Raw genomic sequence first — 58,458 nt, 5'->3', positions numbered from 1 at the left:
ACATGTCAAAACAGGTTACAAAGTTGTTCGCAGTTACTAACTGCGAACAACTATTTTGTCTTTTTTGACCTGTTCGCAGCTACTAACTGCGAACATCCTCAAACCTCAAGTTTGGAAATTTCACGCTTACTTTTAAAATAAGTTTGAAAGTTGGATTATTTGGTTCATTTTTTTAATTTTTTGACTTAAAGATTTCAAATTTTCTCGTAAATATAGGGAAGGGCAGATCTTAAGCCGAAGCCAAAGTTATTATTCAAACAAAAAAGGGACCAAAAATCAAAGTCTCAACCTTTGAATTAAAAATATGCTCTTAACCGCTATATCACATATTTTTAAAGTACAACTTGAGCTATTTTTTGGTTTTATAACATGACCTAAAAATTTTCGGGGCCGAGCCCCGTTCGCCTAACAAAAGATCCACCGTTGATTATTTTGGACCTATCTACTGATGCCTAATGCCTATAATACTAAGCTGAGTCATGCGTAGCAGAGGTAGAAATCCAACCCAAGCATCATTCATCCGTCCCTTCAATTTCAGGCAACTCATCAGAAGGAGCTCCAGAAGTTGTACCCTGAATAAGCTCCTTTCCTTGATCCTGCTAAAAGATTAAAAAAGAATGCGGATCAGAATACCCATTTGATATTTAAGTTATAAACCAACATTCACAGAACTTGAATCCCCAACTTCATGCTTAAAGTGCTCCAACACTCGACACCGTTTAAAATTTTACGTAAAAGGATGATTTTGTAGCATCTTCAGTCAAAAAAGACTGGTTTTCAAATAATTTGCAACTCAACGTACATATTTACCTTAACACTATGTTTGGACAACAAATTTAGAAAGAAAAGGAAGGAAAGAAAGGGGAAGGGAAGGGAAGGGAAGGGAGGAGAAATAGAAGGAAAGTAACACTTGTTTGTTTAGGAGGAAAGGGAAGAGAAAAGAAGAGAGATAGAGTTTTCCCTTCAAATCTTTCTAACTTTAAAAAGATTGATACCTTAACAAAAATCCTCTATACAATCCCTCCAAATTCCTTCCCATTCATTTTGTTATCCGAACCAGGGATTTCTCATCCCTCCAAATTCCTCCCTTTCCTTTCCTTCCACCCAAACATACCCTAAAGGTCACAGTAAGAATAACTTGAACCAACAACATTCCAACATTCCATTACCCAATGCCATTAAGTAGAACGCACCTACAATGGGGTTTAGGGGTCTGATGTACGCAACCATTACTCCTATTTCCTAATCAAATGGGGTGAATTATAGAGTTTGGAAACTTGGAACCAGATTAAGTCAAATTCAAGATTAATATGAGAATATTAAAGACAAAAATGCCTCCTTCAATCAACTTTTTCCAGGCCATGTAAAGTTCATAAAATATAACAATGAAAAAATGAAAAAAAAAATTCAGAATTCGAAAAGATTGATGCAAAAAATAGGTGTATACTATGGAATAGAAACATTCATCACCTGTTGAGGACTCCCTATTATATCGACTTGTGCTGAACCATCATCTTGCGGAAGCAGTGATTGATCGTTCCTATGCTGCAGATCTGGCAATTCTTTTTGTTGCTCTTCAGGTAAATTGTGTTGTTGCTGATATGAATTCTGATCTGAAGCTAATCCTGACTGTTGCAGTGACTGCTGATATTGGTGCAGCTGCTGGAGGTAGAATAAGTATTGTTGTTGCTGAACTTGCTGGTACTGATAGGATTGTTGTTCTTGCTGTTGATGTTCTTGCGGCTGTTGCTGCTGCTGAATGTGTACCGGCTGTTGCTGCTCTTCTTGTGGCTGCTGTTGTGTGTACATTTGCGGTTGAGGAAGTGGCATTTGCTGCTGCAATTTCAATTGTAGCTGCTCATTAGTCTGTTGCTGTTGATACTGTGATTGTTGATAAAGCTGTTGCTGATACGGCGCTTGTAGAAGCTGTTGCGGATGCGGTGGTGTCTGTTGTGACTGCTGGGTTTGCATATGCTGCTGTTGTACAGGATTTTGCATCTGTTGTTGCAGCTGCTGTGGACGTTGCATCTGTTGCTGCGAGCCTAACGATGTTTGTTGCAGAAGCTGTTGCTGTTGGTTGTAGTAATAATATTGCCACATTTGGTTGTATGCTTGGTTATTCTGCACATTTCCATATTGCTCATTACTAGGCAGTGGAAATTGGTTTGTCTGAGCTTGAGAGTATGGAACGGATTGAACAGGATGTAGATTTTGAGTAGCAGATCCAGTAGACTGCTGTCGGGAAGCCTGAGTTTGCCCTTTGTTGCCACTGACCTGACTATTTTGGTTTTGCATCCGATTATCTCTGTAATTTCTTGAATTATCTTGATACCTGGAAAATTGACGAGGATGTCTATCACGATGCCAACGATCTTCAGAATTCCAGCGAGAATTGGGCTTTCGTGGAGAAAGAGATCGTTCTCTATGGCGTCGGTCATGCGAATACCCATGAGAATTACGCCTCCTTGGTGAAAGTGACCTTTGAAGCCGATCTCCAGAATCACCAGGAGAATTGAATCTTGAACGAACTCTACCTGATGAATTGAATCGGCGCTGGTTCCCATCTTTTTCTAAAGGATGATCTGGTGATAATGTTGATGAAGGATTCTTATGTCTCGTTCTAGAGGGACTAGCTGACTCATTCCATGATTTCTCAGCAAAATTATCCCGAGGACTTGCAAGGTTTTTCGTCGATAGGATTTCATCATTAACACCCCCCCCTGCTGGTGTGCTTTTGTTTGACAAAGAGGCTTCTCGAGGACGTGATGCAATTTTATCATCATAATCCTCCTCTACCGAATCTGGCTGAGCGCTTCGCTCTTGCTCTTGTTTTTCTGGGATCCCACTTAATTTAGAGTCCTTGACAGCTTCGCCGGGATTTTTCCCATCAGGGCCCAATTCATTTGCTTTGCTCTCATCCATCACCAAGGTCTTTCCAACTTTCGAAGACGCTAGTTTCAAATCACTCAGATTGCTATTGCCGTCCTCTACTCGTTTCCTTGGAGAAGACAGTTGAACCAAATGATTCTCAACATGCTCGTTTGTATCTTTTCGAGGGCTAGTAAGAGTATTAGGTCTACGATTAACAACCATCTCCCATTCAAGACCAGCTTTAGCAGGCTTCTTGAGGAAAGACTGTTCTCTTGCCAAGTGTGGGAAAATTTTTAAATGGCGATTCCAAGCCCTTATTATATCATCAATGCTTCCGCATGAGTCGATGAACTGTCATATTTAAAGGACCATAAGAAAGTGTATCTAAGTATAGGCATGATTCATGAAATCTTTGGGCAATATTCATAAACTACTCGACGAAATTCAGCAAATGCTTGTAAGCTTTTAGCAGTATTGTTCTGTGGAACTAAGCTCTGGAATACGAGGAGTTTTTAAAGCAAAAACAACTATTTTCACAACTAAAATAACAGCCAATTTTACACCAATACTCCCAATGGCCCCTTTATGATAGTAGTATGGAGAAAAAAAAAACTTTCAGTCATACATTGTTTTGGAGGGTAAAAAGTATATTAGCAATTTTCGCAATCTTCCACCTATTCAACAGAAATTTATCCAGCTATATATTCTCAATATCATAATTCAACCCAATGATGGATAATGTATCTTATAGGCCAAATCATTAACCTTAAAGAATAATGTTTACATTCTCTAGACCAACTTTGACGCCTCACACGGATAGCAATGTCATGTAAAAGCCATAAGCCACTTTAAGCAATTTGCATATGGCAAAATATCATAGACCGTAATAGAAAGTTATTTAAAAATTATTATTAAAAAAAATGGAAGGGTAAGCATCTTTCTTAAGCATGAATATTACTCAAAAGTTGCTCCTGCTTAAGAAATGGTACACAAAAGAAGGACAAGCTAATCCTGCTTTCAAGATGGGTGAAAAGATGACTACAATTCTAGTTTCACTATCTAACCATGCCACGGGGACCATTGGTTTCTGATGAGGGAAAAAAGAGCAACACATTCATCAACTATGGTGACAAGCAATACTATAAACGCATCAACAAAGAAAACATATTGAACCTGTGGGCATAAAAGAGGGTGAAAAGAATAAAAACCTCCAAATACATTCTCGATATCTCCTCCTGATCTTCATTGCTCAGGCCACCAGAAACATCTGTTCTGGGGACAAGCTCTTGTGCTATAATAGAATTCAAAAGGTTCAGTTGCTTTGGTCCATCATGCATCAGGACAAAATGTAGGAGTTCCTGCAAATTATAAAAATCAAATTGACTCTTTTAATGTTATCCAACGGGGTATTTATTATATCCAAAAGGTAAACAAGCACCTGGAAGCCTAACTCATAAGAATTAGACGAACATAAGGAAATGTCCCTAACGTTACTGGCACACTTCTTTGAAAGGTCTTGCTAACATGAAATTTGTAAACATGGAATAAAGAAAAAGAGAATGTGAAGGGGGAAAATAAATCACAAAACAAAAGATTCTATTGAAGCAGTCACTGCACACAAACAGAAACAGAAAAAGAATGAGATTCAGAGGGAATGCATGGAAGATAGAGAATTGTCTCTATCGATGCACTTGAAAGGAGGAAAGGGTAATTGGTCAATGCTACACTAAAGCCTAATACATGGCTACACTAATGAGATTGACTAGACTAATCTATGATCGATGTGTTTTGACTGTAGTTGATGAAAATTTGATGACCCAAAAAATGTAAACGAGCATATAGAGGCCTAAGGCATAGTTAAGATAACAAATCCATGACACGTAGAAATTGGACAGGTTATGTTATCAAAAAAAATGACAAAACAAAAAAGATACAACTTAAAAGTCTAATTAAGGCCAAACATTACGTTAACAAAATTTACAGACGTATATTTTAAGCCTGGAAGATATTCCTTAAATTAGTTAGATATGTAATTGTCGCTTCAGCAAGGGACTTAACACATACAAGATGCAACATATTTTTCAAAAATGCTCAAAATCCTGCCAATTTTAAAAAAGAAAATGATAGTGCCTTCTTTGTTTTTTTCAGGAGATGGTGGCATAAAACAAAACAGCGAGTTACCTAAATTCAAATTTTAGGCAGATATTCATTTAGTCAAATAAAGGAATTATTTAAGTACCCTTTATCTCATGATACCTTGTCTTCAGTTCTTTGAATCAGAACTTCTTCCACATACTTCATACAAGCATAAATGTTCTGATATTAAAAGACAGAAGACGAACATGAATATCAGTTTCTTTAAAAATGTACACCCGGCCCAACCACGTCTATCAAGAGAAGTTTCGTTGAGGATAATCAGCTATCCTGCAATTGCATGAATCACCATTCACCATCTTTCTTTTAAAGCACGTGATAAGGACGTTGCTGCCGTTGTTAAGGAACAAGCGACTTCGTTTACCAATGCCTTCCTTCACCAGTTTGGGGAGGATCCGGATATGACTCAAGGTGCATCAATAGAATCCAAAGTTGGTGATTTCACATATTAATTTCCAGAAATGACCCGAGGATATGCCATGATATTATGTTAGGCAAGTTTTAGATGTCTACTTGTCTTCATCCAGCATATGGAGGCTTGAGCATAAGGTATACTATAGTGGAGCACACCTTCTACACTGCCTATTAGTGTGGTCTATCAACTCGAATACTAAGGCTGGTGAATGTGTCTATCAAGTGGCAAGAGGCTATGCGGCTTATCATGTGCCCATAGGAACTTAATTAAAGACAGCAATGACCTACCGAAGTTAGCAATGATTAGACATTCTGTCTTACCTTATCTCAAAGGTGAGAATATGTAAGCTAAGATGAATGGAGGGTGAAACTAAAAGTTTTGAACCAAACTTCCCCTTCAAATTGAAGGAATTGTGATAAGAATGCTCACAAATCATTTTACCCTTTCTATCTCCTCCATCTCTCCTCATTCTTCCTCATCTTCAACCAAAAATTTCTCAATCAAAAGAACAAAATCAAAGATGGTTGAACCTTCAAATGCCCAGGTAATTCTTCATCATCTACCTAAAATGGAGACGAGATCTAGCACCACCAAAATGACGTTTTTCCCCTCTGTAACTCTTTTTACTCTATGTTGCCTTAATAAGAAGCACAAGAGATACAAGAAGAAAAATATGAGGAAGAAGAAAATTAGTGTAAGAAAAAGACAGAGGTTTCCTCACCTTATGATTATGTCCAGTTTCCACTAACATTACCAACACTGGTGGTGCTGGTGGTGAAAGAGGCTAGTTAAGATCCTTACACTGAAAGGGTACAACTCTGTCCACAATGACAGTTAAAATTCCGAATCTTACGAGCAGTCACCATCGGACTCCCGTGAACTCCCACAAAAAATCAAGTCAGAGAAAGAAAAATATTGCCATTTCAATTCCTGTGGTTCTTCATTTAATATTTTATCTTTTGAATTCAGCTAAGCTCCTACATATACCACCTCATTTGCCTTTTTGCCATGTCCAATTGCCCTCGCTGGCTAGATAGAAGCTAAAGGCAACAGCAGTTTGCTTAGCAGCAGTAGGCATAAAATTGCAGGCACATTGAGCAATTCAAAGTGTTTGTGATAAAAAGAAACTTCCTCTGCAACATCAAGCAACACAATTGCTTAGCTTCACGAAATTTATATGCTCACGCTACCTCCCTAGCTTGTTGCAACATGAAAGTAGTAGAAGTCATCTTTTTTTGTGTAGTTTCAAATAATTTTTCAACAATGTTTTTTTTACAGTAAAAGATATCTTGTGAGAAAGAAGAAGTAAGCAAAAAGGTGTTTGGGTTGTTTTTAGGTTATCAATTGTGACTGCTTTAGTAAAATCTATTGTTGTATGATTTGTATTCTTCTATTAAATTATCTTCTTCTTTATTACTTGTTTATAAATTTATGAATTGCACGTTTAAGCTATTGATAAAGTCTTTGAGAGAATTGTGACAGTATAGTAGCCTTAAGGCATACTCCTGTATTTGTCTAGATCCCAAGCATTAAACATCCAGCTCATTGTTATGCCTCCATACTCGTCCATCGTCAACATTAATCGAACAACAAAGGCCTAAGCCCTATATGCAAAAACAAAATTATATGACTAATTTTAAGGCAATTTTTAGGAGACAATTCACCTTGAGTAGTAATTTTGAGTGAGGCACACGCTGAACTCCATTGAACAAAACCTCTTGGGTAACCTCCACACTATTTGTAATCTATCAAAAAGCAAAATACGCCTATCAACAACATATCCACGAATAGCATGTCAACAATGTTACAATAAAAGAAAAGGAAGGGATATAGGGATTAGGAGTCGCACAAAAAACACCGGGTAATATTTAATTTTCCTTTTCTGGATGCAATAAAAATTAGTATTGACAAGATAATATAAAGGTCACTACTATTCAAGAAGAAAACCACCGGCTAAGGACTTCCATCATCAACAAAAAAAAGGGCACAAAATTCCAATATGTTCAAGTTTTTTCATAAGTTCAAATACAAAGTACATTTTAGATCAAAAGGCAAAATCAGATAAGTTCAAATACAGAGTAGAAGGAAACCAGGCATAAAAAATAAATCCCATGTATGGCAATACTTTTAGCATAAAAATAATGTGCATCATCTTATGAAATGGAAGAGTAAGAATATTTCACTGCAAATTAAATGGATGTGGTAAAGGCATAGAGTCAATATATTGTAGGGTCAGCAATTTATTAATGTTGACAGAAGAAGATAGTGAAGAATGAGTTGATGGCATGAAAAAGACCTACCATGTATTGAAGACGTGCAAAATGAACATACAACATTGGAAGTGTTTCAGGTTTCTTATCTGCAGCAAAATCAAGCGCTTCCCGGTATATACTCAAGGCTTCAGCATTGTTTCCCTGATAATGAAAACAAGAACACGGAATATTACAGATATTATTTTTCCTTTACTCTAAATACTTTGATGAACAGAATAATACTAGTTATTTGCACACCATGCGTCTTTCCATATTGGCTTTCCTCCTTATTGTGTCAATGAAACAAGATCCCAAATCTTTATCAGGATGCAGAAAAGCTGCATGGGCACCATCAACATCACCAATCTTTTCTTTAAACCAAGCACCGAAAAGATGAATTTCAGGCTCATTCTGCAATTCGCAATACTAACAAAACAATAAGATCCCCAATCATTGTTAAAATTTATAATCAAAGCATCCTGCATAAACAATATTAACTAACTTCAGCGCAACAATGATATATTATGAAGAATAAAAAAATTCAGACACTCACCAAAAGCAGATACATGGAGGAAAATGCAGAATCAGACTCCAACGTAATATTTATACTTATTGGTGCAATTGGACAGATATTACAAATGAAAGATCCATGTCGACTTGAAAAAAATTCACTAGTAAATTCAGATTTTTTTGGTTGTCTGAGGGAGGAAATAACCCCATTCCTCTTAGGCAGTTAGGTCTTACATCATTACTACTTCCCACATCTCCTTAATAATTGTGGATGCAGACACTACATCTTTTCTCCATTAAACCCTGAAGATAAAGCTTTGGATTTCAAAAGGAAAATGTCCATACTCCCTCCCTCCCTTAGCTTTCTTCACAAATTACTTCAAGATCAGAGATCACAAGACACAAACTTCAACAGTACATTTTAAGTAAAATATGTCAGTGCACACTAGAAGTAAAATCTTGATAAATATTCTTTAATGCGTATTTTTGGCACACTTTTAATAGTTTCTTTAGCATTCAACGATTTTCGTGAGGATATTAAAAACAATGTGTTGAAATTAAAGGGATGAAAACAGTTTACTCTAAAGATTTCAAAAGAAATTGAAGTTCAATAAAATAACCAAAAGAAATATACAGAGCGCAAAGGGAACCCCTCGGAAAGGGCAAAAAACCCAAAACCCTTCAAATAAATAAATTCCCGAACCTGATTTGACCTAAAACAAATGGGCCAAGTTCTAGCTACACTCCAGATGAAAAGCCAAAAACAACCCAAATTAAAATAAGACAAAGGGGCCTCTAGTTGCCCGAATCATTACGGAAAACACACCAAAACCTAGGCCTATAGAAACCGTAATCCTAAAAGGGAACTCCACTAGTAATACTGTTTGCCAACATCCAGGTTTTATGCACAGCCCACCACTGCTCTGCCCCCAACATCACCAGCATCATCAACATGCTGAGAGACCATCCCAACCGGCTTAGCACCAATTTCTACGAAGGTGGCAGCCGATGAGAAGCAATACAAATTATAAAACACAAACAAAAGAAAGCCACCAGAGGCCACCTAGGAGGAGGATAAAGCCCACTCCAAACGTGCCCACCACCGTAGCCCAACAAGGGTCGCATAAGAAATATTATTGTTATAAAATATATTTTTTAAAAGATGCTCATTGCCGTGTCCGTGTCCAAAATTTTGACATTGTACCCGAGTCCAATAATTTGAAGCATTGCCGAGTCGAACTTTCGAACACGTGTTGGACACCGACACTTGAATCAGGTAACATAGCAAAGGACAAAAATGAACAAACTCTTAAACAAAATTCCAAGAACAAAAAAGAAACATAAGGAAAACTAATGTACAACAAAATTGGTTGAAGTTTGTCATTAAAGATCATGAAAAAAAGGGGACAAACAAAGAAACAAAGGTAACATATTAGAAAGCTAGTTATAGACCATACCTTCAAAAAGATGAGTGTTGCTCTCTCCAAAGCATCAAGGGCAATTTCCCTTCCTCCCTTAGAATCCACAAAATCAACATAGCGCATCCAGAATTCAGGGTATAGAGCACAAGAAATTAAGCATCTTTCATAAAGTTTCACAGCCTATCATCCATAAACCCAAATCTCATTAGACACATTCGTTAATATAGAAGACCTAAACCCCTCAATCATAGCAAAAACAGACATATACCCAGTCAAAGTCACCTTCCATCTCAACTAGATCCAAGTATTGATGCCAAGTATGCAGCTGACTGTCATCAAGTGGCTTCACGTGAAAATAAGGCCTGTGTATGTTCTGCTCAAACTTTTGTATTTTTGAATCCAAGTCACAGGCTGTTTGGTAAAAGCATTCTCCAATAGATATATATTTCTGCAATGCTTTAGTTCTGGTGGATGGATCAATCAAGTCGTTTACAACACAAGAAATTTCAGCATCTCTAGATGCCAAAATTTCACCATCCATATCATGTTCTGGCTGCATTTCCTTCTGAAAACTTCCATGAAACTTTACATCCTCTTTCCAAATAACGACCAATTTCTTGAAACTAATAATTTGAGAAAAAAAATGAATTTAGAAGTGATGCCATGCAAATGCAGATGTTTGACAGTAGCTGCCAGCAGCAGCAGCTATATGTATTTACTCTTTAGTCTTTAGAGATAAGGTATTTTATCCATGCCACTATTCATCAAGTCTAAGAATATGAAACAGGAAGTTTAGTAAAGCAGAAGTGATAAGAACCAGGAAAGCTCTTTTAGGGAACTCCAAATGTATGCTGCGCAACAGAAAGAACATATTTCTACTCACCACCACAATATATTCACCTTAGTAGAAATGTATTCAGCGTCAAAGAAATTAATCCCAGTTTCAACACAGATGATGAAAAGTTTTAGTTTGGCATCCTTCGTGTCAACCTAAGAATCTACGTACAAGCAGTAACATTATGATAATTCAGAGGACCTCAGCATCGGGCATGAGTACACATCAATGCTACCCAATTCACAAACCCCCCCTGTAAATTCTGAATTCTGAATTGTAAATTGAAGTGAACAAATTTCATACTATTTGGGGCAAATTACGAATTTATACCAACTATACACACATAAAGCCAAGGAAAGATAACACATCAATAGTAAAATTTATAATAGGTGCTTTTAAGATCAACCACCTATGAAGATTCACTAAATGCAATCTGAGTATGTATCAACAAAGCTATGTTTTAATAGCATGAATTTTGCACCTTTAAAAATTGACAATAGCAATCATTTGAAAAATAGACTAATAGTACCCCATTTAATTTATTTTTAGAGGCGGCCCGCGTCATCATTAAGCAACTAATGTTATATTTTGCTAACAATAAGTTATAGATTTTAGTAAGAATTTTTTTTTACCATTTGCTTTACTTTCTTTTCTTTTTTTGATAAATAATATAACCTTCTCATCATCAATTAATGAATACATCAGCAAAGAGATTCCTATTCCCGTGGTTTATCATAAACAACTTCCTCATCTAATTGGTCAAAAATAATTCACAGGAGGACATAACTAATCCCCTTGTCCCAAACTAATAAATGTCAACTAGGTGTCAATCACATTAAACTAATGAAGAAAACAAAGATAAATAAGCAAGGTAATCAAATAAAAATTGACAAAAACAACATATTAATATCACGAAAACTTATATTTCAAGCTACACCAGGCTTAAGGTGAACTACTACATTAAGAGAGAACACAATTTGTCAACTAATATTCAAACACTTCCTATAGGAATTTTGAATGGAGTTTCCAACAAACCTTTCATAATATTGATGCAACTTCTTTGTTGGAAACTTTAATGTTTGAATATATATGTTTGCCAAAGAGCTCCAGCGTTCTTGAGAATACTCATACTCAATATATTTATCCCATAAATTATAGCAATGGTAATCCCTCCCAACAAAAGAAAGCCCTCTTTTGAACAATCTGCAAGGAGAAAAAAGTCAATAGCATCAAAATACCATCACAATACGGAAAAGTCTATTGAAAAAGAATATGGAAACTTGTCGGGCAAAAAATCGATAAGATGTCAAAAAAATATCCATAGTCGCTAATAACTACTCCTGGGGATGAAATTGTACATCAAAAAATATCATTTCAGAAAAAATTGGTGATGCAAATAAATGAGATGTCGAAACAAAAATCTAGTTATTGATGGCTACCCTTGGACATCACGAAGAATATCAATAATACCAACACCAAATTCTTGGCTAATCTATATTGATTGTAACAAAAATTATATTTTGTTTGATCCTATCTAATACTAATTTACAAAGAAAAAAAATTCAATTTCAATGTTCATTCACATATATACTTCCCCTTGTTCATTCCCATCTATTATTATGTACTCCTCCGAATTTCAAATATTCATGTCATTCTTTAATCTAGTGTAACTTTAAAGTTCAATTATTTCACTTTTCTACATCATGAACTTTTCAGTCTTTATATGATTAAACAAACATAAACTTTTTCTTTGATATATGCACTCATTCATCTACACATACGCATCTCATCAACCCCTTTAGTGAAAAGGGAAAAATGTATTGTATCCTAAAGGCCCAGTTTAAAAGTTTCTTGATCTACCTAATTGATACTAGCCACAATATAAAGGTGAAAACAAATTGCATTTTACGTAGATTTAAGGGATATTCCATAGTATCGACCAAAATTTGATTGGTTGACAACCACATTAATCTCATTACTCATCACTGAGATCGTTACCACAATCTCGAGTGAAATCACATTTTTGCATTATCGGGCTAACTCCATCTTCCTACAATAATTTCTCCTGAAATTTCAACATTATAACCTATTTGTAATGTTTGACTATTCACAGTTGCACAATATTTTCCATTTGATCATAGTGGCACACGATTGCATGATAATTTGATCATAACTCTCCACCACATGCACTAAATCTAACTCCCTTCGTTCCCATTTGATGTTCTCATTTGCTTTTTGCACAGTTTTCAATGCATATGTTCAAGGCTCAAAATGACAAAATCTATATAATACATTTCATAAAAATTATAAAAAGTATATAATAAATTTCTATGTGTTAGGACGAATCCAACAAGATTTCACATTGATATATTTTAACTTGTAAAGAATGATGAAAAATCATGTACAAGTTTCTCTCTCTTTGAATAAAATATTCCTTGTGGGAATGCCAATAGAGAACGGAAGAGTATATTTTATATCTTTGTTCTAGTGAAAAGTTGGCCCAAGGTACTTGAATGTTAAACACTCACTTGGATGAACTTATGGTGTAACAAAAATCATTCTAGAAAATGTTATGAATGCATGGTGTATATTGGCACAGTAGTGCAGTTGACACACTTGAAACTTAGGGTAAGAAGAAAGACGTAAAGACATGTCATAGATTTTACTTCATTTACTTAATATCATAAAAAAAAAAAGCAACTTAACTCAAAAAAAAAAACACAAAAAGGTGCACTTAATTTAGCATTTGTATACAAAGAAACACCCTTATTAAAAAGATGAGTACAAGCTCAAATAAATTTACCTTTAAGCTATCACAAGCATTTTATTTAAAAGGTTTGATAAAAAAAATCCATATTACTAACACTTTTTACTTCATCTCAAGTACTCATCTGAGATACTTGACACTCCCGTATAGACACCCGATACTTCATCAAATCATAGGAGTATTTGATAATATAGTTGAATCAAACAATTAGATATGTATGCTTAGGACACTAAAGATGTAGTCTACGCAACATGAATACTAGCCATCTTTGTTCTAACATGCTACTAAAAAACACTTGCAATATTTGAAGCTTTAGACATATTTTTACCTACAAACATCTGAGGGATCCTCAAAAGATGATACACCAAAGCTGCAATAGTTGACCCAGACACCAACAGAGTATGGTGCCGATTTGACTGCCTTTTCAAAGATTTGAACAACATTTTCCACACTGCATAAGCGTGATGTATGCTCGGCATACCTCTTCCAATACCCATAGCATAGTGGAAACTCAGACAAAAACGAGTCGTACACCAAACGAATTTTATCTAAATCGTCCTGTAGTATTCAAAAACAATAATTTATAAGGCCACTAATATGGTAGCTTTTCTAATAGCGGTTTACAAGATAATGTTCTATAATAAATCATGTGTCCTGTAGGCTATAGTATTCGAAAATCAATAAATTATAAAGCCACTAATATGGTAGCTTTTCTAATAGCAGTTTACAAGATAATGTTCCATATTAAATCATGTGTGATTTTGATTTATATTTTTGGATCATATAAACTATATAAAAATAATGAACTATAATTTATAATCGACTACATAAAAGTAATTTATAATTTTAGTTCTTTGTTTTTGGATTAAAATAGACTATATTAAAATAACTTATTAAATTAAGTGTACTTCATATTTAGGTGAACTTCAAAATATTGTTTGATGGAAATAGAGAATTTATGCGAAGAATAGAAAAATTAGAGGTGGATAGGGGCTTTGAAAAAAATGAAGCTAAAGAAAGCATAGGCCATATGGTATACCTATTGACGTGTGGAGATACCTAGAGACGATTGGAATTACTTGGTTAACTTATCTTATCAACAAGATTTGTAGGAGAAACAAGATGTCCAATGACCGGAGAAGTATTGTAGTGCCCATTTACAAAAACAGCGGAGATTTCTAAGATTGCTCCAACTATCGAGACATAAAACTCTTGAGCCATACTATGAAGTTATGGGAAAGAATGATATAGATACATATGAGGAGATGTACCTGCACAAAACACGAAGAGCTACAGTGGAAGCAATTCATCTTATGAGACAAATGGTGGAGTATTATAGGACTAGAAAAAGAGATCTACACGTGGTTATCATTGACTTGTAAAAAACATAAGATAAGGTACCAAGAGAAGTACTTTGGTGGGTAATGACAAAGAAGGTTATTCCCCAAAAAATAGATGTGATAACTCAATCGATACATTGCGTGCATGTTGTTTGCTGATGACGTTTTGGTAGACGAGACGGGAAAAGGAGTAAATGCTACTTAGAAAGATGGAGATAAGAGTTGGAGTCACGAGTTTACAAGTTAAGTTGGAGTAAGACATAATACATGGAATGTAACTTTAGCAAAAAAGAGACAACGAAAGGCAATATAAAGCTTGAAGAGAAAGAAATTACTCTAAGAGGATGCTTCAAATACATTGGGTCCATATTTTAGAGTGGTTGAGACATCCAACAAGATGTGACCCTTAGAATTAAGTTTGTGGCAAAAATAGAGTGTCTACTGAAATATTATGTGAGCAAGGTGTGCCCTTAAAGCGAAAGAACAAACTTTCTCTACCGGCCATCAAACCAGAGCTACTATATGAATCAGAATGTTGGACTTTTATAAAGAATCATAGTCGAAAGATGGGAGTCGCAAAGATGTGAATGCTTCGATGTATGAAAATGTCGTTTAAGATGGTTTGGGCATGTGTAAAGCTAGTGTATTACCAAACTAGTAGAGAAAATATAAAGTTAGAACTTAGCAGACTTAAGAATTGGCAAGGAAGACCAAAGATGACTTGGGGACATAAGTGGAAAAGGATATGAAGAATTTAGGCTTGCAAACTGAGATGGTAGAAAATCAAAAAGAATTGAAAAGACGAACCCATGTGGACGACCATTGGAACTAATATATTGGTTCAAGCAGGCAATCTTGATCTTTTGGGATTAAGCCAGTTGTTGTACCAAGGGTCAACCATAATACAAACAATTAATATCCTATCACTAATAAGGATATGGTTGCATACATCCCGACTCTTCCCAAAACCTACTTAGCTAGGAGTTGGCATTAGGTAACGGAAAAGAGTTTATAAGAATGATTAAAAAAAACAAATTAAAAAAAAAAGTCAAATTCCATGCTTGTAAACATCTAGCAGCAGCTAGTTCTATCTCATCTACTTTTCTTATTTGCCTATCCTTTACTCTTCAGTCTTCACCCATAAAAACATGACTACTTGATTGTATTACCATAACTCATCAAATGCATTAAAGCTTTTATAAAACAAAATTAATTCGAAAGCAATAACATTTTATGCCAGTACCCAATATCATTTGTAGATCCCACTTATCGTGAGGTTGGGGCGTTTCGATTAATTGTCGGTAGTAAATATCATTTGCAACCTCACATAATTTAAAAGCAAATGTAAGTTAATGAGCATTTTATCATGTTCATTATAATCCAATGCAATGACAATAAAAATTCCTATTTGAAAGAAAAACTTACATGATACATTTGTTCAACACTCGAGATGAGCAACACCCAAGTGTCGAAGTCCAACGAACCTTGAGCAATTAGTTCACTGAGCAAATGCTCATCCAACCCATCTGCCAAAAGAAAAAGGAATAACTTAACAAATACAACACAAAAAAAAATTGCACACAATGAAAAAAATAGCTAAATGTGATTATGAATATGGGAATTACCAATAAAGCTAAGTGCCATTGAAATATGCCGCCGATTTGAAGGAACAGGTAATGAACAAATTAGGTTATCTGATTGAAATAACACAAATAATTGATGAATCCTCCTAAGTTTCTATAATTTAGGGTTTACAAACGTTTTCCTTCCAAATTTGTTTAGCTTTCAGAGTAATCCCGATTGACTGTCAAGGAATCTAACAAGGATTACGAGTGTGATTAATAGATAACTATAGTGTTCATACATGATTGATCGATCGTTGTGTTTTCCCCAGCAAAAGGGTGTTGAACAGTTGGGTACTTGAGATAAAAAATAAATAAAAATAAATAAATTAACATCCCTTCAATCAGCTGAAAATTTTTTCCCATAATATTGCCCAAAAAAAATAATTTTCACTTTACGTATTATGAGAAAATATTTCCCACAATATCGTTCATGTAGGATGAGATTATAATTTTATTTATTTTTTTTTAATAAAACCGCCACATGAAATGGCGGTTTTGTTTAGGAATTTGGACCAAATCACTAGATGAAATGGCTGTTTAGATGAATTTCAGTTTTTTTTTTTTTAAAAAAAAATTTTTGGAGCAAACCGTCACTTGAAGTGGCGGTTTTATGGCTGTACAAAATGCTTGCTTCTGTTTTAATTTCTTCACTTCATTTCATTTGCCTCCTTCTCAAGTTGTCGGTTCTTGTTTAAAAAAAAAAATTTCAATCCTCATTTACTTCATATTCACAATTCCTCTCATTCACCTAAATTAATCAACTACATTCTCATCTTCTCCTTCTTTACTTGTTCATTTTGATCATCATTTAAGGTATTAATATAAACACTAATTTATTTCAATTTGCAAATTGAATATTTTGTTCATTATTGTTGTCATTTGAAGTTATAAATACATTGATTGTTTGTTACGTTCTCTTGATTTCATGATTTAAGCTTACATTTTACACATTTATAGTTGAATTTTATGATTTGGTTTGTATGCATATAAAGTGTTTGATGAAATGCTTCAATGAAAGTTTATTACTTTGTAGGGTTAGTTTAATGGTTTTAGTATATATTCATGGTATTTTTAGCTTTATATTTGAATTGAAAGTTCTAATAAGTGTTCTAATACCTTAATATGAGAAATTCTTGTATTCACATTTACACTTCCCTTACTCATAATCAACAATAAAGTGTATGTGAAATCACATGAAAAACATGTTTGTGTTTGCAGAATATGGATCATTATCCCGTTATAGTGTATTGGGGTAGGGAACTAAGTTATACTGGATCTGATGTTGTGTATAATGGAGGATTAAATACAGTGATGTTTATCCATCGTCAGAATACTAATTTTGAGGTGTTTCATAGCAAAATCTGTGATGTAATTAGTTGTGATCGCAACTCTTTTATGTTAAAAATGGAGATGAAATACCCGATGACTAGAAAAAATGTTTTAGTCCCGATTAGGAATGATGAAAGCATAAGTACTCTTGCTTATGCGGCATCACAAGCCCCTGGAACGGCGATGGAGGTTTATGTTGAATTGGTTGTAAATTTGGGTAATGCGAGGAAAGTCATGACTAGCATGGAACTTCCAGAATCAGGTCCAAGTGCACGCCATGATACATTCACAGAAATGTTAAGTAACCCAAATTACGTTAATGAGCACTTGGATGAGCTTGCCTCTCCAACTCATTCACGTGGCATTGGTGGTGGTGTAATGAACACCTTCTCCACGAGTCACTTGGGTAGGCGTAATGCGAACGAGGTTGATTCTTTAGATCAGGAGGATGCGCATATTGATTCTGATTCAGAGGAGGATGATGAAAGAAGAGAAGCTCTAAATGCAGCGATTAGAGATGGTGCTCCATCTCAAGACTGGCTTAGAATTGATGAGGTTGATCAAAGATTAATTGATGCATGGATGACCTAGAACGATGACAACTCCATGAATGAAAATCGAGACTTTAGGATAGGGCAAGAGTTTAGCTCCTTAGACCACCTTAAAAAGAATGTTAAAGCATGGGCGATTTCTAACAATAGAAATTTTCGTGTAATTGAGTCGGAGCCTTCAAAGTACGTTATCCAATGCACTAATGCGGAGGATATAGGTTGTGAATGGAGGATGCGAGTTGTTATGACCGCAACGGGATCATTTAAGATTGTGCGATATAATGGTCATAATCAAGATTGCTCAGTACATTACAGTGACGACCATCCCCTCCTTACTTCTAAATTTATTGCTGATCTTATCATGGATATGATCAAAGTTGATCCAGCGTTTAAGGTGAAGTCAATCGTTAATTTTGTAAAAAATAAATACGGATTTGTTATAACATATAAGAGAGCTTGGTTGGCCAAAAATAAGGCTATAACAAAAGTATTTGGGGATTGGGATAAGTCCTTTGAGGAGCTTCCAAGGTACCTGCAAGCGTTAATGCAATCTAATTCAGGAACAGTGGTGCAATGGAAAGTCCAACCGACAATGGATCCTACCAGAGGGATATTTAAGCGAATTTTTTGGGCTTTCGGACCATCCATTAAGGGTTTTCCCCACTGTCGTCCCCTTATTTCTATAGATGGTACACATTTGTACGGAAAGTACACATTTAGGGAGAAACAGATTAGACAATAGACATGTGTATGCCAAGAAACCAACTGATACGATTGATAAGAATGTTGAAAAAGCACGCTTTCATGATGTTAGAATGTATGACACAGTGCGTGGGATATTTGAGGTCACCACTGGTCCGCGATCAACTCGTATACGGAACGAAATGGATGCACCGTTGACGCGTCCTCGTAACACGTGTAGCTTTTGTGGATTTAGTGGTCATAATAAGAAAACATGCCCTCGAAGGTCAACAAAGTATGTTTTTTTTTATATTTTGTAATATCATGTTGAGTCTGATAATATTTATATGATTTTTATAACACTTACGTATGTAAAAGCTATTGGAAATATAATGCAAATACAAATAAAACAAACCGATTTGTATTTCCCTTGTGTGGATGGCAATGGAACTCCTTGCTTTGTAAATCACCAAATGGACACCATGAAGATAAGGTTGCGACAATCAGAGAAGTCGCTCGGAAACTTGATATGAGTAGAAGGCGTTCATGCACTTTCCTATTGTGATATTTCTCCCACAAAGGTGCTTGAGATGATAAATGAAATTCACAATGAGGTACAATCTACACAACAAAATCCTAGTACAAGGAAATTGCAATAGTAAATACAAGTGTTGTAGTGAATTATGAACTTTGATGATATTAAGAGTTAATTACTATCTCAATATTATCTCATGAAAGGAAGAATAAGAATGGGAGTATTCTTAAGGGAGAAATAAGAAATGATATGGAGATGGGATGGAATGTCCTTTGGCATGCAACCTCTATTTATAGAGCTATGCATGATACAATACCTCCTTTTGAAACAAAAGTGTTTCACCAAACAAAGCTTTTTCACCAAGCAAAGCTTATGAAACAAAGTAATGTTTCACCAAGCAAAGCTTATGAAACAAAGTAATGTTTCACCAAGCAAAGCTTATCAAACAAAGTAATGTTTCACCAAACAAAACTTATGAATCAAAGTAATGATTCATCAAATTCTTTGAGGCATTTAATTTGGACTTATAATATCTTTATTAGTCCCACTACTATACTAAGTATGTAGTATATACAAATCTAGGTCTATATACTCTAAATGTTCAACAACAGCGATCATGGCGATGCCGGGCCCAGTTGATCCATCAGTGCTTACGCTTCAGGCAACACACAGGAGCATAGCTGCGTGAGAGGGCTCCACTGCCCAATTGGTTACTCGTCAGCACTACCAGGCGAGTACGTTACATTGGGAGGTGGATGACAGGGTATTAAAGGTAGTCGAACTAGCTGGTTTCAGATACATTCACAGGTTGTTGAGCGGGGGCTTAGAGCTCGATCGAGCTCTTATCACTGCATTGGTGGAGAGGTGGAGGCCAGAGACTCATACCTTCCACCTCACAGTTGGCGAGGCAACGATCACGTTGCAAGATGTGACAGTTATAATGGGAGTGCCTATTAAAGGACAAGCAGTGATAGGTCATGGAGAGGGAAATTGGTCAGCATTAGTTCATGAGCTACTAGGAGTTTGGCCTGAAAACCCTCAAGACCCCACACAGCCGAAGATCATCGTTGGATCGTCATTGAAGTTGACTTGGCTCCGGGAGCATTTTAGCGCGCTAGAAGATGACGCGGATGATGTTACGATTGATAGACATGCGCGAGCGTACATCTTGTACCTGTTTGGATGCATCTTGTTTCCAGACAAGAGTGATGACTCGGTGCAGTTGATCTATCTCCCTCTACTGGGAGACTTGGAGCGCGTAGATGAATACAATTGAGGAAACGCTACCCTAGCGTATCTGTATCGTAACTTATGTCGAGCATCACGTAAGGGTGCCAATGACATTGGTGACTGCTTGATGTTATTACAGATATGGTCATGGAAGCATATTCATATAGGGAGGCCCATTATTCGGATGATTCGACCCGATGGGCAACATGACCAGGAAGATGACGCGGATGATTTTGAACCGGTGTTAGGTTCACAGCATCGTTGCAGGATGGATCCTTTAGTAGTAAGGCAGCAACACTCAATTCACTATTCAAATTCATAATTTCACTATTTTATTATACATGAAAATGTTAAACAATATTTATTTGTTTACAGCTGGCTTCGCGTATATCTTTCGAGATCCCACTCCCCATACTCTCGTCTACTATAGAGACGCACTTGATCGACAACGGGACGAGCAAGTTATTAACATTTACTATTTGTATTAGTTATGAATAAATTGTATATATTACTGAGCATATTGATTTCTATTACAGATGACATGGCGGCCTTACACAGCGGCTAAAATGGATGCTCTGCCGCACATATGTACATCGGGCCACGAGATTTGGAGATCGCGTTGTCCACTTATTTGCTTTGACATCGTCGAGCTACATCTCCCGGATCGTGTCATGCGTCATTTGGGTTTGGAGCAGGTTATTCCGCAAGCCTGTGACACCCAACCTCAACTACATGCGATCGATCGAAGGACTGGGGACAAGAATTACCTCGTACGACATAGATCGCATGTAGATACGTGGAATGACCGAGCATCTAGATTGGTTCGAGGAGATAACTCCACAGGTCATAGCTCTGCTATGTACATGAGTTGGTACAGGCGTATCTCCATATTACGCGTAACGAACACCACATTTGCGCAGCCAGGATCACATTACCATCCGACATCTACGTTACTGGTACGTCTTCTTTCAACACTCATAACATATAGTAATAGTTTTAAGTGACTCTTTTAACAATATAATGATAACAAACAGGCTGAGTGCATCCGATCGGTGCTCATACAATGCAATGACACGATTCAAGGGGCCTTTACATCGCCAGATGATGTGGGGTATCGGCTATGTTCTCAGACCCTAGGCTCCATTAACTCGTCGTTGACCGATGCATTGAGTAAGGCGGGTTATGAGTACCTCACACCGACTCCACCCGTCATTGGCGAGGTAGATGACACATTCCACGCTCCTTCTCCACGGAGTTCAGCCTACCGAGGTAGCTCTTCCAGAGGATCCAGTTCTCGGTCCACAAGAGGTCGCCAGCGTTCATCTACTCGAGGTCGGTCTTCCAGATCGCCATCGACATCCGGTACTATTTCGCCATTCGTTCCTCTAGCTTCCATCACCACTCCTCCTCCACATCCATCGCCTCCGCAAAGGATCATCACATATCAGCGTGCTAGTCAACGGCGAGCTCCTGCTCTTAATGTCATTGCGGAGGTTGACGAGTTCACACCATCATCATCCACCGGTGCGCTAAACAAGAGGGGCTGGGGGTTGTAGTTTAACAAACTTTGTATATTCTTATATGATTTGAACTTCTCGTATGACTTTCCATGATTGTAATATATCTTCGCATTATTTTCATAATTAATTTTTTCAAATCAAGTTGGTTCGTAATTGATTATTATGGAATAGATGGTATTGAACTAGTTTAATGCAGGTTGCGTTCACTATTTAGGGGAAATGAAAAAAAAAATAAAAATTGCAGGCTACAAGCAAACCGCCACTTCATGTGGCGGTTTACCAGGGACCAAACTGCCACATGAGATGGCGGTTTGCCTTGACCAAACCGCCACTTCATGTGGCGGTTTAGTGCTTAAGGCAAACCGCCATCTCAAGGGGCGGTTTTGTCTGAAAAATAAAATAAAAAAACAGATTTCCACGTGGACGGTATTGTGGGAAATACTTTCCCACATAATGCAAAGTGGGAATTAATTTTTTTTTAGCAATATTATGGGAAAATAATCAAAATAATGTGATATCGTTTATTTTAAAATAAAATCACTCTACAGTGATGAAAATAAAATAATTAAAAGAAAGTTAGTGGAAAAAACATATAATCACAACTAATAAAAAAATAGTTTTATAAAGTTAATGGGAAATGTGTGGGGACCATAATAAATATTAAAATGTTAAATTGAAGTTAGTGAAAAATATATGGGGTCCATAAGCATTATAAAAATATTTAAGTAAGTATGAATAAGGTTATTTTTATCCAAAATTTGTGACATAAATAAAAAGATTCTTTACGAGAACAACAAATTAAACACCCAAAATGGCAAGTGGGAACTTCTTTAAGGAACGGAGAGCATTATTTTTAACATTGACACATGTAAACATATGATTTTAAAAAAAAATCTAGAGACATTATGCAGTAAAAATACTCAGTTTTGACAGTTATATGTATAAATTAATTCTATAATTTTAAAAATTGTCAACAATATAATATGCAGTGTACTATATTCTTTAATTTATTCATTTTAACTATAAATAAATGTTAGTCAAAGGTACTTTAATTGTAGATATATTGATCAATATCAATTGTCATATTATTTTTTCAGCCAATAAATGAATTCTTTGCGAGTTCTCTCAAATTATAACACTAAATTTTTCAAGTTTTTTTTAGTATAATATATAATTATATAATTATATTTATTAATTGCTAATTGATTACAAGGGTGGACTTACATGGATCACCATGGCAAGTGCCCCTGAACAAATTTTAAATAAACTGGAAGTTTTGAATCTGGCGTGTAGCGACACTTTCTTTCTCTCCTTACTTAGTCTTGAGTCTCATTTGCAAAGGATGACTCTAAATTATAAACGACCAACGACTAACAAACACTATTTACCAAAGTTCTTCGAAACAATTGGCGTAAATAACTGACTCAATTCTTGTTTGACAACAGAGTGAAAGCTAAAATTAAAATCACTTAATTTAGTCTTGCTTTTTTCAAAAATTAGATCTAATTATTTTTTTAAAAGGTGTTTTATTTCTGTTAAATAAATATAATTTTCCCAACTAAAAATCAAAATTCAATTTTGACGTAATTTTCTTATTTTTTGGCTTATATCTAATTATCATACGACCATACAAAAGGCTTGGAAAATGACACATGTCATATTCCAAGACAATTGCCAAATGTAATGATATTAGTGGACTAAATTTGCTTATATTTATTATTACTTAATTTTTCTCTCTTAATCTTTAAAATAAAGGATTTAGGAATCTATAGTTGTATAACTTAAGATCTAAAATAGAAAATTTGCATAAAATATAAAGAATCATTAATTTAAAATAAAAATAAACTATAAGTTCAATTTTATCCATGTTTGTAATACTCCTACTGAAATTCTGGGTAAAATGAGTAAAGTACAACCTTATTAAAACAATTTTTTTTTAATGAAAGTAACTTGGTTAAAGCGCATTGATGTACACACAATTAGTCAATCGATTTTGTATTTGGAAAATATTCATGACAAAATCTTAGTTAAAATTTATGTTTTTTTAATAATTATTCGTATTTTTTATAATATATATAAAAGTTAATAAAAATCAATATAATTTTATTGTATAACTTTTATAATAATAATAATAATAAAAACATAATATATACTATTATCACTCTCTTACAATTATAGTCCTATTCAAATATATCTCGATATTAATCACTTGTGCAGTAGACGATATTTATACTAGTACAAAATAATTAGTTTGGGCAAAAATTCAAAATTTATTATATCCCCGTTCCAAATTGGTTGCAACATTAAAATGGTACTATTCATTCATTACTCTTAATTTGTGATTAGTTTTTAATCTATAGGTTAAAATATAGTCAAGTGAGATCTTATTTGATTTGTTTCATTGCAAAGATTATTAATATCACATTTTTATGAGTTTTTTTTATTATACATAACTAGATAGATTCCCGTGCCAAGCATGATTTATGAATTATTTAATTTAAAATTTATAATCATATATATGTAATTAAGTTATTATATAACTCCTTAATCATATTGTAACTATAAATGTTCAAAGTTATTTAATTTAAAGTATATTTTTTACAAAAATAACTAATATTTCATCTGATAATTATCCATTGTAATTAAAAGATACTAAATATCTTAATTGATTATATATGGTAGAAAAGTAGTAAATAAGGTATAGTTTTAAAATATTTTGTAACTAATTAATTAAACTTATCTAATCAGAAAGATATTATATGATATGCTAAATTTTTTTTGGCTAATTGGAACTTGAAAAGAGCGGAAATTTTTTTACGATAAAATCGATATGTATCCGAATTATTTCTGTATTAGTATATTGTATAAATATAGATAAATAAATTAGAATTATTAAGGATTGAATTAGTGTAATTATTAGCATGAAAAAACAAACGTTACAAATTAAATTGGAAGGGAGAAATTTTGTATTCAATAAAATTTGGCAACATGAAATATGGTGAAGGCTGAGTTTCAGTTGGCCTCCATTGTCTTAAACTAGAAGCTAATAGCCATTGTTGACGAGATCTAATTCAATTAGTTCTCCCTCTTTTACTTCTCCTTTCTTTTTTCCTTCCCCTATTAATCGGATCACAATCATCTCAATTTCACTTATTGCGATCTGCTAAACCCTAAAATTTGACCGATGATGGTTAATTAATCGTTTCATTTGTTTCTGATCAGCTGATTTAGAAGCAAAAAAGGTAATTACTAAAAAATTCAATTGTTAATTTCTCAGTTTTGAGTTTCAATTTTTGTCCCGATTATTTTATCGATTGAAAATGTAGGTTTAGGTTCAAGGGTTAGTGCAATTAAATCATCGTATAAGAATTGCTAATTCAATCTCTATGTTTGGGGGACTTGTGAATGCTAATAGTCCCCATCTCCGGAAATCTGGAAGTAGACCTGTTTTTGTTGAAACTGGTAAATTTTCTTTAAATTATTGTTAAACTCAATTGCACTCATTTTGTATGCATGCATCTATCTGTCTATATCTGATACAGAGTTGCATGATTAGGTGAAAGCAGTGAAGAAGTTCTACATCCTTCCGTGTCTAATGAAATGAAGGGTATTAGTCTAACATCCCCTTTGAGCAGCACTGTCATGATGCCATCACCCACTTTCTTGTGGAGATTTAAGGTGCTTTTCATTTTTTTTCTCTTTATTTTATGTAATTAGTGGCGAATTTGGATGTAAAAAATACGGGGCAAAGGTTTGGATCATAAACCTGGATTAAAATACACGGGAGAAACGTTTGAACTCTTGACATTTCAGTTATGAAAGCTCAAGTTCAAATTTACAACAAAGCCTTTATTATATGATTTTAAAAGGTGTCTCTATAAGGAGTATTATTTTAGGAAAAAAGTTTGTGTGTGTGAATGTGGGGGGGACGATGCTCCCTGTAGTCAAAGATGTTTGCCCCTTGTATACAATGTCTTCAATGACCTGACTTGATTGATTTATATAGGTGCTGCTGTTTTTTATCTGGGGGTTTTGCTGTTGCAAGGTCAGTTTCTCAGTTTCTCTTGTTCTTTTTAAATTAGGAGTATTGTTTTATGATCCTGCTTTGCGTTGGTTCTGGTGTTTTTGTAACAAGAAAGTATTGCAGTTCTGATTGACATTGAACTTATGCTGGACATAATCTTATGACTACTAGATTGGATGGCATTCTGTAATGCGAATGAGCGCTGATCTAAGAGATCTCTTCTTGTATGAGGCTTTTCTGTACTACAACCCTCTTCTACTTGTGGTCAGTATATTTTAGTTATGTTTGATCTTTGTATTTACTGAATTTGGTAAGCTAATGCTTTATTTGTTGTTGCAGACTTTGATGGTTTGGCTTTGGGGGATAAATCTATGGGTCTTTTCTCAGGCTAACGTGAATTATGCAAAGATTTTTGACATTGATCAAACTCATCTTACTCACTGGGAAATATGGAAGGTAATAAACAAGTTTTCTTCTTTTTATTGTTTGAAAATGCACTTTAATCTATATTACTGCCTCCGTCCTCATGAGTTTGCCGACATTTCTATTTTAGTACGTCCCTTTTCCTATGCAACATTTCCATTTTGGGTAATATCTCCACCACTTTCTTTAATTCCCACCAGATATATTCTCCATTTTTTATATTCTCCGCATAATTTAGATGTTCCCACCATTATCTTAATAATTGTGCAATGGTTGCTGTTGCCATTTGCATTTTCATGGGATAGAGGGAATACCGTATAGAATATTTGCGGTTTATTATATGATACAAATGCTTAACAAACCTTACCAAACTTAGGGCCCTGATCAAAATTTATTTTTTTTGAAGTGAAATATCTGAGAGAGATCTGCCTTGTTAGCTTTCATATGAACTTATTTGAACTCATTGGACTTTATCTAAACTTATTAAACTTACTTGAACCTATTAAACCTTATATGAACTTAGTGAACCTTATGTGAACTTATTTGAACTTAGTGGACCTTATCCAGAACTTATTTTACTGTATTGACCCAAATGTGAATTTCTATAATAAGCATGAATATATAGCCTTAAAAATTTGGCTGAGGGTCGCAATACCACTCTATTCAGATAAGACAACAAAGAAAACAATAATTGAAACCATATTTTTACGCTATGGTCACTAGTGCAATGGGATTCAATTTCATGTGGTGTTGTTGATGTGACACTTGCCACTTGGCTTCAAATATATACGATTCCAAATCGTGGTATTAAATCTTGGATACATTATTTCCTTGAAACCACCTTTTGTCTATGATAATCGAAAATTATTTTTTTGCTTGCAATGGTGGTTCTCTTATCATAATTGCTATTGTGACTGCAATTAAGTTTACAAATCTTGTTTTGAATAAAGACTTTGCTTTCCTTTTTATTTGGTAAGCCAAGATATGTTGAAGGAACTATAATTTACTCAATCAATTCATAATTGAATATCATCAATTCACAATATTAGTCAAACAACAATGCTAAAGCCTTATCCATAATATGTGATGCTATATGCACCAAGATAAATCAGCGTGAGATATAGCAAAATTTATACCAATCAAAACATAAAGCAACAACAATAATAACTTGCTTGGATATGAATTCAAGAAGGAAAAGGAATGCGAGGAGAGAGTGTTAACTGGGCGATGGCATAGGGGTTAGGTCTAGGTGAGATCATTCCTGGTGAGCGCCTTATGGCGCTTAAACACAAGTGTGCTTTGGTCTTAGGCTTGGTAGAAAGCTGTTTGATGGGCCACATCCACCATGTATATTTTTCTCTCTTCTCTTTGTGCTTTTTTTTGGGGAGTTTTCTTTTTTTTTTTTCTATGTGTTTTGGAGCGCCGCACAGCCATGAGCTACCAAGTACGACCTTCACCTAGGCGTGGTGACTATTATTGCCTTAGGGTGCCTTCCGCCTTTTAAGATTAATGATGAGGTTGAGGATGAGAAAATGGAAAAAGACGGAGCAACTATGATATCATGATAGAATGATGTAGTTGCTTATTTGTTGTACAGTGAAGTCCAAATTTGGTTAACATGAGAAACTTTAAAAGATAAATCAGAGGCTATAATAACTTTTGTGAGAACAGAATAATCTGAGTGCTTAGTTCCAACCAATGGGATTCATTATCTAGTGTTATATGTAAATCATAGGGAAAATGAAGATTAAAACTTTAGAAAGAAAAAGTAATATTAGAGGAGAATAGAAAAGAAGAGAAAATTTTTATATAAGATAGTGGCAACTACCCGTACACCAGGAGGATAAAATCGTACATTAACATATTATAGTCTTATGCTACCATTTGCCTCCCATTGTTCTCCCCATTTGTAGAGATTTTTTTCTTAAGGCTCGAAAGAAAACCCTTGCGTTTTGCTTCTCCATTTCCTCTGCTGTGGGGAAATTATTAATATTGATTAAATTCTCTGTTACATTTTGGTTGCAGTGCGCCACCTGGATGACTATTATAGTTCCGACGAGTATGACGGCATATCTTTATCTGTATTCAGATGGCGAAGTGTCATTAGCAGCATCTCAACCTGTGTAATAGATACTTCCAGTTCTTGACATTTTCGTTCAACTGCTTTTAATATCTTTTGAAATGCTTCAATAATTTTTAACAATAATTTTAAATATACATGAATATATTTATGTCATGTAATTTTTTATTGTTGGAGTTAAGTTTTAGCTTGTGAGCATGGGTTGACTTAACTTTCTCTTGTGGATACATTTCTGAAGTTTATGACTAGAAACTTTTATGTTTTTCTAGCCGTTATTTTACAATATCCCCTTGGTGTTCTCATATGTTCTTTTCGTTACTTGATCAAATATAAAAATCAAATAAATAAAAAAATGGAAAAAAAAATTTCTATTCTGCATTTCAGCTCATATATGTATGTGGATTGGAAGATTGACTATTTTCCTTGTATATGTTTTAATTCTGTTTTTGTTTAATGCGACAGTATTGTGTATATGTTTCTATTATTCATCTATATATACTGCTAGTGACTGATGATGGAGCTGTGTACTTGCTACAGCGACAAAGTAAAACATCCATTTCTATGTCAATTGCTTTTCTCTTTGACCATCCTAGATCTTGTAAATGCTGTCTTATAAAAGGCCTTAAGAATGTTGTTTTAAAAGAATGGGCTATCTCGTGTCTCAACTATATACTTATTTAACTGGTAGATTCTAAGACTGAAATATTCTTTTTTCTATTCATGACTTGTTAACTATGCTTTGTCTCTCCTTCAAATAAAACACTATGCTTTATATCGATTGGAAATCAGGTAGGTAGGCTGTTCTTTTTTTATTTGAGAAATGTCTAGTGGTATTTTTATTTTTTTGGGATAAAGTGATGAATCTTTGGTATCTCTGCTGCTACTTTCTGACTGAGTTTTTCTTTGAGCAAGTTTTTTTTTTGGATGTGATGTAACGCTTGACCAGCACTTAATATTTCCACTGAATTTATTTAGAGAACTCCTGGTTCTTGTAGTGCTGTACTTCTATCTGTTTCTACTTATGGTGAACCCTTCGGTAAAAAAAAAAAAGAATAGACTTCTGATGATTATGAGCAGTTAACTGCCCACTATGCTTTTGTGGGAATGTAATGTCTACTTCAGAAATTGCCTCTCGGAAGATTTGATTTGTTGAAACTGTCATTATATCTGGATAACCACATAGTTCATGTTGGCTTATCTTTGAGCTCTACAAACATACATCTCTGGCTTCAATCCTCCAGCTAGGTTTCACCGAAGAAACATATGCAGTGTGCTGAATGCTGATTTCTCACTGGATGTTGTTTTCATCATTTTAAATAACACATTGGAGTTGCTACTACCCCTTTATGAACACCTTAAGTATAACAAATGACTTTCTTTAACATCTCAACCTCAAAATAATTTTTTAGGATTGCTGATCAGAGCCGCAAACTAAAGTGGAGGAAACTTTAAATCAGATACTTTTTCCTTTTTTGAATGCTGTTACAAATCTATCGTTACGATCTTATTGCATTTGTGGTGACCTGTGGTCTGTGACTGTAATTTTTATTTTTTTGCTTCTGTTAAGAATCGACATAGTTAGAATATGATGAAATGAGGAAGATGATGTTAACATAAGTATATTGCACTTACAGCAATTGAAGATAGATGATCAAGCATTTGCAAAGCTTGATTCTCTCCCATTAAATAGCTAAAATAAACTACTTTAGTCCCTTAGAGATTTAGATTTGACAATAACAATTATGTATACAGATTTAGGCGCACCAGGAAAAGTACATATTTTGTTCTGTCTACTGTGTATTTATTTGGTAATCTGGTATCGTTCATCTCCTTGTATCAGCTTTAGTGAACATCTTTTTCAATGGGTCCAAGGTTGAATCATGTTCAAGCTTATGCTGGGTTCATCATTTTATAACCTCTGCTCTTATCTGAGTGCTTGTCATATTTGTTTGGTTTAAGTCAAGTTCTTGTGTATTTTGTTTGCTGTCTGGCCATGGCGAGGTGACATCTTAATACTTGAAATTGATCAGCCACTGACATTTGTTTTACATCACTTATGCAGGTTCTTTTGTACATTGCTGTTATAATGATATTAATATCCCCCTTTGATATTTTCTATTTATCTTCACGGTACTACCTGTTGAGAACTCTTTGGAGAATAGTTCTTCCCCTGCAGGTAAAAGACTCCTGCTGCTTCATGCAATTAATTGATTAATGTTGTTTGTGCTCACTAGTCTACGCCTGTTCTTTTTCCCGCCACCCCCTTTTTTTTCTGATGTAATAAATAATTGTCCTCAAAGAAGAATCATCAATGAAACTAATAACTATATATCCTATAGTGTCTTGGAAGATCGTTTACCTCCTTATGTTCTCGTTGTAACATGAAATTTTTTTGTGTCGCAAGTCACAACATATATTGCATAAGCAAGGCCACATTATGTTGCATCGGCCGAGTCTTGAAGGTGTTCAATTTATACATTCGCTACTACCCCTACGTAAAGGTGTAAAAGAACACAAATTACGTGGATTCTGGGATGTTTCTTGATTTCAGCCGATATTTTCCATAACGACAATTGCATCACCCTCGTTACTACATCACCGTGACCAATAACCACAATCGCAACAAAAGTTGTGTTTTTCATTATGGTCATTGATGGAGAAAAACCAAAACATTGCTACTCAATACTCTTCGACAATAAAGTGTTATCTTGGTATATGCTGCTGGAAAAGATCAAGCAACACATGTAATATGTTTGGCTTCATTGACCATATCATCCTTGATGTCATCATTTGTGGTTTTGGAGTTTACTCTTAGACTACCAACCACATCATTACCATTTGTTTCCTTCCTTTTTGGATCGAACATTAAAATGGTTGCACATTGAAGCCTCAAGTTTGTTGGTTATAATCAATTACCACAATTGTTTTGCCGAGAATATTCATAATTTCAAGGAAAGAGCGAAATGGCAAAATTAGTGCTCATTAGTTTATTTATACTGACTGAAAGGACACACACATCATGGTAGAGAACATTTCTCAGCTTCTGCAGCAGAAACAATAGAGCAACTATTGTTGAATACAACACGTGCATCTACACACCCATACCCCAAAAATCTTCCAGAATTGTTGGTTCACGTTTTAAGATTGTTCAGTCCCCTCACCCAACTTTCCGTGTAATGGTTGATGGATTTCTCTAAAGTTTTTAAAGGGGGTGGCAGGATAACTTCAGTATGGTATGGACAGTTGGTGGCTTGGTGCAATGAAATATTTTCTCCAGTATTGTTGTTTCTGTATGCTGGTGTATCAAGCATGGTAGAACTAACTGCACTGTTTTTCTTTTTCTAAAACCTAACTGGTCTTTAATGCAGGCAATATCATTTTCTGACTTCTTCTTGGCTGATATCTTGACGTCCATGTCCAAGGTATCTTTGCCTTTTGATTATATTTTATTCGAATTCCATTTATGGCTCTTCAGAAAAAAAGCACAAATAGTTTTTGGTCTCTGCTCTGCTTATTTAACATATCTGTTGATTGGATTTTTAAATAATTATACTTTTCAAAACCAAGCTGGATTTAACTTATGTTCTAATAACAGTTAAGACTGATGGAAGCTAAGCATTTTACATAGGGGCGTAGTACCAAACTTATATAGCAGTATACCCCCACAAAACCATCCAGGCTGCCTGTAATTTGCTGTTAGACAGAATATCATCACTCTAGGTGCACAATCAAAAACCCTCTAGAGCCAGAGAGCCCAGAGCTGATGTCTGAAACTCTTAATCCCTGAGCTTCTATGTTTACGACCTTACTGAAGAGTGAATCAGTTGCTATGATTTTATTACAAGAAGTGCCATGAACAATCTTCAGATCCAGGGTTTTAGTGATAATTCATAGAGCTTTAAATAGAGGTGCCAATCTCCGAACCATTGAAATTTGAAGTATTGAGCCGTTTTGTCTAGAATATGGGACTATTCTGCTGCTGTAGTGATTAAATGCCAGTTGCTGCTCAGGCTAGGTACTGAAAATCTGTTCCCTGGTTGTTTTTCATGTTTCTCTATCTTAGTTTTTGGGGTTGGGGGAAGGTGAGTGACATTTGAGCTCCTTGTTTTGGCTACTTTAGCCTCTTTTTCCTAAAATTTACTCTTTCTGTTCGTAATTGATCTTCCATATTTCTGTTTTAGTCTGTTCTTATTTCTTTTTCAATTACACTTTGTCCTAATTTTTCATACTCTTTCCCCAAAACGTCCACCTTTATCGCCATTTCTACCTCTCACTTTTTCTCTTAAAGTAATAACAATTTGCCCAAATGAATAGTAACTTGGAAAATCAGTAGGCAACAGAGGGTGTAATAACTGTTCTCTATCAAGTCTTGAAGTAGAGAATCTGCTATAAAAATATATATGGGAACAATATTTTTTAGATTGGTAGATTTTTTAAAATTTTATTTTATGGTGTACAGTTGTATTTTAGTTCATAAAAGATTTACAAATATCTTCAAATAATTAAGCATTATGGTGAATTAAGTCCTAATTATTCTATGTTCTATCATTGCTACTTCCAATTTTGCATTTCCCTTTTTTTTTTGTGAAGGTATTGTCAGACTTGGAGCGTTCTGTGTGCCGCATGGTACATCGTCAGGTTGGTTTTCTTTCTCCCCTATGTTCTCCCGCCCTCCTTGTAGTGTCATTAAAAATGGAAGATGAGAATTTATCTCAAACTGGCACACGGCTTACAACCAAGAAATTGTGAGAAATGGAAAGCCATATGCTACTGGAATCTGGATAGTGACAAAAATTCTTTGAAGTTTTATTTATTACCAACTTGCTGATTCGGGCTTTTAAGTTTGGATATTATAGCACCTTGCTGCTCAAAAGCAAGTCTGAACAATTTTTTTTAATTTTGTTTCACTACCATAATTGAATGCAAAACTTGGAGCAAATTGTGTTTAGGGTTTGTCTCCAACGTTATTATACTTTTAGATGATCTCTTCCCATAATATTGACATCTTATTCTAGTATGTCGGACACTTATTGATATAAATTGATCTACATGAGGGTGATACTTTAGTTTCCTATGCTCTAAGCTTGATATGGTTTCAACTTTCAAGTTTGTATTCTTATATTTGGGTAATTGTTTCAAGTAGCGATCAACACTTACAGAAATTTTTGTTGTTTAGGGTTTGACAGTAGCTGCCAGCAGCAGCCATATGTCTTTACTCTTTAGTCTTTGTTCTTTGGCTAGCAATAACAAAATATTTCTTATTTACTTGCGTTTTTTCAATATTGGTGTAGGTTGCTACTATTGCGTGGTTTGAGGCTGATTCTGTATGTGGCAGTCATTCTGTTGCTATTCCGGTGGTTCTGGTACTACCTTATATTTTCCGACTCTTCCAATGTCTTAGGCAATACAAGGACAGCGGAGAAAAGTCAAGTCTCCTTAATGGTAAGATTGTGGTCTTTAGATGCATAGCATCCTAAAAGTATTTCTTTAATGGAGATGAAATTATTGTAAGCTGATGTACTTGTAGAATAATTCATTCAAAGAAGTTTGTGAATTTCGATATTGAGTGGGAGTTGTCTCTGCTTTGCCTTTTCAGTTTTAACATTGTAATAATATCTGCCCTTTTGTTTCTCATTGCTTAATTGTTCAAAAATTCAGCTCTTAGTCGTCCTTGTTCGAAAATCCATTTCGCAATGCTTTATTGGTGAGGCTGCACACAGCTTGACAGCCATCGAGAGCCTTCCGCTCACGCGATAATTGTATTGTTATTCGTCTCTTGAATTCCACATTATGATAACTTCATTCTATTGTGTTTTTTTCAGCTCTAAAATATTCAACTGCAATACCAGTTATTTTCCTTTCAGCGCTCAAATACCATGTATTCCCAGATAAGTGGACAAATTTTTATAGGCCACTCTGGTTGATGTCAAGTTTATTGAACTCCATGTATTCTTTTTACTGGGATATTACGCGAGATTGGGATATGAGGTATGTGTACTTGACTACAGTTTCAATAGAATCCACTGATCCACATCGTGCTTTATTTATGTAGCTTCTTTTTTCCTTTATGATCCCGTTGCTACAACTCTAATTTCGAACACAGTTGTGCACTCATTCAAATACTATTACGGCCCCTTTGGTAGGTGGTAATAAACGGTGGTAATGAGAATGAAAAACCAGTGTAATTTTGGTTGAAAAATCTCTTTGTTACCTTGATGGTCAAGCTTGTCCAACTTCAATCATCTCATTTTCCTTATAAAATTCATTCCAATACATTACCATTTGGAGAGGTGGTATTAGGTGATAATGAAAATTTGTAAACAAAAAAACTATTTGGTGATCAAGGTTTCATTACCATGGGAATGATATGGGAATGATATGGAACTTTTGATGAAATTTTACGCTATAAATCATTTTCATTACCGCCATTTAGTATCACTAACCAAACGGGCCATTAATTCGTGTAATGAAGCTGATCCTTTGATATAATAAGATCAACGTTCTTATAAATATTCCTTTTTTTGGATGTATGCAGTTGTTTCACCCGGATATTCAAGTTTGGGAAACCTCATATTTGCTCGTACCTTCTTTATGGACGGAAATGGGTAACTGCTCTTTCAAAGCTGTTCTTTCCTTCCCGATTTCTTGTAATACATGTTCATTTTAGTAGCATGGTACAGTAAATTTGATTGATTCTATCAATGTTTCATCGATTTAGGTTTATTGCTGGGTGATTGGAAGCAATTTGATTCTTCGATGTACTTGGACGTACAAACTATCTGCTCATCTCCGACATAATTACCTTACTGTTTTTACTATTACTGCTCTGGAGATCTTCCGCCGTTTTCAATGGGTTTTCTTTCGTGTGGAAAACGAGTGGAATAAAATGAATGCAAAGTCACACATTCAGTTATCGGAAAGCGACGATTCAAGTGAGGATGCTAATTTACTAGACTCTGCAAACCATAGTGTATAATTTATAAGTGACTATCCCGAAAATTCGCATTCTATAGCCATGCTTATGCGACTTTTCGGTACAGTTTTCCCTAATCCCCAGAGCCTAGAGGTGTATATTGAACCGAGTTTTGACCCATTCTTTATTAAATGAGATTATGCTAAATACATTTGTTCTGTACAAGGAAGTTATACATTACTTGCTAGTAAGAAATGCGATAAGGAAAAGCGAAATTGAATGAAAGAAAGAATGGCGGGAAAGTTAGGTGTATCCGCCAATAATATGAAAGAACCAAGAATACATTTTCTAGCTAGTAAAGGTATCGGTTGTTTGAGTACGAAGGAAGAGTGTGTTGATTTTGAAAGTAGTAAGGACAATCAAAGCCAAGGTGACCAATATAGACAACGTTGATAGCACAAGAGCAAGCGTCTGAGCCAAACCGTTGTCGAGTTGTTGGGCATAGTCGATTGACGCCAGTGCCAGTATTGTGAGAGGAAACGAGTACGCCCACCATGCTATGTTGAACTTTCTCATCGACTTCTTGAATAATGTTGGTCGACATACCTGCAATCACATAAACACGGTTAATCCATACACATGAAAAATCATAATGGTAAATTTTCTAGTGTAAATTTTTGTTCACAAAAATGTTTACAAAGTAATATATAATGTTATATGAGAATCGGGAGAATAATAATCTCAACAGTTAGATAAATAGAAAGGGTAATGATTCGCGTACAGAGTAATCTCATTTTGGTAAAAAAACATTTAATTTCTTTTAAAAATTATTTTTTTGGAAAAAATTTGAAAAGTAATATTTTGTTTAAAATATCTTTTTTTTTATGTAAAAGTAACATGTTTTTTTTCAACAAGTAACACCATTTTTAAAAAAGCAAAACATTTTTGTCAATTTTGTTCAATTTTTTTAAAATTTTCTTTTTTCTAAAAGTAATATATATATATATGCTCAAGTTTCAGTGAGAACGAAGCTTATATGAGAACCATGAGAATTAGTCTACCTGTAAAAACGTGTTATTTTTTACAGAAAATGTGTTACTTTTTTTCAAAAAAATATTATTTTTTTAAAAAAAGATGCTACTTTTTAGCAAAAAAGTATTACTTTTAAAAAAACTTCAAAGTAACATATTTTTTTGAAAAGTAACACCTTTTTGTGACTTTTATTCAAATTTTTTTTCTGAAAGCAATGCTTTATTAATGAAAAGTACCTTCCTTTTTAAAATAAAAGTAACTTTTTTATTCCTAAAAGTAACATCTTTGTAATAGAAAAGTAATACTTTTTTGTTATATAAATTATTTTTCACAGTTTTTATATAAGAATAGTTCTCACTTTATATATATATATATATATATATATATATATATATATATATATATATATATATATATATATATATATATATATATTAGTGGATGGTCCCATGTAGGTTGAGTTAAGAATGGTAAATTTTGAACAAGTTGAATAATGGTGGAAAGCTAGCAAGCTTTTATAGACTTAAGTTGATTTCTAAAATAAATTTCCAGGACGTCGGCCTCATACTTTCCATGCTTTCATGCAATTTCCACGAACATCGTACAACTTTTTTTCTAAAAACTTTTACCAAGACATTGGACTACTCTTTTTTTTTCTCTTTTACCATAAAATAGACTTAATCTAGTCCAAATAAAACCATCAACTTGATATTTTTTTTAGTTTTGCCAATTTTGACTGTAAAAGGAATCTAAGTCATAGTTATGTTTTTTTTTTTTTTTTTTTTTTTATTGATTTTCTTATTTATTACTTCTACAATCTTCCAAAATTACACAACGAAAAAATGAGTTCGTCTTGATTGGAGCTAATATCACTTTTTCAGGCAATGTTCAGATTTTAATTCTCATCCAGCCCACTACTTACCTCAGTCTACATCGTAATCAAAATAGATAAATAATAAAAAATTACACAATATTTCTTCTATAAATTTATTTATTACGAAAAACATGTCACATTTAATTGTTGACAAATATATAATCCATAAAATAGTAACAAGAATAGTAAAACTTAAACATAATAATTATTGAATAAAACGACCTGAAAAAATTATGTGGAGCAATAAATAAATATCCATCATACTAATTTATTAGTAGGGCTAATTGTCAAATAACTAATTCAATCAAATTAAAAAGTAAAACTTAGATTGATGGTTCTATAATATAATCTATACTAGCTAACTCATACAGTCATACTCTAATATGTTAGATATATTTCTAAGTATATACTATACATGTTTAAGGTTTCATATTGCCATTAAAATTGCTCATGTTTTCTAAATATGGAAATGAAAAAGTTATAATTTTATAACCCTATCCAAATTATATGTAAAAAAATTTTTAAACTCTTAAAACAAAAAACAGAACATTTCATCATCGCAATGAGATTAAATAGTTATTGACTTTTGTTTAGATGAGCTTAAAATTATATGTACATAACCTTAAACAACCTCACATAAGTATTCAAATTACTAAAAAAAATTGAAAATTCAAAAGTGAGAGGAAAAAGTATGCAAGGTGCTCACCAAGGACATGAATAGAAAGATGGATAGAAAGAAAAGCATCTTAGAACCTTCACCAAATCCACCATTAATGGAAGCCATAACTAAGCTAGCCATACTTGGAGTAGCTATAAACAAGAAGAAAACTGGCCTTAATCTCATTGAAACACCATCACTACATGGAAATCTTTGATAAAGTGTTATAAACAACACCAAATAATGAACCATAGCTAATGAAAACAAACACAATCCAATCTCAAACCATCCCAATTCAATACCAACTTTTGAAGCAACTAAATTTGCTATAACTGATAATTGACATGTAGGGTTTGCAACCCTAGACAAAAATCTTTGCCCTTTTGTAAAATATTGTCCATAAATCTTAATATCTAAGATTATAATTGGAATTACAAACACCCAAAAGAGTATATGTGTATAAATATTGTTGTTTTTCCATGGAAGAATAAATGGTGAAGTTTGGAGAAGTAAAAGGGAAGAAATCCATGGAGCAAAGAGGTAGTTAACACCCACATGGTGTAAAAATTCATCTTTAACTTTGGGGTAGTGGTAAAAACATTTAAGGGTATAAAGAATAGAAAATGAGAGTAGTATCCCTAAAGATATTGACCATAAGAGTGTACAAGCTAAGGATGGTAGTATATGGAGATTAAAATAATGTTGTGGATGATGATCATATGGGAAATAATCATCATGATGATGATCATGATGGTGATAATGGTTGTTTTTGATGAATTGTATTAGGGTTTTCCATAGTAATGCTTGAGCACTTAATGAAAAACATATTCTAAAATACCCTCCATGGAATTTGGATAATATTGTGTTTGTGAAATGTTCATAAATGTTAATGGGATTGTTGGTTTGAGTGTTATTGTTTATATTGCTTGGTAATGACTTTGGTTCTACTATAATTACTTGTATAATAGGTTGAGGATTTGATATGGAATCCATTATTGCTATTGATAATTTGATATGGAGTATTTGGTGGTTATATATGCTTGGGTTTGTAAATGTTTGAGTATATTTAATGCATGTTTCTTGGGCATGTAATATGTTAGGTTCTTACAAGGTAGTATATATAGTGTGAGTTTTTTCTTTCAATGGATCCCACTCACTTATGTGAGTGGTAAGCTTGATCCACTTGGGTCATCTACCCACCATGATAAAGGTTGAGTCCCAGGTATAAATATAAGTATTTTAATTTTGTACACAATCAATTTATTTTATTGTGTAGTCATCTCTTTAGGTCAAAATACCCATACACGTATTTTGTATGATTTAAAAATAACATAAATGTACATAGAAATGTTGTATCTACATTTTTAGCCCAATGGGCTCTCGTGTGAGGGGGCGTGTTAGAGTATATAACAGATCCTAGTGCCTTAACCATCATTTTAAGCTTTTAGTTGAAATAGTTCCTTGACATGGTATCAATGCAGCACAGGCCCTCCCCATATCTAGTGTGTAATATTCCACTTAAATTTGAGGGGTGGTTGAGATTTAAACCCGTGATCTCTTGTCACGTTGGTTTCTAATACTATGACAAGGAACTAACTCAACCAAAAGTTTAAGCTGATGGTTGAGGCCCCATGATATGTTATATATTCTAACACGCCAACTCATACAGGAGCCTATTGGGCTAGAAGTGTGGATGAGCATAGGCATTGAAAATTCCACTTTAAATGAGAAGTGGTTGAGATTCGAACTTGTGAACTCTTGTCACGTTAGCTTTTGATACCATGTCAAAGAACTAACTCAATTCCAAAAGTTTATTATATTATATATTTTAACAATCATCTAATAAATTAAATTTTATTAGATTTATTTCGATGGTTATAGTAATATGAATATTAATATATGTAGAAAAAACCAAAATAGGATAGACTTACTTTCTATAAGTTTTTAAGCATGAGAATTGTTATGCAAGTTGGAAGAATAAAGACAGAATACATCAAACGTTTACTGGTTATTGGTAGGCTTTAAGCTGCTCGACAGTCTACATACATTGTTGTTCGCATGCTTTCTTGGTGTATTAGTGGCGGCTGACAAAATGGCCGGGCTGGGCTACACTTATTGGACTACTACGTTCCTTTTAGATCGCAGCAAAAACAACTTTACCCAAAAATTAAGATATTGTGGGACTATTTTTAGTGTGTCGATAATATTAAAAGAGAAATAAAATGTGAAGTAAAAAATAATAAGTGATGGAGATATTTTCATAAAACAAAATTATAGCAAAATAAAAAGAACATGCTAAGAAGAAAAGTATGATAAAAACATAGAGACCGAATAGTACTCCCTTCGTGGTTCTGTCCCTTAGTATTATATACTCCCTCTATTTCATTTTAATATTTAATATTTTGTTTGCTTTTTAGTTTTAGCCAATACACTAATTTAATACTTAATAGCAATAATTATGCATAATTAAAACTTATAAAAACTAGATATCAATAAACCTTATGTTGAAACAAATCAAACTAGATCTCATTTAATTATATTTTAATGCATGGATCAAGAAAAAAAAAAACAAATATTAGAGTGATCGATTAATAGTAACCCAAAAGCAAATGAGACATTTGGAAAGAAATGGAGGGAGAATTAATTTGTATTTTGGGTTGTCCTTTTCATTTTACTTTCATTTCATTTTTGGATAATAATCTATCACTTTTTAGTCTTATCCGTATATTTTAACTCTCTATTAATTTTATCCGCACAATTTATTCTCTATAGTCATTTATCGCTGAATATCTTTTTTTCTTAAGAAAAATACTCATTTTATTTCTCTTTACTATTATATCAAAAGGACAAATAAGTAGTGTTTTTTCTGGTTTTTGGTCATACTCCTGTTTTTTGCATACCTTTACAGCTGAGACTCCATTTTACACATCGTCGTCTGTCCTATCCAAGCTTTTCCTAACAAGCATTTTTGATTTTTTTTAATTCTATTTTGAAAAAAATAAAATTTTTATTGATTATACAATTACTCAAAACCTAATTTATGTTAGTGGTTGTGAGTGTGGAGTATGGACTATGGCCTGATAATAGCTCATCTTGTTCTTTAATTATGTAATTAAATACCAAAATTAAACTTATTTTATTATTAGTTGTGTCACGTGAGAATCGGAATAATAGTAGATATCTTAATATACAAAATTCAATATTAATCAATTAGAGTTTATATCAAAGGGTGTACTATATTGAAAATTAATCTTAAAAAAAATATATTATAAAAGTTTAAGAAGAATTGTAATCATTTTAGTCAAATGAAAACTATGAATTACTCCCTCCATTCTTTTAAGTTTTTCCACCTTACTATAACGGGTAGTTTCATAAGTTCTTCTACTTTAGAATACTTTCTATTTTTAGAAAGTTTTTATCCCACTTTTACCCCTTAAAACCCCCCTTTCTTTTAATGTACCCTTTTTTTTTTTTTATTTATAATTATTTTTTCTCTCATACTTTCAATACAATCATTACTTCACACTACTATTCAATTAAAATAATACCCACTACAACCTCATACTTCCAATACAATCATTACTTCACACTTCTATTTAATTAAAATAATACTCACTACAACCTAAAAATTCTATCTTCCTTAATATGTGTGAAAAACCCAAAATGAAAGATAAAAAAATAACGGAGGGAAAATTGTTATGTTTGAACTCTCAAATTTGTAAACTTTTTCAATAATTAAAATTGAGATTAGGGTTGCATTGCACCCCTCTAATCTGTGATAGGTTTGTCGATTTTACATAACTCATAAGTCATACACTATTTAATATCTTTATACTTTTTTGAGTTGAAATATCTTTATACTTTATTGTCTATTTTAAATTTTCTATATGGCATAAACTAAAAGCTTTTATATGATACTATGCTAGGTAACATATTATTTATTATTTAAATTAAAGAGAGTATGATTTTATGGAATTTGATTAAATCTCTTTAGATAGAGTACGTCAATTTTGTCATTACTATTTTTGTCCTTTGAAAAACACTATTTAACTTAAATATATAAGAACATTTTGAATTAAATGGTACTTTCTCGGGGTAATGAGGGAAAGTATCGAAAGATTGAATAAGATAAGTTTTTTTATAAAAACTTTCTCAAAATAAGTTTTGAAAAATTTTAATTTCTAAAATAAGCGTCGTTGTGTCCGAGCTTATCGTCAGACTTGTTCCCTGTTATTAACAACTAAAAAGAGAAAAAAAATTTCTTTGTTTGTTGTTTGTTCGCTGTTAGTAACAACGAACAAAAATTCTTTGTTCTCTGTTACTAACATCGAACAAAGTAATTTTTTCTCTTGTTCGTTTTTATTAATAGCGAACAAATCTAACATTATACTTGTATATGAACATGCTTATTTTAAAAATAAAATTTTCAAAGGTTATTTTGAGAATTTTTCTTAATAAATATGCTTATTTTATTTAATCTTTTGGAAAGTATCATACAAATCATAGCCCTTATCAAGTTTTATCATCTTAGTTTTCGGATACTCATGCTGCTTATATAATTATAAAAAAAAAAGTTAATTCTAATTTTTAAATCCAACTAGACAGTCTTTTTTTGACGTGTTTTTTAGTCAGTTTGCTCTTTTGATAAACGTGTGTGTCATTTCATATTCTAAATTTGGATTATTTTGTCTCATTATTGTGATGTCACGGCAAACCTTGGGACAGTTGGACCTCACTCTAAAGTGTTGCTTAGGTCGTGGGTTTTTTAAATAATTTGTATGATTGGTTAAAAATTTGAAAAAAATTATTCTCAATAATTTTATATATTGTCTATTTATTGTAAATAACTTTTATTATTAATTATTTTTAAATAACTTAATTTTTGTATATTTTTTGTTAACAACACTTTTTGTCATATTTTAAACAGTTAATTTAGGTACTTGCTACCAAAGAGAAATAGGGATAGACCAATGAAGAAGCATAGGAAAGAAGAGAAAACGACTGTAACGGCTAGTGGGTACCTATAGTAGCCGGTAAAATGTGGTTAGAAGTATTGTCAGCAAAAAATACAAAGGTTAAATTATTTAAAAATAATCAATAGTAAGAATTATTCATAATAGATGGACAATAAGTTAGATTATTTAGAAATAATCAATAGTAAGAATTATTCATAACAGATGGACAATAAGTTAGATTATTTAGGATAATTTTTCCTAAAAGTTTTGACTGTTTTTTGTTAATTTTTAAACTAATTGACTAAATTAACTCTTAAAGGAAATATGCGGTAAAAACAAAATTAGCTATTAGTTGTTAATTAGAGGAAAAGAAAGTAAGAAAAAAAAACCATTCAAAAAGAAAAGCTAATGAAACTAGCCTTTTCATTTGGCTTAAAAACTAACTTTTAACTAATTAAAAAGTATTTACAAAATATTTATTTTGTCCTTTTTACCGACCAAGAAACCAAAAGTAAAAGTTAAAAAATAATTTTAAAAAATCAATTTGATAGTGGTTTACCAAACAACTGTTAGTGGTTAGTCTTTGGTAGAAATTACACCCATTTCCCCGAAACTACTTGTAAAAGCTCTTGTGGAATTCTACATGATACCAAGTTTTTTTTATTATGAAAGTTATCTAAAAAGTAGTACTTAAACTAGTCTTTTTGTGGTGAGCACAAAATAAATTTATTTGTTAAAAAATCACTATAGGTGCTTGGCAAATAATTGAATATATCTTATACTTTGTTCTTTTTTTTTTGTCCACTTTAACTTTTTTCAGAAAAAAATTTTAATCTGATTTTTGAAGTAAATATTAAAGACAAAATATATTCATGTGAGATCTTGTTAGATTCGTCTTAATGCAAAAAATCTTAATATATAATTTTTTACAATTTTTCATAATGCGTACTAAGATACCGAGGCTCGAAATTTGCTTTAAAATGCATGTAAAAATTAAAGTGGACAAACATAAAGAAACGGAGGGAATAATTGATTAGATTGACTGATTTGACCAACTAATTATATCGACTAATTTGACTAATTAATTTTAAATACGCTGATAAGAGCTTGTTGTTGTAAATGTGCTAATTCATTACAACAAACTAATTCAACCAACCAACTGATTTATCGAATACTAACATTAAACAATATGATCATCTAACCATATATTTTACTTAAATGGGCTAAAACTTTCAAGCTTTGGGTGCCAAGACAATTGGTGGCATGGCACATACCTCAAAATTCAAATACTTCTATATTTCCCATACTTTTGGCGACAAATTGAAATGACATAAAGTATGTGGCACTATTATGGTCGCGCATACTTGTGTATCATCCTTATTATTTGTTGCCTACAATGTAGAAGTAATTAACCTCGGGCTCACATTTAGATGTGGCATATCATTTAATGGACGTGCCAATTTGGTGCGGCCCATAGTTATGTCTGACCATCAATAATCTGAAAAATTGAAAAAAATAAGCTATTATGAAAATTTTTCCTAAATAAATTTTTGAAAATTTTAATTTCCAAAATAAACATTTTTATGATCGAGCCTAAAATTAGATATGTTCATTGTTACTAACAACAAACAAAGAAAATGGTTTAAAAAATTAAAATTTTTTGTTCACTGTTACTAATAGCGAACAAAACCGAGACAATGTAATAACGTTGGAAGAGACAAAAAAACAATTTTTTCCCCCCTTAGTAACAGCGAGCAACCTAACCCCAACTCTGGCATGAGAACACTTATTTTGGGAATTAAAATTTTCCGAAATTTATTTTGAACTTTTTTTTTAATTAACTTATTCTTGTAAGAGACGGTCTTTTTGAGAGACCATCTCTAATTGGACCGACCCATTACATATTTTTTTGAAATATTGTAAGTAGGCATTAAAGATGATGTAAATAGGCATTTAGGATATTGTGAGTAAGCATTAAGGATACGATAAGTAGGCATTAAGGATACGATAAATAGGCATTAAGTTTTAATGGGTTGGGCTTGAGAGACGTCTCTTAAAGAGACGGTTTCTCAAGAGATTAGCTGTTTTCAAAAACCTTTGTGGCACAATATTGGACAATGGGCTTTGTAAATTGGCCCAAATCTATTCTGGACTTAATTTTTGACTTACTCCTATGGCACAAAAATGGAATTTTTGAAAAAGCTGAGCGAAAAAAAAATGAATTGAATAACCGAAAAATCAAACTATTTCAAAGACTGAGCGTGAAACTCCTAAACCTAAGGTTTGGGGCTGTTCGCAGTTACTAACTGCGAACATGTCAAAAAAGACAAAATAGCTGTTCGCAATTACTAACTGCGAACAGCAAAAAAAAAAAAAAAAAAAAAAATTATTTTATTTTTTTTTAGGTCAAATAGCTGTTCGCAGTTACTAACTGCGAACAGCTATTTTGTCTTTTTGCTGTTCGCAGTTAGTAACTGCGAACAGCTATTTTGTCTTTTTTGACCTGTTCGTAGTTAGTAACTGTGAACAGCCCCAAACCTTAGGTCTGGGAGTTTCACGCTCAGTTTTTGAAATAGTTTGATTTTTCGGTTATTCAATCCATTTTTTTTTCGCTCAGCTTTTTTCAAAAATTCACAAAAATGTAACATGCGTCACTTTCTTAGTGACCTAGCTTTATTTAGGCATTTAATTTACATAAATTCTTGTATAAAACGATCTCACTTTAAGACATGTTTTATATATTAGTTAAACAGTTTAATAATATTAATTATTAGCATATAAACTTTTTATTTTAATATCGTCTCACCAAGAGATAGTGTCTCACAATAATAGGCAGTATCTCTTACATTTATTGTGTGGTACACTGGTACTCATTATGGGTTTTGGGGCTTGGGCATTATAGGTATTTGCTTTAGGTAATGTTGCTCTTTGTGGCACAACGCTCAAAATAATGGCCCTTAACTTCTATTGAGGCACAAATGTTAACATACACAAAGATGATAATAGTATTGGAAGTCTATAATTTATGTTTTGATTTTCTAAAGCCAAATTGACTTTTTGTACAATTTAATTTTTGAAAATTTCAAAAGTCAAAAGACTATATATTTTAAATTATAATTTAATTTTATTTAATAAAGATAATTAAAATACTAGAGGTATAAACAATAACCTATTCACTAGTTGAGTTGTAGAAGAAAATTATGAAAATTGTAGGTTTCATAATTATTCCTCATTAATTTTTCTATTTTCTAACTAACTTTTTTTCATTTTCTTATCCATCTAATTCCTCACGTTTACATTGTAGTGCTTCGTCCCTTATTAGTTATTTCTAAGTATAGACTCTTTTACTTTTATTTTCTATTTTTCTTTATTTTTAAATACCTTATTAGTTTAAATTTGTATATTTGACTTTTTAATTTTCGTGTTTGATTTTTTAATTTTCGTGTCTAGAATAAATATAAATATTGTGAATTGTTGAGTACTAGAATAGTAGTCAACCCAAACAAATCGGATCTTAACACCTATCAATCATGCATAGAAGTGAACGATACTCCCCTCCCCTTGCCCATCAATCTTATATCACACTTAATAACTCTCATCATTCATTAATCTATCAGTCTCAGAATTGCATTTTCTACCAGAACATTCTAGAACAACTAGAAAAATGCAGTGGCATTGCCTTTCACTATCCTCTTCTACTCATCTCCCTTCTTCCTCCATTGCTATTCCATCTCCCATTTCTCTCTCATCTTCTTCTCCCCATCTTCGTTACTCCCCTTTTTCATCTCACCATTCCATCAATTTCAATCCACTCAGGTAGTCATGTGCCATTATTTTCGTAATTTCTGTTTTTGTTGATTCAGTCGTCTGATTTTAGATTAATTACTGTTTGTTATTTTGATTTTGATTTTGTTGTAGATTGTCGCTGAATCATCAGATTTTTCTGCATACTTACAGAAGAAATCGATCATCAATGGCTGTTTATAATTCTTATTCTGCTGTTCTCTCCCCGCGAATTCTTCCTTGGATTTCTGCTGTTTCTACTGCGTAATTATCTTCGTTCCTACTTTCTTTGCCTAATTTGGTCTGTATGATCATTTTTACAATAAATGTCAACTGTAATTTTTTTTTTTTGAAAAACTTGTCGAATAATGTAGGTTTGTAGGGCTCTATCTTGATTAGCAGTAGTGATAGACTCTTTTCAAATTTCAGTTGCAATAAATGTTTAGCTTATTGGCATAACTATTTGGCGCATTAGGGGTTTACTTCTCCAAAGGAACGTGATTTGATTCAGTACCACGGTTTTCCTTTTTGAGATTGGATAACCCTAAAAGTAATTTATTACTAGAGTAATTTGATATGTTTGGGATCGCTGCTCTGAAGAAAGTAGCTGAGAGTATGAACGCTTGGGAAAATTAATTATTCCTAAGAAAAAGAATTTACCAAAAGGGCGGCCTGGTGTACAAACCATTCTGCTACGCGAGGGTAGAATTTACAGCAAACAATTTCCAAAAAGGAAAAGGGGTTTTCTCATTTCTGGCTGTAATGCAGTAATTTCTTTCTACTTATGATGCTTGTCTCTAATTTTGCACTTTGTTTGGTGCATCAAACGTGCTAGATAGGACTGAGTGGAACAGAAACACAATACAAATGATCGCTCATGTTGATTTGTTTTGGTTCGTGCACCTGGCCTGATACTTTGTGATTGCTGTTATTTTGTGTCATCTATTTATTAGTTCCTTTCACATGGAATATCTTGTGTTAAAACAAATTGCTTTGTAGGAACTTACCTTGCTAAGATTTTGAACCCATGTGAATTTTTTTAGAGAATTCGGTACATATTGCAAGATTTGCATGGAAAATATACTCAATGGGTGGTCCCATTGTCAAGACTACATGTATGGTTCATTCCGAAAGATTATTAAAGAGGACCCTCAGGCCAAATGCACTTCTGAAAGTAGTTTTAGATGCTCGTCTTTTTAAGCTGTGCTATATATTGGAATTATAGAAGCTTCTTATGTGTATTTTTGTTCTGTACTTTTTCCTATCACCTTCTTGATTCGATCTTAAGAATTTAGTTTTTACTTTTTATCGTGTCTCTACCAAGTGCTCTGTGCTAAAGTTTTAGTTCTGGTAATAATTTACAAAAGTTTGTCAGTATGCTTACCATGTCTTCTTCCATTAACTTTTCAATTTACTAAGCAGTGAGCACAGGTCTCGTATTTATTAGCATTTTGCCTGTGTCAGGATTCTCATGCTTGTGAAGGGCACTGCAATAAATAGATCCTTTCTTGTGCCATTTTTTGCTTTACAGGCGCCGGCAACTGTCATCTCATGGATGCAGTAAGTTCTTAAGACTAATATCTTTATTTTTTGGTTAGTATTCATGATTTTTGATTACTTTTTCTGAAAATCTACTTTATTTTCCTTGCTTCATGACTATTATAATATATGATAGTTAATTTTCAATCTTCAGGGGAGAATATGGTGCTTGGTCTGCTTTTGTTGCCCTTCTTGTTCGCCTATTCTTCTTCATACCAGGTGAGGGCTAAATGAACTTATTATTCTCATCCTATTGAGGATCAGAGATATGAAATCTATCAAGAATTCACAATCTTATCATATCATTCCGTCACAGATTTTTTCAAATAAACAATCCAATTTTCCCGCGTTATATAGGTATAAAAAACTGTGTTTTAGGCCGCATTAAGGATATCTCTTGCTTTTGACCGCTTTACGATAAACGCATCACATTTTGTTGATGCAATTTTGCACTATGATGGTATTCCCCTCTTCTTCCCTTGGGAAAACATTAAGAAATAGACCAAAGGTATACTAGTTTTCACATTGTCATATGTTTTTTTATGTTGGTGCTTATTCTATTGCCCTTACGGATTGTTTAATCTATTCTTCATTGATTTTGTTATAGGTGAACTTGAACTTCCTTTCCTCACACTGGTTTTGGTAATTGTTGCTCCACATCGAGCATTAAATCTAAGGTATGTGAAGAGTTGATACTTAGATTAGTTCCTAGTTCTGTTAACTATCACATTTACGATCCTTTTGTGGGCAGAGGGACTCAGGCTGGGGCCATAATATCTCTAGTCATTGCTGTCTATTTGGCGTTCCAGCATTTTACAAGGGCTGGAAGTTTACGGAAATCATTTGATCAAAATTCGATTCTTGCTACTATAGGCATCATCTGCATTACTATAGTGCCATGCTTACTGTTGATTTGATTCCGAAGGTAGATCAAAATTTGCCGACTTCATGTATTAGAAATTTTATTGAATGTGATAGTTTGGAAATTTACTTTTGACCTTCTGTAGCTCTTCTGTATATATCAGACGGATTATATTGTGAACGTTCTCACCATAGTATCTTGTTCAATAAATGTTATTTTTCTCCTGTTACTGCGTTTAAGATTTGTTTCATTTTCTAATGGTGAACCATTTCATCCTGTATGCTGTCGCCTACTATCTTAAACTCTTAATTGTTTATCTGCATTTATCCTTTATCTTGGAGGGACATGACAATAATTTGAAATTGGTTTTAAGCATGTGCATGATGTGCTCTTGGCCTATGGCATTATTTAAGGGACTTGGAAGGCCAGACTTCCATAATGGCAGTCATTTTCTACATGCGCCAGACTTCCATATTTTGGCAGTCATTTTCTACATGCAAGCAAAACCTATTCAGTTCTGCTCTATCTCGCTCTTTTGATGTCTGAGAAGTTCTTCCCGAATCCATTATTCTGTACATACGGGATCTAAACATGACGAATACAAAATCTTTATATTAAGGATTTTGAGGATTTTTTCGGTTTCTGAATTCTTGTTTGTCTTGTTAATAGTAGCATGAATTGATCTCTACCATAGTACTTTTACAGGGGTATTTCATATTTTTCAGCTGAACATGTTTGTGATCAATTTCCCATGTGGGAGCCACTTGATGGCATGGGGTAATGAATGTTTGTGATCAATTGTTTCATTGTTGTGAAATACATTCTATAGCCACATTAACCTAATTGTTTATTTCTGAATGATACTGAATTGGTAATCTCTATTTCTACAAATAGAAGTTACTATTGTAGTAATGTGTGCCTATAACACCAGCAGCTTAGACTAAAAAGAATGGTGTATTATGAGATGTATGACGAAGGATTCTACAAATAAAAGTTGAAGGTCATCTGTGAAGTAGTGTAGGCTAACATTTTCATCTATTGTGAAGCAAAGCTGGTATATACTACTTCTCACTTGAAAAAAGTATCCGCCTCCCTCCTCTGTTCATTAATCATTTGCTATAAAATTGTACATCAATATGCTTGTTGAACTGAAGACAAGAAGCCATTGCTGAGACATGCAAGCGGCCATATTTGGGCTTCCTGTTGGTTCTGGTACAAATCCTGACCCTCCACTGAAAGGAGGTCCTGGAAAATTTGAAAATGGTGAAGTTGGTGGACCGAATGTAGTGGGTGGTATCTGCATGACTGGGGTTGGAGTTGTCTGTGTTGTCGGAGTTGTGCTGCAACAAGAAAAGTATTTATAAACTCTGCTTTTACCTGTAAGCTTAACTTGAAAACTAGGCTGAATATTTACCTTGTTGATGCCTTTGATGATGAGTAATGACAATTTCCAGAGCCTGCAAATTGAATAAACAGATGGTAAAATGTTAAATGTCTTCTGTAGATTTCAGATATCAGAATTTAAAATGCTGCTGTTTTCGTTTCAGGTTCTCATTCAAAAGCAACGAATAGCGAATGTGAATTTCTGAAAATTATAATATACTTAGATATTTCGTACATTAATTCTTTTTCATTGTTTCTCCATTATGCACATTACTATTTATTTTGCTTACTAGGATCTGTGTAGACAAGTTGGGCTGTTCCTCCAAAATCACAGCTGGGTGGAGCTGGATTCTTTTGGTAATAGGCATTGTAGGCATAAGAAGCATGATCTTTCACCGAGTTTGGATCAAAACAGCTTGCTCCAGATTGAAGTGTGGAGCAGTCAGCTCCTCCAAATCCGCAAGCATAGTCCAAACCGACCTGTAAAGCCTTTTCTGAAGCACTTGGGTTTGCCACACACCAAGCTCCTCCTCCTCCGCTGCCTGTGCCTCCTTCACCTCTGCTGCCTCCGCCTCCACCTCCTCCTCCGTCTGCACTCATTGGTGTAGGATTCATGGTTGGTATATTTGGCGAATTTGTGATTGGTGGGTTTGGTGGAATTGTACTAGGTGCAGCTGTTGGTGTGGTGGTAGGAGTCGGATTAAAAGTTGGAAGATCATCTGTTGGATTGTCAGGTGGAATATCTATTGGATAGGTTTCGTGCATGATCATTGTTGGATAAGTATCATACATCCGAGATTGCCTTGTTACTTCGGCATTTGACCCTGAAATTAGTAATACAAATCACTGTAAGCTCTTTAAAAATCTCTATTCCTATTGCATGATTCTCATAACAAATGAAACTGTTTTTGGGTGAGAAAAGCTACAGTTTTCTGAAAATGATCTTTTTACCTGTGACAAAATGGTTAAACTTTGTATCTTAGAACTGATTAATGCTTCCAGTATATGATATACCAGTGTCACATGATTCACTAATTACCTTGCGAATCTTGAATCGGGAAAAGCGAATTGTGGTTAGTTTTAGGCTAATTTTAAACCATTTTAAGTGAATTGCGAATTCAAAAGGTGAACTAAGTAGTGAATTATGTTTTACAGTGATATACTCTAATGAAAACTGTACTTTTAACTATGTATTAACATTTTCCAAATTGAATTATTAAAAGCAAAAATCTGATAGGACCTTATGAGTCACCTGAATTCAGTACTAGCAAGATGAGAACTGATAGGCACTGAAGAATCGTAAATTTCATCTTCTTGAGCTGTTCTATGATCACCTTATATGAAAATAATTCGGGTTTTGGCTAAATTGTTAAGCAGATGGTCAAGAATACTGATGATGCAACAGCAGCAGCAGTTTAAGCAAAGGCATATGAAATAAAGGAAACCTTGATGTATGAGCAAAGAGGTTAGTATCATAGTTATGCTTCATTTATTATGAATTGCAGTTAGAATAATGGTGGAATCAGTACTTTTCTGGTTGAAAAAGAGAAAGAAAAGAGTAGGGGAAAAGAATATAAGCAAAACTTGAAAGAGGAGGCAAATGTTAGACTTATAGTTGATCATAAGCTAACAAGTTAAAGATAGAAAAAGGCAATTAAGAACAAAAGTGAAGAAAAGATTGATCTACCTGGGATTTGAATCTTTTGTTTTCTTTTGGTTGTTCCCATGTTAAACTTGATCCAGATGTTTTAATTCTTATTAGGCCAACTTTCTTCTGTTTTTTTTTCCTCCTGCTAACTGTCATAGGATTACTCTAAAAGGTAAAAAAAATTTCCATTCTTATTTTTGTTGTTTAAACATAGAGAATCACTAGTAAGGGAAAATTTACATCTATCCAACTCCCTGAATCGCATATAGCCCTAAATCACATATAGATGACAGTTATCTGATGTCATTGGGGTATTGAAATGTTATAGTAGGCCCCACCCATGAACATCAGCTTCATGAGCAACCTAGGGTCCCGATTTTGGTGGGGCCTACAATTCTTTGTTTATATATAAAAAAAATGTTACTCAATGTTTGTGGGTGTCAATGATAAAAGAGATTTTGATTTTCTTCAACTATTTCTTTGTGATTGCTTGATAATTGTATATATCTATATTTATCTGATTACAAGGTATGGTAATATAGTCCAATGACTCTTCACTTCTTTGTAATATTCTAGTGGTTAGTGGCTTTTTTGGTTAATAGTTTAGAGTTATTGGGTACAATACTAGTGGGTTTTGTTGAGTATCTTTTCATTGATCCTGATAATGGATTTTGTCCATTTGTTTTATTTTTCTCGGTTAATTATTTGGTTAATAAAGAAAATTGCTATTATGTCTTGGTGAAAATGTTTATTCTGTCATTTCTCACCTAAAAATAATAGGAATAATGTTTGTTTCTTAAAGGTACATGTTTTAATTTCCGCTTAACACATTTAAATATCGGAGATGACCCTGTGTTGTAGATATAGAGAATCACAAGAGCTAGCCTTGTACACTGTATTTGATATCTGGTCACTTTGACGTTACCAATTAAGCTCGCTGAATTCTGCAAAATTGTTTTTTTTTTTTTTTTTTGGCTGCTGTGTTTTCCCCTGTATTGAAAGAACAGAGAGGGTTAACAGCCTGTGCAGCAAGCAAGTAAGCAGATGAATGGCAAGAGGAAATATGGGTTTTAATTATACAAGTAGGAGTATTATTTGTTGTTGCTTTAAAAGAGTATCTATACCACATGTCTAAAGTGTCCATCACACTTTTTAACTGTACACCATACGATACAGATTCCTCAGAGTTCCTTATGCTTTACATTAAGCTTCATCAAGGGTTCTTTATGCTTAAGTTTGGGCGAGCAAAACAATGGCGACAAGTGACAGTGAAGAAGGCTCGGGTGAGCAACCATTCTGAAATTGACCAAGCACAACTCTACTTTAGGCGTGTCATATGTCGTTGGAAGGATAACGAAGAGGAGATCCCTATGGTGTTTTCCTAGGTCATCCTTGGACAAGTTATGAGGGTGCTCACGAGCACAATATTTTCTCGGATAAGCACATCTTGTTAGAACCTTAGTTTTATCGAATGAATGCATTCGGACTTTTGGGAACTCGAGGAATGATTCCTATGAGCCGTTGAGGTCACTAAGAAGGTTATGAAAACATAATTCAAAATGTGGTGAAGCTTGTTGATGTTTAGGCCCCTTTCGAGGGATATCGATATTTAGTGTTACTTTTATCTTTATTTTTAGTTATTTGTATGTATTCTACTAATATTTATTTTATTTGTAAGTTGAAGGTTTCTCTCTTTTTGAAGACCTTTCTCGAGTTGAGGGACTCTTTGACCACACTCTCTTCTATGGGTATGAGTTGCCGTCGTTCTTCTTTTCCTAGATCCTGATCATAATTTTCTATGAGCGGGATGTACTGAATATGATGATAATGTAATTACATTACCGATGCCATATTTGTCATCATAATTACCATTGTTGCCACATTTTTGCATTATGCTCCTATCAAAGCAGGATTTACTCTAGTTTGCAATAACAAAGAAATATGTTTCCATCACTAAAGCAATGTTTTCATTACTAAGCTAACAGACTGCATGATACAGCATGATGATGTTATTTATGAAAGCAATTCAAGGAAATCACTAACAATTGTTGAAAAACTCCAATCTTGTACAAGACATTCATCTTCTTATAACAAAATTCCTAGAGATAGTTTTAATCCAGCATCACAAGTGTACAGATACAGTAGTATTATGGGTCGAATCGATTTAAATTTTTATTCTAAATGATCGTGCTGACTCATTGACTTAGAGAATTGACTTAGAGAGTTTCATAAAGCTTATAATGTAGTTTAATATCTAGAGATTTAATGTAGAAATTAAGCTGATTTTATGCTATATATATATATATATATATATATATATATATATATATATATATATATATATATATATATATATATATATATATATATATATATATATAGTTAATACTTAAATGATTCAAAGTTTAGAGGTGTTCGCTAACAAGATTCATACTAAAATACGAATCTTTTTTGTTTTTCTCTTTTGAAATCCTATATCTTTCAAACTTGGCCCTCTCTTTCACTCATAGGAAAATAATATTCCTTCTTAAAAGGTGGATCTGTGTTTATACTGATGCAATATTGAAATATAAGCCGATAACTTAAGAGTCCTACTCCCATGTATCTTGCTTTGATTTTGGTTAAATACAAAAAATCTTTTACCTCAACAAAATGATTATGTGAGATTTAAACCCAATATTTTCCCTGCAAAATGGTACTTTCTTCGTTTCAATTTACTTGTAATATTTGCTTTTTCACGCATTCCAATATACTAATTTAATTCTTAATATCTCTAATTATGTATAATAAAAAATTATAAAAATTTGATATTAATAATCTTTGCAATGAGACGAATCAAATAAGATCCCACGTGACTACGTTTTAACTTATGATTAAAAACTAATCACATATTAAGAATGACGTATAAATTATGTCATTTTTCTAATGTTGCAACTAATTTAGAATGGAAGAAGTATTTAATTACTCTTCAACCCACACAAATTTGATTCTCCACCTATTATTTAATATCATACCATATCATACTTCATCATACCATCATATCATACTATTTACTAAAATAATAAAACTCTATGATACGTATTTCTACTATAATCATTGTTTTTCCGCCCACTTCTACAATTTGCGTGTTAACCTCTCAAAAGATATATACTGCTCAACATTGTATATTGCTAAACTTTCTTTGGAAGCTATTCCTATACGGTAAACTACTAAACTTGCCATAAATACTTTATGATGTTTTTGATTTTTTTCTTTGATTTTTTTCCTTAGAATTTTACAATATTATGTGTCATTTTTGTAGAAAAAAATTAGGCTTTCGTTATTAATTTTGAATTTCGAGCTTTTATTTTATGAATTTATGGGGATTTTGAAATAGGATTTTTGTGTGTTTATTTTACTCTTGATATTTCCATCCTGCTGTTTCTTGATTTCATTGTTTAATAAGATTTTGGAAAATTTATTAATTGTGATATTTTTATTTTTATACTAGTTTTTAGGTGACTTTTATATGATTAAAAATTGGGGTTTTATTTGTTTTATTTTATTTTACTTTAGTTGAGTTTGAAATTTGTGTTCATGGTATTGTGTTTGTATTTTATTTTATTTATAGTATGTAGTAATTCACTCAATCACCACTTTATGTCTTCAATTTAAAAAGGAAATAAAAAGAATGGACGTCATGACGCTGCTGTAGAGGCAAATCATTCTACTTTCAATTTAAATTTTATTAAAGTTTAAAACTTAAATTGTTCAATTTTTGCTAATTATAGGTAAATAGAAAAATTTGTTATGGTAGCAATACCTGAGTGTTCTATAACCCAGTAATAGATTGTCCAAAAGTTTATTGTTAATCTGACCCAAACATCGAGTTTTACTACTCTATTTGTAGAACAATATAAGATAAATTTTTCAACCACTAAGTTAACCTAATAAAAAATGAGCATAAATTCCATTAGAGTAAATAATAAATAATACTCCCTTCGAACCAATTTAGTTGTCCCATTTCCTTATTTGGCAAAGTCTTTTTAGTTGTCCCATTTCTATTTTTGTCAATCTTTTTTTACCTAAATATTCTTAGTTCACACAAGTAATTACGAATATACCCCCATATACCTTACTTATCCAACTACCCTTCACTACTTACCCTTTACTACTTACCCTTTTTAATGGACCCCACACCATCCTTAATAACCGTGCCCAAGCAAATAGGACATTTAAATTGATTCGGAGGGAGTATTTCTTTATGTCTCTTTATCGACATATTTGTATTAATATACACATTTATATTTATGATATTATATTTATTTATCTTTTCATATTATTTCTAAAAACAAAGGACAATTTCATCTATAATTCATATAATCAATTGTAGTTAGATTTCTTTCTGATAAAATTTCATTATTATTATTATTATTATTATTATTATTATTATTATTATTATTATTATTATCAAATCATCATACATTAAGTAAAACATTAAAATAATGAGCCACGATTGCATGTTTTTTCGTCAACATCTAGAAACAAAGGTTTGTATTATAATTATATTGACATAATAATATTTTGTGTATTAACATTCCATATCGATTCTTAATTTTATTTTGTATAATTTTTATTTTGAAACTGAAAATTAAACAAGTAGTAGATAAGACTAAATACCTTAATAAGTAGAATGATAATCTCACTACTAGAGCCAAAAGTGTTATTATAAATGAGTTTCATGCATCATTATCATTATATTTAGTGTATCCCATCCGAAGAAAATTATGATAATAAATGGGTTAATTATCAACTAATTTTTAATTACAGTCCAAATTCTATATTTGAAAGAAAAGAGGAAAACAAATACTAACAAACAAATGACTTATTGTATAATTACTTCTATTCGATAATATATGGTTTAGAAATATATTATACTCTCTTCATACCAACATTATTGTAATATTTAACACAATTGATTTAATTTCTCCATGTTTGATTATTTTTTGGTTTAGTTTAGTTATTAGACAACCACTTAATTAAGAAAACTTCTGTAGATTTAGAGAGTAGGACTATAGGCTACTTTTATTAAGGATGGGCACATATCAATGTTGAGTGTTGTTATTAATTAAAAGGAATTAAATATCAATTCAAAAACATTAGTAATCCTAGGGTTTATCAGATATATACCGGATGAAATCCATTTCAAAGGCATGCTGAAGAATTAATGGTGACGAAATCCATTTCAGATACGCAGTGGATGGTGGATGAAAGACTAAGTTTTCCTTGCCTAACAAACAAATTGTTGTCTTTATAATAAAGATGTTATGAATGGTAGTATACTAATGTGATTATAAATGATAGTATACTAATGTGTGACTTGAGTGCACATTAAAGGGTTGAATTCATGTGTGTGACTCTTGAGTTGTGGAATCCAAAAGGGTGTAATAAGGTGAAGAGTATTCATGGGAATTATTGGTGTTAATGAAGATTAAGGTGAAGAGTCTCATGTGTGTGACTCTTGAGATAATGCCTTTTCAAGTTCTTAGAGTTATTTCATAGTATTCATTACCCTAAATTAACTATGTATTTATGTGAGCCATTCATCTTCAAGTACCTAGCATTATAAATAGGGCTCTCATACCCACACTTCAAGTATGCAAAAACACATCAAACACAACCCTTAAGCCAAACACATAGCCTATTGTTGTTATCTCTATCTCAATTGTAATTCTTCATATTGAAGTGTTGTTTGTATTCATTTGATATAATATAAACATAAACTACACACCACGGAGGACGTAGCCATCATTGGGTGAACCTCCTTAAATCTTTGTGTCCTTGTTTGTTACTTTGTCAAACTTAATTTTGCTCATTGTTGTTTGTTCTTAACATCGTAAGTATTTGGCGATCGTTTTCAAAAGATGAATCTATTTACGGTAATGTCAATAAGCCTGTTTGTTGATCGCTCAATGTTCTTAACAATGCCCAGAGAGGGGAGAATGGTATTTTGAATTTTATGGAAAATATATAGAAAAAGAGATTGTGAATGGCTTTCTCCCTAAAAAGGTTTTCAATTAGCTGACTATACCACACATACATACCTAGAGAGGATAACGGTATTTTGAAATTTCAGAGAAAAATATAGGAATTTTTTTATAAAGTTAGTAGAAAAAAATATAAAGACCACAACTAATAAAAAATATTTTTATAAAGTTAGTGGAAAATATATAGGGGCTATAAAAAAATATAAAAGTGTTAAAATGAAG

General features: G+C 33.2%; 6 protein-coding genes across 11 annotated transcripts; 3 read left to right on the top strand and 3 right to left on the bottom strand.

Annotated features, from left to right (window-relative positions):
* Window positions 1–266: 266 nt before the first annotated feature.
* Window positions 267–16,519, bottom strand: LOC130823620 (pre-mRNA-processing factor 39-2). Of its 4 annotated transcripts, none has more exons than XM_057688312.1 (12): window positions 16,191–16,519; window positions 15,991–16,091; window positions 13,554–13,783; window positions 11,494–11,661; window positions 9,892–10,246; window positions 9,660–9,803; window positions 7,951–8,103; window positions 7,741–7,854; window positions 7,105–7,185; window positions 4,080–4,229; window positions 1,471–3,222; window positions 267–596 (listed from the first exon to the last, which is right to left on the bottom strand). In XM_057688312.1, exons 1-12 carry the CDS (start codon window positions 16,207–16,209, stop codon window positions 513–515), a joined length of 3,351 nt encoding a protein of 1,116 aa, XP_057544295.1. In that variant the 5' UTR covers window positions 16,210–16,519; the 3' UTR covers window positions 267–512. The 4 variants fall into 4 exon arrangements, with proteins under 4 accessions (XP_057544295.1, XP_057544292.1, XP_057544293.1 ...); XM_057688309.1 differs by having other exon boundaries at window positions 267–599; window positions 7,951–8,118; window positions 16,191–16,513; XM_057688310.1 differs by having other exon boundaries at window positions 7,951–8,118; window positions 16,191–16,513.
* A 4,771-nt stretch (window positions 16,520–21,290) lies between these two features.
* On the top strand, window positions 21,291–23,459 carry LOC130823434 (uncharacterized). Its single transcript, XM_057688054.1, has 3 exons — window positions 21,291–21,472; window positions 21,551–22,009; window positions 23,250–23,459. The coding sequence occupies exons 1-3, from the start codon at window positions 21,374–21,376 to the stop codon at window positions 23,457–23,459; spliced, it is 768 nt and encodes a 255-aa protein (XP_057544037.1). The 5' UTR covers window positions 21,291–21,373.
* Window positions 23,460–25,004: 1,545 nt separating this feature from the next.
* On the top strand, window positions 25,005–36,259 carry LOC130823631 (uncharacterized). Of its 3 annotated transcripts, none has more exons than XM_057688334.1 (14): window positions 25,005–25,278; window positions 25,363–25,498; window positions 25,593–25,714; window positions 26,043–26,081; window positions 26,232–26,324; window positions 26,400–26,516; window positions 28,509–28,604; window positions 30,626–30,739; window positions 31,932–31,985; window positions 33,154–33,201; window positions 33,855–34,005; window positions 34,386–34,551; window positions 35,099–35,168; window positions 35,282–36,259. In XM_057688334.1, the coding sequence occupies exons 2-14, from the start codon at window positions 25,423–25,425 to the stop codon at window positions 35,537–35,539; spliced, it is 1,404 nt and encodes a 467-aa protein (XP_057544317.1). In that variant the 5' UTR covers window positions 25,005–25,278; window positions 25,363–25,422; the 3' UTR covers window positions 35,540–36,259. The 3 variants fall into 3 exon arrangements, with proteins under 3 accessions (XP_057544317.1, XP_057544319.1, XP_057544318.1); XM_057688336.1 differs by having other exon boundaries at window positions 25,452–25,498; window positions 35,282–35,727; XM_057688335.1 differs by lacking the exon at window positions 28,509–28,604 and having other exon boundaries at window positions 35,282–35,729.
* LOC130823633 (S-type anion channel SLAH1-like) lies at window positions 35,637–39,124 on the bottom strand. The gene is made up of 2 exons (XM_057688337.1): window positions 38,089–39,124; window positions 35,637–36,082 (listed from the first exon to the last, which is right to left on the bottom strand). The coding sequence occupies exons 1-2, from the start codon at window positions 39,031–39,033 to the stop codon at window positions 35,825–35,827; spliced, it is 1,203 nt and encodes a 400-aa protein (XP_057544320.1). The 5' UTR covers window positions 39,034–39,124; the 3' UTR covers window positions 35,637–35,824.
* A 7,405-nt stretch (window positions 39,125–46,529) lies between these two features.
* Window positions 46,530–49,459, top strand: LOC130823947 (cold-regulated 413 inner membrane protein 2, chloroplastic-like). Its single transcript, XM_057688778.1, has 6 exons — window positions 46,530–46,811; window positions 46,914–47,042; window positions 48,243–48,338; window positions 48,472–48,536; window positions 48,925–48,994; window positions 49,069–49,459. The coding sequence occupies exons 1-6, from the start codon at window positions 46,660–46,662 to the stop codon at window positions 49,232–49,234; spliced, it is 678 nt and encodes a 225-aa protein (XP_057544761.1). The 5' UTR covers window positions 46,530–46,659; the 3' UTR covers window positions 49,235–49,459.
* A 554-nt stretch (window positions 49,460–50,013) lies between these two features.
* LOC130823433 (carbohydrate-binding X8 domain-containing protein-like) lies at window positions 50,014–51,996 on the bottom strand. The gene is made up of 4 exons (XM_057688052.1): window positions 51,815–51,996; window positions 50,853–51,386; window positions 50,594–50,636; window positions 50,014–50,519 (listed from the first exon to the last, which is right to left on the bottom strand). The coding sequence occupies exons 1-4, from the start codon at window positions 51,870–51,872 to the stop codon at window positions 50,285–50,287; spliced, it is 870 nt and encodes a 289-aa protein (XP_057544035.1). The 5' UTR covers window positions 51,873–51,996; the 3' UTR covers window positions 50,014–50,284.
* Window positions 51,997–58,458: the final 6,462 nt, after the last annotated feature.

This window comes from Amaranthus tricolor, chromosome 9 (assembly GCF_026212465.1).
Source record: "Amaranthus tricolor cultivar Red isolate AtriRed21 chromosome 9, ASM2621246v1, whole genome shotgun sequence".
NCBI classification, from domain to species: Eukaryota; Viridiplantae; Streptophyta; class Magnoliopsida; order Caryophyllales; family Amaranthaceae; genus Amaranthus; species Amaranthus tricolor.
This window is presented reverse-complemented; position numbering and strand designations above follow the sequence as displayed.

Coding starts and splice junctions, on each gene's coding strand:
- LOC130823620 (XM_057688309.1), bottom strand. Junction 8,119..9,659: donor CAACACTCATCTTTTTGAAG/GTATGGTCTATA, acceptor TTGTTTTGTTAG/TATTGCGAATTGCAGAATGA. Junction 600..1,470: donor TAATAGGGAGTCCTCAACAG/GTGATGAATGTT, acceptor TTAATCTTTTAG/CAGGATCAAGGAAAGGAGCT.
- LOC130823633 (XM_057688337.1), bottom strand. CDS start 39,033: ATGGATTCCATATCAAATCCTCAACCTATTATACAAGTAATTATAGTA. Junction 36,083..38,088: donor TCTTTCTATTCATGTCCTTG/GTGAGCACCTTG, acceptor ATGTGATTGCAG/GTATGTCGACCAACATTATT.
- LOC130823631 (XM_057688334.1), top strand. CDS start 25,423: ATGTTTGGGGGACTTGTGAATGCTAATAGTCCCCATCTCCGGAAATCT. Junction 34,006..34,385: donor AAAGTCAAGTCTCCTTAATG/GTAAGATTGTGG, acceptor TGTTTTTTTCAG/CTCTAAAATATTCAACTGCA. Junction 35,169..35,281: donor TTCTTTATGGACGGAAATGG/GTAACTGCTCTT, acceptor TCATCGATTTAG/GTTTATTGCTGGGTGATTGG.
- LOC130823433 (XM_057688052.1), bottom strand. CDS start 51,872: ATGAAATTTACGATTCTTCAGTGCCTATCAGTTCTCATCTTGCTAGTA. Junction 51,387..51,814: donor CTTGCTAGTACTGAATTCAG/GTGACTCATAAG, acceptor TACTAATTTCAG/GGTCAAATGCCGAAGTAACA. Junction 50,637..50,852: donor ACTTGTCTACACAGATCCTA/GTAAGCAAAATA, acceptor TTCAATTTGCAG/GCTCTGGAAATTGTCATTAC.
- LOC130823434 (XM_057688054.1), top strand. CDS start 21,374: ATGTACATGAGTTGGTACAGGCGTATCTCCATATTACGCGTAACGAAC. Junction 21,473..21,550: donor ATCCGACATCTACGTTACTG/GTACGTCTTCTT, acceptor GATAACAAACAG/GCTGAGTGCATCCGATCGGT. Junction 22,010..23,249: donor CTCTTAATGTCATTGCGGAG/GTTGACGAGTTC, acceptor ATTGATTACAAG/GGTGGACTTACATGGATCAC.
- LOC130823947 (XM_057688778.1), top strand. CDS start 46,660: ATGCAGTGGCATTGCCTTTCACTATCCTCTTCTACTCATCTCCCTTCT. Junction 46,812..46,913: donor ATCAATTTCAATCCACTCAG/GTAGTCATGTGC, acceptor ATTTTGTTGTAG/ATTGTCGCTGAATCATCAGA. Junction 48,339..48,471: donor ACTGTCATCTCATGGATGCA/GTAAGTTCTTAA, acceptor TTCAATCTTCAG/GGGAGAATATGGTGCTTGGT.